The 72,089-nt window shown below is 42.6% G+C and overlaps 1 protein-coding gene across 1 annotated transcript; it reads right to left on the bottom strand.

Annotated features, from left to right (window-relative positions):
- Window positions 1-320: 320 nt before the first annotated feature.
- On the bottom strand, window positions 321-29,692 carry LOC137322152 (tudor domain-containing protein 6-like). The gene is made up of 4 exons (XM_067985266.1): window positions 22,859-29,692; window positions 17,643-17,753; window positions 12,312-12,413; window positions 321-1,182 (listed from the first exon to the last, which is right to left on the bottom strand). The coding sequence occupies exons 1-4, from the start codon at window positions 29,559-29,561 to the stop codon at window positions 713-715; spliced, it is 7,386 nt and encodes a 2,461-aa protein (XP_067841367.1). The 5' UTR covers window positions 29,562-29,692; the 3' UTR covers window positions 321-712.
- Window positions 29,693-72,089: the final 42,397 nt, after the last annotated feature.

Below are 72,089 nucleotides of genomic sequence, written 5' to 3' on the forward strand. Positions count from 1 at the left end.
CATGGGTGATTGCATTTTTTAAGCTGTAATATACATACAGAAACAATTCAAAGGCATTGACATTCTTGCATACTGATCAGGTTTCAGCAAGATTCACTACATACAATGTTTGCTTAATAGGTTTATCAATTCTTTTTTACAACAAGTATCTATGTTCATCATTATGGATGAAACATGGTCATTTTCTAACTGACTGGTACCAGCAGTAACCTTTAGATTCAATTCTATGCAACAGGCTCCATACCTGCTAATAAGACACTCTTCCGTTCCCCTCTTTTCTCCTCCCCCTTCCCCCCACCACCCCCCCCCCCCCCCCCAACAACCAGATTTAGGCATCTTCATGAGTAAAAAAAACTGGTTTGTCAAGTCAACTGGATGCACTTTTGAATCCTAAACTTAAACCTCCCTGAAGGTGAATTACTACAGCTACCCAAAATAAAAATCTGATGATTCATCTCTTTTCTAGGCATCTGATCAACCATATCAAATACAATACTAGAGCAGTGTCTGTATTTTAGGGCTCAGGGATTCATTCTAGAGACTACAGCATTCTTTTCCAATTTACTTTTAAAATCAGTTGGGCAATGTAAGGGTCTAAATGAAATGCTCATTTTCAAGTATTTGTAGCCTTAGTACTTTTACAAAAATCTTCAGGAGCAGGAATTATCAGTACATTGGTTTGCATATCTTCCTTAAAGACCTCTGACAACCACTACTGGAGGGAATCCACAGATTCTGCTGCAGATGTGCTCTCTACTATGCAGGTATTAGTTTCCACATTTTTGTTTGACAGATTTTCAAATTCACTCAAGTTTTCTGATGTTGGAAGTGAAGCAAAAGGAGTCAGTTGATGTTCTTGGTTTTGATCTGTGAAGTGTTTAAGTGATGCAACTTCTGATTTAGTAGAAGGAAACACAGCATCACTAACCTGGATACTGGCACCATTGATCAATTGTTCTTTATCTAATTCAACACTACCAACAGCAGCTGTCATTGCCACATGTGAATGCAACATCTGACAATCTTCTTCCTCACAATGAACTTCAGAACTAACAATTTCCTTCTGGGAGACATCAGTACTGGGGTTTGGATAGCTTGACCTACTGCCCTGGTGTTCACTCTCATTTTGAAGTTCCACAAAAGTTACATCAATATCAGCCTGAAGTATCAATAAGGGTGATCCTAATAAAAAAAAAAGCAACACAAGGTATTGGAAAAGTTAGAATTTCACTTATCTACTCATTCTCAAATGAGGTGTGTATGCTGATTGCATCAATGCTCTAGAAGCAAATGCACAGCCACAGTAGTAATCCCCAACCTATTGGCACCATAAAGATGACAAACTCCAAAGTGGATAACAACAGAGTAGCACAGGAGGACATTGGGATTGGACCAAGGACCAATGTCCTTGGTTCAACCCTGTGGCCCCAAATTACTTGGCTGCAGCTGGGTAAGCTATCTTGGAAAAGCATGCTGGACAAGATCAAACATATTGGGTTACAAATTTACTAGATGAGCCACCAACTACATTCAGAATACCCTGCAAGCAATAATGATACAGAATGCACTAACAGCCTAGTTATAGTTCCAAGTTTTTGTTCACATGTATAAAGCATGTAGATTACCAGCAGGCCCATTTCCCATATTCAAGTCAACTCAAACTCAATGCAGATTTGCTCTCTGTAGTTATCTAAGGCCAGGGAGAAATCCACTATATTATGGCTATTTTGTTCACTCTTTGCCATCTCAGCTGTTTGAGGTGGTTTAGGATGATACCGCATCACATCAAGGCCTGGGAGATGACTTACACGCTGCAGTTACCTGAACAGTTGTTTTATCTGCATCCTCCCTAGTTGGCACAACAGCCAGAGGCTGTGCGTAGAAATTTTTTTTTTAAAAGGGCAGATTAAGTTAACAGCATTGAGCACTAGTGACCCAAACATTTAATACATAATGTAACAGTTGCCCAGGCTTGTAACAGTAGCTTCGACTAACAAATCACAAAGACTTCTCTTATCTTCAGCTAACTGACCAGAATATAGAAAAGCAGGCCAATTACAATAAAATTTAGTTTAACATTAGTTCATCTCTTGTAGCATAGTTCATGAACATTAAAAAAATTCTTCCAGTAACAATCTCTGCTTATCTTCTACACTTGTAAGGAATCTTACAACACCAGGTTATAGTCCAACAATTTTATTTTAAAATCACAAGCTTTCAGAGATTATCCCCTTCGTCAGGTGAATGAGTGAAAGGTTCTCAAATCGCATATCTTATATTAGGCTGGGACACCATCACACCAATCAAAAGGTGTCGTTGGTGTTCAAACAGGCCAGTCACGGAGAACAGTACGTCCCAGTACACTGAATATACATTGTGTCAATTACACAGAGAGAGAAAGAGACCCAAATGGCGCAGAGAGAGAGAGAGAGAGAGAATTAAAAACATAACGTTAGTGAAAATCAGCTTGTGATTTTAAAATAAAATTGTTGGACTATAACCTGGTGTAAGATTCCTTACATTTGTCCACCCCCAGTCCATCACCGGCATCTCCACATCATATCTTCTACACTATTCTTTCTCATTCAGTCTGGTCTTTCTCCCTGCATACCTTGCTCAGGTCTCAAGGACTTTCTCACACTACTCTTTGTGCAAGTCTCAGTCTCTTATCTACACTGTTCTCTCAATGCCTGTTTGTCTTTGTCTGTATATCATTCTGCATGTCTGGGACTCTAGTCTCTCCTTTATGGTCTGTCAGTCTGTTTCCCCTGCGTGTTTGTCTTTCTCCTCTTATCTGCTACAAAGTCCTGGAGACAGACTTAGTCCAAACCTCGGATACTTTGTACAAAGACCACTTTTGTAGGTATGAGACACCAATAGGCCAGTGTAGCAACAGAGATAGGCAGTCTGGGAGCATGGGCAATTTGTTGCTGGTAATCATATGACTGGTAAGTCACATGGCCAGCACAGACTGCTCAGATCTGCAGAACAAATCACAAAATCTTGGAAAATATAAAAATCAAAGTTCTATACTCATAGAAAGATCTACAGCCAAGCTGTCCAGGAATACATTGAGCACAAGTGGTTTAGATACCATGAAGGGGATCACAAGCTGGGTATAATTGTTCAGCAAAGCACAGGTGGAGAGTCCAGAAGAGCAGGACTACTAAGGCACTCAAAAAGATGGATGCAAACCTGCAAGTGGACAGGGAAAATGAGGCAGTGGCTTGAGATGGAGGCAACCAATCTCAATTTGGTGATGCAGAGGCCAAAGCAAGGCACAGGAACACTCAAAATAGGTGTATGGTATGGGAGCAATTTGTTTGGCACATGTTACTTCATACAGGTACAAAAAAAAGTCAGCCACCCAATGGGGAAAAATTAGATTTCTATGCATATGCACTTTTTTTTGCATCTTTACTCAGGCAGACTTGAGCCATGAGATATCGAGTGTATACCCAAAGTCAAATATGTTTGTGAGGCCCAATGAATATATTGAGCTATGCAGGGGAAAGTTGGATCAACTAAAGATGGGATGATTACATTTGTGTTAGCCTCTCCTAAAATTGATTCTTTTTGTGAGTGTTTATTATGTTATATAAATATTATAGTGGGCTGAGTAAGGAACATCCATGTCAACTCATCTTGTAGAATTCTTTTAGGATTGGTAAATAATGAAAGTAGAAACTGGCTCCTGATAGTCACAATACAGGTGTTAAGATCTTTTGACGATTTTGCCCAGCAACAGGATTTAAAGTTACTTTGACTATTTTATTGTAAATCTTAATATATTCCTGCAAGTAAAACAAAAGAGGGGCCCCAAGACAGTAGGCAGTTAAAATAAGGAACTAGCTTTGGTGTTTCCTCAAACTGCAAATAAGTAATTCATTAGTTTGTCTCAGTTCTCAATAAATGTCTCACACACTGTGTTGGAAAGATTTTGATCACTAGGTGCAAACAGCCAGAAAATAAAAAAATCACTGACACCAGCAGAGGCAGTCTGCCTCAAAAACAGAACACTGCATGCAGTCAACTAAAGGCTGCAAGGACATGGTACTGGAGAGCAGAGATAGGAAATCAGTTTTAAGTCAAGCAAGATAACCCACTGAAGTGGGATAGCATGCAGGTTCATTATTACACAAGACAAGTTTTATTGATAGGAAATAAGTGAATCTGATCACAACTGTTCTGTATATCCACCCAGTATGAATCGTTAAAACTGCTTTTCTTCCTTTCAAATCTCGACTCACCAAGTATTCATTCAAGTCTGCCTTAAGAAATTGAAGAATTACATGTGACAAAGACACACATCTGGTCCAGATCACAAGGAAATGTTACTGTTATATTCCTGGGTTTCACTATCATATGAATAAAGGACATTATAAGACAACCCCCATAAAACTGTATGAACAGCAGTATTGGTTTTATTTATTTTAAACAAGGTCCCACTTTGATGCCATCTACCCAAGTGCTTTGACTGGCTTCAGATTCATATTCCAGTATGGGGCTGTCCTAAGAAACTAAAGCATCCTTCAACTTAAAACTCATCTGCTGAAACTCTCATCCATGCCTTTGTTACCTCTAGACTTGACTACTGCAATGCTCTCCTGGTTGGCCTCCCATTTTCCACCCTCCATAAACTTGAGCTCATCTAAAACTCTGCTGCCCGTATCCTAACGCGCACCAAGTCCCATTCACCCATCACCTGTACTCGCTGACCTACATTGGCTCCCGGTCCAGGAACGCCTTGATTCTAAAATTCTCATTCTGGTTTTCTAATCCCACCATGGCCTCACCCCTCCCTATCTCTAACCTCCTCCAGCACTACAAGATCTCTGCACTCCTCCAATTCTTGCCACTTGCACGTGCCCGATTTAAAAAAAAAATAAAAATCGCTCCACCATTGGCGGTGGTGCCTTCAACTGCCTAGGCCCTAAGCTCTGGAATTCCCTCCCTAAACCGCTCTGTCTCTCAGGTTCCTAGTATCTCATGTGGCTCCATGTCAAATTTTGTTTGAAAATTGTTCCTGTGAAGTGCCTTGGGACGTTTTACTACATTAAAAAAGGTGCTAAATAAATGCAAGTTGTTGTAAGCACAATTATAACACACATCTGGATCTTTTCTGTAGAAAAGTCGAAATATCTAGAAACTGAGTTTACGTTCCAGGATCCTCAACCAGGATTTTGGTGTAATTTATTAAAATGTTAAGTTTAGCTCACATGGGATTTAAATCCCCATAAGCAGCCATGTGCTGCAGGGCAGGGATTATACCTAAATTATTTCATGAAATGGTGCTTCCCTCAAACCATTTCAAACTGAGACAATGAAAATTCATTTACAGTCCTGTGAACTTCTACACCCATTATATTTGTATGGATTATTCATTGGAGAACAGAAAGGGAGAGTAGTTTCTTCAGACTTTGCCTAGGAGTGCTAGGAGAGGGTCAGAGGTCAAGCTCTTGGCTTCTGCCCAGATAACAAAAGCAGTTTTGCTCAGTGCAGAAAATCTGGAAGGGACAGTCATAAGGAATGAGTGGCACTTCCACAGGAGAGTAATCAAGTTCAGAGGAATTACTGGTCATAAAAGTTATATTTAGCCCAAGAGGGATGGTGTGGCATACATTGTTATTTTGTTATGAGGAACAATAAGCTGTAATTCACTGTAATCATTGTTTGTTCATGGACAGTTGGTAAAATAAAATTTGCCTGTTGGTTTATATTTGGTCTTACTTCACCAGACTGTTAATCAGTGCACCTCTTAGAAGACTGAACAAGCACATGGTGGCACGTACAAGATTACAGTATCCACTACAGATAACAAGCAGTTTTCATTGTTATGACCCCAAGTCATGTTGTCATAAGACTAGGTATCAGGCAACAAGGTAAAATCATAAGGGATGTGGGATCTGCTTAAAACAATGGGCATTTATGTAGCATCTTTAACATAGAAAAAAACTTTCCAATGCACTTCACAGATGTGACAAGAAAAAAAAAGATGCTGAACCAAAGATTAGGAGGGAAAGAGGTGGGTTTTAGAGTGTTTTAAAAGAGGACGGTGGGAGAAATTGATTATGCTAAACCAGAGAGAATATCTAGTGCAGACCTGAAACTTATAACAGTCAACCATTCAAGCCTTTGTCCACAATGGACCACAAATTCCTTCAAGATACAAATGAGGTCCATTGTGGTCAAAAGCTGAAATGGATGGTTCACAGGTCCCATGACAATCCTGTACGGGCCAAGTGACCTGATTTTAATGAAGCAACACTAGGCAAAATGCTGCAATCACAGGTACACGCTTTATGATCGAGAAGTATTTTATTTTAAGCACAAGTTTAGAATCAGGAATAGCAGGAAAATAAAAGCATTTCTCTGTTCAAAGTCCCATCTCCAAGAATTGGTGTTCTTGCTCAAAGCAAACATATAGGTTCTGCACACCACCACCTACACAGAGATAAATGAGTCTTGTGGATAATGCTACCTATTTTTATACAAATTGAACCACTATGGTATTGCCCATTAACACTGTGGCTGAAAGTGAAACCATGTAATTCTAAGTTCCAACCTAATGCGATACTAATGGGAACTGAGTGCTTTGGATGTTATCCATGTAGTAGATGAGCTTTAACCCAGAAAAGAGGAATCATTAAGACAGTAATGGACTAGAAATTATAGTAAATTGTTTCAGGCAGACTTCAAGGAGCTGGATCAATTCTCATTAACTTGCACCACAGCAAAAAATGAGGGAGAAGAATCTCAGATGCTGCAAGTTTCAAAAGCCTCACAATTCAATAAAATCTAAGGTCACACTCAAGTATAGCAATCCAGACACAAAAACTGAAATCTCCTCCAAAACCTTTAACCCAGAAAAACCACTAGGATAGCTGCTCAGGACCACATTACATTATCCAAGGAACCAGTTGCTACCTTGACTCATTATTTCAACTGCCTCCAGTCAATGTCATTGCATAAATCAAAATTAAACTTTATTGAATGGCAGAGCAGGCTCAAGGGCTGTATGGCCTATTCCTGCTCCTATTTCTCATGTTCTTAAGCAATGCAGCTATCCACAAAAGAAAGTCAAAGAACCTCTATTGTCAACCAAAAGCAAAATACTGCAGATGCTGGAAATCTGAACTAAACAGAAAATGCTGGAAAAGCTCAGCAAGTCAGGCAGCATCTGTGGAGAAAGAAACAGCTCTGATGAAGGGTCATCAACCTGAAATATTAGCTCTAGTTTCTCAGACCTGAAAAGTTTCAGGTCGGAGAAACAAAAGCTAACGTTTCAGGTCGATGACCCTTCATCAGAGCTCTGTTTTTCTCCTCAGATTCTGCCTGACTGGCTGAGCTTTTACAGCATTTTGTTTTTGTCAACCAAAAGCTCATTATGGAAACTAATGAATCCTGTAACATGTCAATGACACCCCCCTATCTGGTTGTCATTTGGCCATGCACCAGTCAGTCAATTTGTAACACTCAAGCTCATTCTCAATGAATGAGTGATTTCGTTAATGCTCAGCACAAAGACCAGGTGACCATTGTTAACCATTCTGGAGCCCTCAATAGGGTACAACATCCTCCCTCACGACAACAACTTGCATTTATATAACGTAGCAAAACATCCCAAGGCACTTCACAGGAGAGAGTTATCAAACAAAGTGGACACCAAGCCACATCAGGAGATAATAGGACAGGTGACCAAAAGCTTGATCAAAGAAGTAGGGTTTAAAGGAGCTTCTCAAATGAGAGAGAGGTAGAGTGATTTAGGGAGGGAATTCCAGAGCTTAAGGTCTAGACAGCTGAAGGCACGGCCACCAATGGTGGAGCGATTAAAATCAGGGATGCACAAGAGGCAAGAATTGGAGAACCACAGATTTCAGAGGTTTGTAGGGCTGTAGGAGGTTACAAAGAGATAGACAGGGGCGAGGCCATGGAGGTATTTGAAAACAAGGATGAGAATTTTAAAAATCAAAGCATTGCCAGACCGGGAGCCAATGTAGGTCAACAAGCACTGGGATGATAGGTGAACAGGACTTGGTACAAGTTAGATACAGGCAGAGTTTTGGATGAGCCCAAGTTTATGGAGGGTGGAAGATGAGAGGCCAGCCAGGAGAGCATTGGAATAGTCGAGTCTAGTGGTATCAAAGGCATGGATAAGGGTTTCAGCAGATGAGCTGAGGCAGGGCTGGAGATGGGAATACCTCAACAAAATCAGATCCTGTTAAAAAGGATGTGCAACACCTACCCAGGGATTCCCACAGGAAACATTGAGGAAAATCAATCTGTCTTAACTTCATGGATGACATCAAAAGTGATGTTCTTTTCAGAAGAAAACAATGTCTTCTACAAAGATACCTCTTCACCTGAGAAATTGAGCAATGACCAAAATCACTGCAAACAGATATAGGTAGAATTTTACAAATGGTAGTTTTCTTAATGTTGAAGGTTATCTATCAAGATAGACCATAATCTTATAGTAGAGGTCTTTAAGATAATGGAAGAGTTTGATAGGGTAGACGTAGAGAAGATGTTCCCACTTATGGGGGCAGTTCAAAACTAGGGGCCATAAATAAGATAGGCACCAATAAATTGAATAAAGAATTCAGGAGAAACTTCTTTACCCAAAGAGTGGTAAGAATGTGGAACGAACTACAATGAGTAGTTGAGGCAAATAACATGCATTTAAAGGGAAATCTAGATAAACATGGAGGGAGAAAATAGAAGGGTATGCTGATGGGATTAGGTGAAGATGGGTGGGAAGAGGGTCATGTGCAGCATAAACACTGGCATAAACCAGTTGAGCCAAATGGCCTGTTTTTGTGCTGTAAATTATGTGTAAGTGAATGGGTATGGGTTGGAAACTCTCCAACTACACTAATCAGTACTCGGAAAACAAAAGATATCTGGAAAAGTTGAGAGCGAGCGAGATCTCAGTTCAAATCCTATTTATCACCAGCTTCAATGCTCTATAAGGCCTGTATAATTGCTGAGGGATAGAACCTCAATTATTTAGAAGGCTGGGGTAGGTGGGGCAGAAAGAGAACAAGTTAAGTTAATTGAAGGCTTTCTCCATGCCAGTGCCGAGCCTCTCAACATTAAATATGTCTGAAACAGAGGAGTTTTCTTAAGAGTTACTTCAGCTTCACTCAATATTCTGCATCAAAGACGTCCCCACAGAATTCAAAATTTTACCCAACGCTTCTCTTACTTGTGACACTCTCCTAGTGTCCTCTCTTCCTTTATGCATGAAAATTTAACACAGGTAAGGTTGCTGTAGCATTAATTTGGCTGCAAGAAATTTCTTGCCTGTTGGTAATTTCCCCAAATTAAGTGCGCTCAGCAACTACAAGACATTAACTTGAAGACATCTGATTTTATTACAGCTAACTTTAGCTGTACTGATGCCCAATCTAGAGAACATGATCCCTAACTGCTTGTTGCAATGGCAAATGATGTGCACCTGGACAAAGTTCAGGTTTATTGACACACCAAATGAATTCTGTTACAGTCCACTGGCCTTGGATCAGCCACCATTGCACAGGCAAGCAACTATCAGCAAGAGTGAAGAGATGAAAGATGCAGGGATACTTATTGTTCTGCTTCTGAGACCACATTTCAGATTCTCATCTGAGGCTTGATTTTCAGCAACTGGGACAACAGGGACCTGCTGTATGATATTGAACATTCAAATGTAAAGGACTGCAAAGACAGACAGTCACCAGTCACACAGTATGAAGATCCTCTGCTGTCATCCAGTCTTCCTAAGATGCTGGGGTCCCAGAATAGTCAGTGGACAAGACTATTTTCTCCCCGAGTTGCATGCAAGTGCCTTGTAATTGGTAAACTAATCAAACCTAGAGGATAAAATCCCTAGTCCGAATGGATTGCCTATGTGCATATTAGAAGTTAGGGAAGAGATAGCAGAGGCACTATTACATACATACAAATATTCATTAGAAAAGGAAATAGTGTCAAAAGGACTGGCAGACAGCTAATGTTATTCCTATACTTAAAAAAGGGAGATAGAACAAGTCCAGGGAACTGTAGATCAGTTAGCTTAACGTCGGTGGTAGGAAATAGGTAATGGCATCTTTACTCAAAAAGATGTAATAGAAAATTATATTTTTCTGTTTCTAGAATAGTCAACACAGATTTCGAAAAGGGAAAGTCATGCTTGAATTATTTGAAGGAACAGAAAGAGTAGACGAATATATTTGGATTTTCAAAAAGGCCTTCGATAAAGGTACCACATAGTAGACTCACGACTAAGGTCAGAGCATATGGCGTCAGGAGACAGGTAGCAGAAGGGATAGCAAGCTGGCTACAAAACAGAAAGCAAAGTAGAGATTAAGGGTAGCTGCTCAAGACGGACAAAAGGTGGGAAGTGGTGTTTCATAGGGATCGATGCTGGGACACTTCACAATTTACATTATTGATTTGGACTCTGGAATCAGAAGTACAATTTCAAAATTTGCAGACAACACCAAATTGGGATGGGCAGTTAATACAAAAAAAGTGACAAAATGCAGGAAGACATTAATAAACTTGCAGAATGGGTATGTAAATGGCAAATGAATTTCAACATAGATAAGGTGAGGTGGTGCATTTTGGTAGAAAGAATAAGGAGGCCACATACTGCTTGGATAAGTCTAAATGAGGTCGAGGGGCAAAAAGGGATCTAGGGGTAGATACACAAATCAGTCACAATGCAGGTTAATAAGGCCATTAAAAAAAAGCAAACCAAGCACTGGGGTTCATTTCTAGAGCAGTAGTGTTAGAAAAAAAAAAACTGAAACTTGTACAGAACCTTGGTTAGACCACACTTTAGTACTGTGCACACTTCTGGTCTCCACATTATAAAAAGGATAGAGGCATTGAAGAATGTGCAAAAAAGATTCACACGGATACTACCAGAATTGAGAGGATATACTCATCAGGGAAGTCTGAACAGGCTAGGGCTCTTTTCTCTAGAAAAAAAGGCTAAGGGGTGACCTGATAATGAAAGGATTGGATAGGGTAGAGAGAAAATGTTTCCACTTGAGGGTGTCCAAAACTAGAGACCATAAATATAAAAGATAGTCACTGCTAAATCCAATGGAGAATTCAGGAGAAACTTCTTTACCCAGAGTGGTAGGAATGTGGAACATGCTACCATGAGAAGTAGTTGAGGCAAACAGCATTGATGCATTTAGGGAGAAGTTAGATAAACACTTGAAAGAAATGAATTGAAGGGTATGCTGATTGGGTTAGATGAAGAGGGGTGGGAGGAGGCTTGAGTGAAGCATAAATGCCAGCATAGACCAATTGGGCTGAATGGCCTGTTTCTGTGCTGTGCAACATTTATTATGGAGATTCCAGAGACTTAAATTGACAAGAATTCCAAACTCCTAGAATGTGGCAAAAACTTTCTGAACAGCTGTTTTGTACAACTAGTCATTTAAGGATAAACATTCAAGTTTTTTAGCCATGTGATTTTCTGCCCCTGCAAAGATCTTATACCATTTCGGACTCAATCCTAGATCCTAGTGCCCACTGCATCTTATTTGTCGCCAAGCCATTCCAGAAGACAAGTCTTAACACAATACACTCGAGCTGGGCTCAATTTCTGAATTAACTAACTAGATTTATTTCCTGAAATTAAAATTAGCTAACTAGCACAGCAGTAAAATCTCTCAACTGTCTAACCTGATCCAATATTAGCTTTGGGCTCAAATTTCACCAGGACTATTTTGGTTTTCATGCTTGTAGTTGACTGTGTCTCAGGCCACAAATTAAATGATCCGTTAGCCTTTGGACAGCCTGGCATGCACATCAATGGCTTAATGTTTCTTCCGACAGTCCCATTTCCAAGTTACATCATCTAAAACAAGCCTGAGACATAAGTCATCTTTTAGAAACCAGACATGCCAGAGCAAGGTGGCCATCTTCGACCTTCCCCAGCCTAATTTCACACCTACACAGTACATTGTAACACAAAAGCCAGTTCTACCTTTATCTACCTACAAGGGCAATACTATGGATTTTGTCATGAGCTGTGACCTAGAAGGCTGAACCTCAGGAGCATTCTATGACAATATGGAAGTATATACCTTGGAGGGTTCTTAAGCACATTAGGAGCTGAAATCAATACCAAAGCTGAGGCCAGCATAATGGGATCAGAACACGAGAAAAATTAGGTTATCAATCTAAAACTTAAATCATCTCGATCTGCATGTATTTGAGAAGTGTATTTAAGTGTAAAACAAAATAAAAGCAATGCTCAAATACACTAATACAAAACACTAGGAAAATTGTCAAAACTTCTTCCCTACCTTTTTCCACACTAGTATTAATTGTGACAGTTGCTGGAACTTTCAATGGAATGCTTTCCTCTTTCTCAGCATCATCTTTTTCAGTTACAGCTATCTGTAATCCTGCAGGAAGAAAAACATACGAGTGGATGGTACTCTTTAAACTAGTACCCAAAGATCCCATTTACAATATTCTGCGAGTGTCTGGGGTAATTTTTAAAAATTTCACCACCTGGGCAGTAAACTGGTGGAGCGGATCACCTGCCCTTTATGGAACCCGCCTGATTTTTATTCCATTAATTCCATGTAAAAACCTATAAATAGATAAAGTCTCAATGCAACACATTCAGGAATACATCAACACCAAAAAGGAAGATTATTTTCCTCCAATAAATTCTTCCACCTGTCATGTGGAATATACTCAGGATCTGACTCAAGTTCACTGTTCAGCTCTGTTCCATGAATACATTTAGGCTAATATTTGCATTCAAGGCATAACAAATTTTTCCTGCCTTACAACAGACAAGTAATCTTAAGAAAAAGGTAGCCCTTCTGGTCTGATCAAGATACTATTTAATATATATCTGTAAAAGTTCAATTATGAACAAATCCAGACAACAATATTCAGGTTGTTGCAAATAATAACTTTGAAGATGTTTTCCAGGGATTGATTTTCTTTTTTAAAAAACATTAGCTAATTTGGCCATTAATCAGGCAGTATGACCTTCAATTTACCCTGAAAATTTTCCTCTTACCAAAAATGTTGATGCATGCCATTTACAATCCCACCAACCACTTCAGCAAAAAAGTTTGAAAATTTGAAAATAGGAGCTCCAGTATGCAAGTTCTAGGATTTAAACTTCTGCTTGATTTTGCCATTTGGTTTTGACTTATTGATAAAAAAGTGTGTTTCATAGTGACACTACTGAATGTGTGTTCTATTTCTAAAATCATATGTAACAAGATAAAGTGAAGTAATGGAACATCCAGTCTTTCCCCTTGTTCAAATACCATACTATGTCCACATTAAACAGGATATAGTTCTACAAACAAAAGCAAAATACTGCAGATGCTGGAAATCTGAAATAAACACAAAATGCTGTTAACACTTAGCAGGTAACGCAGCATCTATGGAGAGAAACAGGTTATCGACCTGCAATGTTAAAGATTTAACTTCCATTTCTGATAGTTAACAGTTTTATAAGCAAGAAGAGCTAGTGAAAAAGGGGGAGGAAAGAACAATGGGCAAGGTCTGATTTGGGGAGGGCAGGAGTGATTAAATGTCAAATGGGATGATGGTGCAAGGCAAAGTGGGGGGGGGGGGGTGGATGTAAGGCAAAAGGATATAGTTCTATCTGTACTTGGGAGGCAGTCTCCTTAAATCATCTCCTCTATTCAGTTTCTTCCAATTAGAGCAGACAAGCAGCTTTCAAATGCATTTTTAAGTACTAATAGTTCCATTTTTAACAAGCCAGAGAACAGAATACTGCACTATATTCTTTAAGGGCACAGTATTCAAGATTCGAGTCAGTGGGAAACTGCTGACATCAGAAATATCCAACAGGACGGTCTTCCAAACAGTTCAAAGTCTCTACTGAACTTGGAACGAACGTCAGACCTTAGGAAGACACGCAACAGAAAACAGCACAAGTATGCGTCCAGTGACCATCACAAGGGAAAAGTTTTCCACATCAAATTTTAGAGTTTGGGGGGAAAAAAAGGGGAACACATGACAATTTAAATTTTGACATGCTAATGATAGAACTGGTAAGCATGAAAGAAAGTTGCTGCATTTTGCTGAGTCCATGGCAAGTGTAGAAGATGCTAGGGTGCAGGATTTGAGAAAGCAATGGGGATGCTTGAGCTGAGCAGTTGACAAACCTCTTCAAATTTGTGCATCTTGTTGGAAATAAATCTTGTATTTGAACAACCAAAACTAAACTTCCAACTCAAATCTGTCCTGCTCACAGCCAAATCAGTTGCATATAGAAGTACGTGCGGCTTTGTTACAGATGTACTTACTAAAAACTGAGAACAAGCATAAGGATTTGTTCAGCTGCAAAGCAACCTGTCCAAGAGTTTAAGTTCTACATTCCCCAACTCTCAAGTAAGACATTTCTGAAGTGCCTATAAGTGCTCTCAACCATTTTTTTGAGGTGGCAGCAGCAGAGATGACTACAGTAAAACCCAAGTCACATACTACATTATTCATTCCCAACTAGGGTGTGGAATGCAGTATGGTTGACAACATGGTGTGAATTCTTCAAATGTTAATTGAAGAAGTTTTGGCAAAGAAACTTTTGATTAACTTATTGTAGCAATTTCTATGCTGGGACCAAGGGCTCTCTAACTGGGACTATAAGTGCACAGCACAAAGATAACCGCACGAGATGCAGTACATAGAATGCTGAAGGGAGGAGTTTCACACTTTGTCTGCTAGTATTGTGGCATTCAGTACCAATGTGTATTTATCTTGAATGTTTTCCCAGTGGCATCAGACAAGACAGATGGCAAGAGGTGTGTTGACTATGGATGTCAAACAGGAAAAACCGACTTAGTATTGAGATAACATTCCTTCACTTTTTCTACTGGTTTGAGTTATAGCATAAGGTGCACAGAAAGTCAATTTGTTTCTGGACATAATCAGCTTGTTGCAGTTGAAAACAAGACACCACTGGGGGAAGCACTGAGGGTAGCAAGGGCCCAGAACGTACTCTGGGTGGGGGACTTCAACGTCCATCACCAAGAGTGGCTCGGTAAAACCACTACTGACCGAGCTGGCCAAGTCCTCAAGGACATAGCTGCCAGATTGGGCCTGAGCGAACCAACACGAGGGGACCTCGTCCTCACCAATCTACCTGTTCACGATAGTATTGTTAGGAGTGATCACCGCACTGTCCTCATGGAGACGAAGTCCCATCTGCGCACTGAGGACACCATCCAATGTGTTGTGTGGCGCTATCACCATGCTAAATTGGATAGATTCAGAACAAATCTAGCAGCTCAAAACTGGACATCCATGAGGCGCTGTGAGCCATCAGCAGCAGAATTGTATTCCAGCACAATCTAACCTCATGGCCTGGCATATTCCTCACTACCATTACCAACAAGCTAGGGGATCAACCATGGTTCAATGAGGAGCGTAGAAGAGCATGCCAGGAGCAGCACCAGGCATACCTAAAAATGAGGTGCCAACCCAGTGAAGCTACAACTTAAGACTACATGCATGCTAAACAGCAGAAGCAACATGCTATAGACATAGACAGAGCTAAGCGATTCCACAACCAACGGATCAGATCAAAGCTCTGCAGTCCTGCCACGTCCAGTCGTGAATGGCGGTAGACAATTAAACAACTAACGGGAGGAGGAGGCTCTGTTAACATCCCCATCCTCAATGATGGCGGAGTCCAGCACGTGAGTGCAAAAGACAAGGCTGAAGAGTTTGCAACCATCTTCAGCCAGAAGTGCCGAGTGGATGATCCATCTCGGCCTCCTCCCGATATCCCCACCATCACAGAAGCCAGTCTTCAGCCAATCTTCAGCCAATTCGATTCACTCCACATGATAAAGAAACGGCTGAGTGCACTGGATACAGCTAAGGCTGTGGGCCCCGACAACATTCCAGCTGTAGCGCTGAAGACTTGTGCTCCAGAACTAGCTGCGCCTCTAGTCAAGCTGTTCCAGTACAGCTACAACACTGGCATCTACCCGACAATGTGGAAAATTGCCCAGGTATGTCCTGTCCACAAAAAGCAGGACAAATCCAATCCGGCCAATTACCGCCCTATCAGTCTACTCGCATTCAACAACAAAGTGATGGACGGTGTCATCGACAGTGCTATCAAACGGCACTTACTCACCAATGCTCAGTTTGGGTTCTGCCAGGACCACACTGCTCCAGACCTCATTACAGCCTTGGTCCAAACATGGACAAAAGAGCTGAATTCCAGGAGGTGAGGAGAGAGTGCCTGCCCTTGACATCAAGGCAGCATTTGACCGTGTGTGGCACCAAGGAGCTCTAGTAAAATTGAAGTCAATGGGAATTAGGGGGAAAACTCTCCAGTGGCTGGAGTCATACAGAGCACAAAGGAAGATGGTAGTGGTTGTTGGAGGCCAATCATCTCAGCCCCAGGATAGTGCTGCAGGAGTTCCTCAGGGCAGTGTTCTAGGCCCAACCATCTTCAGCTGCTTCATCAATGACCTTCCCTCCATCATAAGGTCAGAAATGGGGATGTTCGCTGATTATTGCAGTGCTCAGTTCCATTCGTAACCCCTCAGATAATGAAGCAGTCCATGCCCGCATGCAGCAAGACCTGGACAACATCCAGGGTTGGGCTGATAAGTGGCAAGTAACATTCACACCAGACAAGTGCCAGGCAATGACCATCTCCAAGAGACCATCTCCCCTTGACATTCAAAGGCATTACCATTGCCAAATCCCCCATCAACATCCTGGGGGTCACCATTGACCAGAAACTTAACTGGACCAGCCATATGGATGCTGTGGCTACAAGAGCAGGTCAGAGGCTGGGTATTCTGCAGCGAGTGACCCACCTCCTGACTCCCCAAAGCCTTTCCACCATCTACAAGGCACAAGTCAGGAGTGTGATGGAATACTCTCCACTTGCCTCGATGAGTGCAGCTCCAACAACGCTCAAGGAGCTCCAGGATAAAGCAGCCTGCTTGATTAGCGCCCCATCCATCAACCTAAACATTCACTCCCTTCACCGATGCACCGTGGCTGCAGTGTGTACCATCCACAGGATGCACTGCAGCAATTCGCCAAGGGTTCTTCGACTACACCTCCCAAACCCGCGACCTCTACCACCTAGAAGGACAAGAGCAGCAGGCACATGGGAACAGCACCACCTCCACGTTCCCCTCCAAGTCACACACCATCCCGACTTGGAAATATATCGCCGTTCCTTCATCGTCACTGGGTCAAAATCCTGGAACTCCCTTCCTAACAGCATTGTGGGAGAACCTTCACCACACAGACTGCAGCGGCTCACCACCACCTTCTCAAGGGCAATTAGGGATGGGCAATAAATGCTGGCCTTGCCAGCGACACCCACATCCCATGAATGAATAAAAAAAGTCACTTAAAGCTAGATATTAAATGTTCCTTACTATAGTAAGTTGCATGATAACAAATGTCAACATAATATTGAACAAAGCAGCACAAAAAAAAAAGGCATGGACTGCAGATAGCAATTCAGTTAAGCCAAATAGGAGATAAGTAATCCCACTCGAGATTCTTAAATAAACTTTATCTTTGGAATTCTTTGGTCAATAACTTAAGTTTACTTCCATAGTTTTGTGGCAGATGCCAAGAATAATATTAACATCTACCTTTAGTCATAACATCACTAAAAGTTGCAGCACAAGGAAGAATTTTGTTTTCATCCTCTAACGGGCAGATATTCAATGTAGCAGTCCCTTCAGGATTCTCATTAGTTGTAGCTATGGAGCAAGTAAAAAAAGTTAACAAGAAGCATCTAAAAGTATTATACAGCATAAAATGAGTACAGAATAACAAATTTACAGACCAAACTGGTAATAAGCACGACAACTCAAAAATTGTGCAATAGAATGCCACTAATCTATATTGGTCAGGATCAAACAGTTCAAACTAGAGATTCTCTCAGGTTAATAATTCATTGTTTAGAATTTGAAATTTTAAAAACACTTAGTTCCAAAGGAAAATAAACTGGAGGAACATAAACAACCATTGAAGTTTTAGGTTAGATGGAAGAACCACTTTTTAAATACAGCAGGGCTTCTTGAATGGCAGAAGCAGGCTGTGAAGGCATTTAACAGCAGTGGACTGAGGCACAAAACCTGTGGTTGTGGGGGAAGCCAGTAGACTCTAGATCAGATACAATTTTTTTGGGGTGAGGGTCTGATAGAAATTAAACATTTTTCACACAATGGCCTGATAATCTCATGCAATAATTGTATATATTTAACTTGCTCAAGAAGGAAAATACTATTACAAAAAGGAGAGCAGAAAGTACAGCAAGAGAAGTGCAACTACTTATTTTGATTATTGCTACATTATATCCAGATAGGCAGAGCAGAAACAAAATAAAAAGGTTCTAGGTTGGCACACCTTGATGTCCCACAGTTACTATATCTTTGTTTTATACCTATCTTACACAAATATCTCCTGCTGCTGGTAAACAAAAGCATGGCTCAAGATTTGTACCGTGTAACTGTTAGTGATGGCTACAAGCAAGGAAAAAGGGAGGACAGAAATATAGGAAAAGGAGGAATTGGAAAATAAAGGACAAGAGGGAAAAAAAAAGAAAATCAAAGGGCAAACAAATTAAAAAAGGACTTAAAAATCAACAAACTGAGGGCAATTTTAAAGATCAGTTGTGAACTTAATTTACCAAAATGTAATTCAGATTTATAAGTACAGATCTTTTATCCGATTGAATGGGGTGGAGAAAAGGGGAGGAAAATGTTGAGTTATGAAAATTGTATTGACGTTATAAACAAAGGGCTGAGGTAGTATATCATCTAGATACCTGCAAGATTGCTAAATGAATCTTATCTGAATATGATTGGGGACCCATGAGATACTGAATTACAGCTTAAAATTAGCAATGGGAGTTTCCATTTCCATATCACTTATAAAAAGAGCAGAGCAGCAGCTCAGAATGCATTCTGCTCCTCCAGTGCTGTGATATTTAAACAGCAACTTTCCCACTCCAGTCCTAGCTCCCCATTACTGACTTTTTTTGCTGTCCCAGCAAAAATGCAAATGTCGCTTTTCTAGAGCTAAAATAACAGTCCTAGGCTGTGGTCTAGTGTTACTTTATGAATTCTAAAATTAGGAAAAGGAGCTAGGGCTTTATATTACCCCCACCCACTGCGAAGGGGCTCAAAAAAAAATGGAAGTTTTACTAGAGGACAGGAAGATGGAAGTGTGTTAACATTATTCAAAAAGAGTGATAGACAATTAGTCTAACATCTGTAGTGGAGAAAATTATGGTCCAAGTCCAAATTAGCTAAAGACTTTCGCAGACAGTTTCTACTTTGCTTGAAATAAGACACCTGCAAATTCACACCCCTCATAAGGCAGCAACAGAATTCACAAGACAAGATGGGGAAGAAAGCTGTATCAGAGGCAGCATGACCAAAGTCTCCTGCAGCTTGTTTAGAATTTAGCATCCCCTTTTAGAATTTAACATTGCAAAGATAAAGGTAAAAGTTAATTGCACCATACCAGCTAAGAAAGTTTTTCAACTAACACCAGATGGTAGTAGCATCAATAACAGAGCAATTGATGGGTGCCTAAAACTAAAAAAGGAACTGTCACGTAGCTTGCAATCGTAAACAGGCATCCCACGTTGGGCATACTGCCTTAGCCGGTACTCAAATTAAATACTTTTTAGAACTTTTGGAATATAATTATGCAACAGTTGATTTAATTTCTGGATATCACCCACACAAATTAACCAAGAAATAGTGAAAGCATCATGTAAATGCTGCTACTTTCACTTAACTTTTGTAGAACTTGTATGCTCCAGATTTGGAAATGATAATTGTTAACTTTTGAAAATTTCAGTTGGAACTGACCAGATCGCAATAAAACTTATCTTTAAAGGCAGGTGCCACTGCAATTAGGGAGTTGAGCACCTCAATTGCAGCTTTTACTATGTGGCTAGAATTAACACAGGCCCATGACAATTCTCACTAGACCCTTTAAATTTCAGATGATTTTCCCCACCCCCCACTCTGATATACCAAAACTTGCAGCCAGCATTCTAATATACCACAGCTTCATATGATCTAAACTATTCCTTCCATAACCAATTTGCAGCACAGAAAGAAGCTATTTGTCCCATCATGCCTGCATTGGCTCTGTGCATGAACTACCCACTTAGTCCCATTCCTCTGCTGCCTTTTCCTCTTATGTTTCTCTTCTCTTCCCCCCCCCCCCCCAAGATATTTATCCATTTCCCCATCAAAAGTAATTATGGATTCTGATTTTACCACTTTCCAGTAGAGTATTCCATGTTTAATAACCTTCCACATAAAAGAAATCCTAACCTAGCCCCATGTTCTTTTGGCGATGGTCTTAAATTTATGGCCTCTAGTTATCAACTCACCTACCAATGGAAAAAAAGTTTTTCACAATTTACCTCATCAAAACCCTGAATTCTGAACAATCCATTAGATCTCTGCCTCTTAACAGCCTGTTTCTCTAGGCTTTACACGTAACCAATGCCTCTCATCCTTGGCATCACCTTAATAAATCTCATCTGCACCCTCTTCATAGCCTTCGTAAAGTAGGGACCCAAAACTAGACAATGTTCTAACTTCGACCTCCAACCAATGATTTGTTTAGCACTATTTCTGCTTTTGTACTTAATGCCTCTTATACAATCCAAGATCCCATATAAACAGCTTTAAAGTTTTACTAGTGTATAGGTGCTCTCATTCTTACTCCCAAAATATCATTGATAATGCCCATGTAAACTACAGATTAAAAAAAGCAGAAAAAAGCTTCCCTATTCCAAGATAAGCCAGAAAGACCACCAGAAAAGTCAATCCAGCTTCATTCTTCACCCTGACTTGTTACGTTCCAGAAATATGTTCTTGATAATAATTGCAACCACAAAATATTTGATTTACAACTTCTTTGCCACTTAAATTAGGGGTGGCTTAATGGGCCACTTAGTTTATTAAAGCCCCATGAGCTACATGTAAAACAATTGCAATATAAAAACATTGGACTGAAGGAATATCAGTGATGGAACTAGAATTAGGAATAATCACATAGGGTGGATTCTGGCTGATTAAATTATAATTTAAGTCGGCTAAACAAAGCCTAATTTTCAATTCCATTTATAATTTATCCGCGAGCCTAGACAAATCCATTCTATTTGTTGCTGGTTCGCTCTGTTTGAATTTCATGGGCTGAGAGATAGTTTTGCCTCATTGGTGGATAAATCCTAAATCAGATTCAAATCTATTAGCATATAAAGCCACAGATGCTAATCAATGAGAATATTGATTTAAACTTTATAACGAGGCCTGAAAACTTCCAAGACAAAAAAAAAATCCATGTTGCTTACCAGCAAACATTTATTTTAGAACTCCCTTTAGGGAATGATGCATGAAGCTTCAATTAGCATTCATGAGCTCACTAGAACTGAATTGAAAGTTGGGGGGGGGCGGGGGGAAAGACAGAAAAAAAACAAAATTGCTCTGAGTACTATATAGCACGCTAGAGTACAAGTTTAATTATCCAAGAATCCACTGAGTCAGAGATCCATTGGATGTCAGGTGAGTGTTTGAGTGCTATAGTTAAAAACAAAAAGCATTACATTTTTTAATTAAGAAACATATGGCTACATAGAACCAGAAAAGACAGTTGAGGTCCACTTTGCCAATTCCATAATGTGTTTTTTTTTAAAATTTAAATTATAATCACCTTTAATTGCTTCATTCTCCAAAAACATCCAGCTACTTCTTGAATTTAGCAACGCTATCTGTATCTACAGGTTATCAGCTACGCACATTTATTACCCTCTGAAGTAGGTTAAATCCAAAGTGTCTGTTCATCTTCCTTCTAAACTAAGTCTGAAGAGCCTAAGCTTAAATCAAGCTGTTGAAACACTTACATCTTTGCTTACTGATATTGAACTATGTAACATGGAGGGAGGTATTAAATACATTAAACTCAATTAGTAAAAAAGTTTAATGTACAGTGGAACCTTTATTATCTACCAGATTTTTCTTTAGGCGGGGGTTAAAAATCAGTTCCACTGCCGAAAGACAATTCATTATTCAGTTTGTTATTTTTGTAGAAACCTCACTTTTATTGCTGTCTTACACCATGAACCACAAATATCCTGGCTGCAAGTTACTACCAGTCTGAGTTTTCCTAGATTCAGAAGCTCCATTAAATCACCAGGAATGTGGATCCCCTTCAGACCAACTCAGGGAGCTAATCTTGAGCCAGTAGTTTTGAAGGTCAGGCATCTTCAGATATGCCCTTATTTCCACCAATCTAAAGCACTAGCTAGTATGGAGAATTACTCCTTGATGCACACAAGTTGCCCCTACAACATAAATCAAGGCAATCGGTAAGATCCAAAATAGCAAGTCTCCAAGTACCCAAAAACATTACAAGAAATATTTCTCCTATACTATATACTTCCTGAGGCATAGGAGTACCGTATACTTTTCTTCTCTGAAGATTTAATGAATTATAACTATGCAAATACATTTGAGCATCTGTTATGGTACATATAACATTTTGTCTAACTGATCTAGGTTCAGGAGGTACCCAACTGTTTTGTCTGTGCACTGGTACAGGGTAAATATTTACAGCAGCATGAACTGGCTGTGCAAACATTTTTTCCCCCTCACATTAAAACTCAATTTCATGAGACACCACCCATGGATCAGACTTCAAGAGCAATATAGTCTGTATTACAGATCAAGTCATGGATTATACCACAGAATTACACAAAGAAAAGCTAGCCATATAACTTGTGTGGCAGATCTTTGGAAATTGGTTAAAATCTTAACATTAAGTTCTTACCCACCTGTCTCAAATTGTTCCTCGGTTTCACTGCTATTCACCTGGGCTTCTGACGAGTTTTGATCTTCATAGTAGTCATCATCGTCATGGGAGATGAGAATGCGGGTCATAGAATCATCACCAATTTCCTCTGTAAAAGGCTGATCATGTTGGCATTTAAAAATCTCTTCATACAGATCAATAGTCTGCACAGAACCCTGCAAATGTTCGCTTGCTTTATGTGTCCCTTGTTCCAAGAACAGTGCTTCATTTTTAAGATCTGCATCTTCAGCCTGGCTGTTTGAAGAGTATTGATCCATACAAGTCTGTATTGTAGGTATTCCTTCATCTGGGCCTGAAGGCACAGCCTCTTCAAAGTTGCCAACCACAGTCTCAATAGTGTCTTCAGTGGGAATTGAAGACAAAACAAGTTCATGGATCTTTGAAGTATTTAGCATTTGAACTTCATTATCTGTACTATCCTCTACTGGAGACAGCTCAATACTCTGAAGATTAATTATGCATTCACTATTCTCTTCTGAAATATATGCGGCTGGACTTTTAAGATGCACTTCTTCCTCATCGTCACTTTGTGTAAATGACACAAAGTTTTCTGCATTTGGCACGTCAGAACACATTATGTTCGAAGTTGTAGCCTGCACCAATAGTTTATCTTCTGGATTTAAGCCACCAGGGCTAGACTGCACAGGAGTTAACTGACCAGTGCATAATGAATCTTCAACACATATCTGACTGCTTTCTTCATATTCATCAGTATGTGGATTCCACAAGTGTCTCACTATATCATTGATTATACCACCAATATACTTAATTTGAACATACAATAAAGATGGTGTACTGCTGTTTCCACATTCATTTTCTACCACAGTGACTTTTAACAACTGATCTGAAAGATGAAGGAGAGCATCCACAGCACCATCTTTCCAAGAACCTTTCGACAAATCATATCCTGAAAGGCAACATGGAAAAGACTGGGTAGGAATCTTTAGTAGCTCTTTGGGTAGCTTTTTAACTTGCTCTATTTTAACATCATCTTCATTCCCATAGTCAACATACTGCAGAGAAAGTATGCTTCCATTTATTTTTTTTACTTCAGCTCTGTACCACTGTTCATCTTCACAATATTTACAAAAACAGCTGTCACCAACTGAAATGTTGGATAGTAATTCTCTATTGGTATTACCAAGTGCTCCTACTTCTTGCATTCTTTTAGATAGCATTTGAATTTCAGGGGTGGAATACTGACACCAAAAATAGCTAGGACTTTCTGCTGCAGTGATATAGCCTTCAATGGCTTGTCCCACTAAAGGAATTTTCCTTATGTATCGTCCATAACTGGCTGTGTCAGATACATTCAGTTTCTCAACACCAAATCCTGAAGCAGTTAGTCTGTTTCTGACTACATTATCCAAGTTCTCATATATAGCCACTTCTAGTATATTTGCCTCAGAAACACTAATAACTTTTACAGTTACAGTTTTGTGCAAAACCAAAGTTTCAAAGAGTTCAATGGCATTTTCAGACCAGTTATTTCCATCAATTGGAAACAAGCCATGCAGCTTACATTCATAAGTTAGTGTAAATGCAGGTGTGACTTCTTTCATATCTTCACTGTTTACTTCTTCCTTAATGCCCTCCTTCAGAAAAAGCACCTCAACAACTCCATTACAAACTTGCACAACTTCACATGTAGCCCAGTTATTATAGGCTTTACTTTTCACCATAAATAGGTCACCAGCCTTAGGTGTCAAATCATCTTTGGACTGTAAATCATGGCAGTCATCTTTAGTTTTCTCAAGTGATTCAATAAAAAATCCATCACCTGTAGTCTTAAACTGACACCAAAACTGCTGGGGAGACTTTACTTCGAAGACATATGCATTGAACTTTGAAGCAGGCCTTACATCAATTACAGGATATTCAGTTGGTTGCTGAGAATATTGTGTACCTCTTCTAAACACAAAGCCATTCAACAAGTCAGCTATTGATCCCTGGCCATCATATAGATGAACCTCCCACAGTTGCCCACACTGTTGTATAAATTCACATGTTATTCCAGTTTTATTTGTTCTTTTTATGAATTCAGATATAGCTTCCTCACTACTTTCTCGGACACGTGTCTCCTGAAATCCTGTAAGAAAACATGGTATGCTGAGTCGCTGGACTTCCAAGAACTCTTTAGAAAGAGGAAAGATTTTTGATGCATCTACTGTTGCAGTATTACCATAATCTATATATTCCACAGAAACAAAATCATTGCAAATTTGAGTTACAACAGCTCTGTATTGAGAGCCATCTTCAGGAAATTCTGCACAGACTACATCACCTATCTGAAAGCTTCCAACTTTTTTATCATTTGCATTACATGCATTCAATTTTTCTTCCATTGCAATTACTTTATCTTCATTTTGGGGAAGCTGAACAAAAAACTGTGATGGACTGATGACGTGTGAAACAGATACCTCACTTTTAAATCCAGGCTTCAATGCTATCAGAGGGATGACAGTCACCTTAGGCCAAGGCTTAGTTAAGTAACTAGTGTTTTTTTTACTAATGTTTTCAACGCAACTGCCATCAAATTTGTGGTCTGCGATTTCCACACTAGACTTTACATCTGAAGATTCTTTTGTATTCTTTGTACATATTTTGTTGGGAACACATTTCTTCAGCCCAGCCTCTTCTGTCTGCAAAATGAACTCTGTTCTATTCTTCCATCTGTCCTGCTTGCAAGTAGATCCAGTTACCTTCTCAGTTTCACGACTATCACCTTGGTCCTCAACTATTCGCCTTTTGAGAGGCAATGGCTCATGGTCACTCTTTGCCATGTAAGGAGAGCACGACTTTTCATTTTTGTTTTTTTGCCTTGCTGCATTTCCATTTGTTTTTATTTCACTGGTACTCTGCAAGCATAGCTGCTCTTTAATCTTTGCATTAATTTGCATGTTTCCATCATATATTTCAACAATTAATTTTCCATCAGTCTCTTTTGCTACTACTACAGCTTTTAAAGGCTTATCCATCACAGCTTTTTTAAACCAGATAATAATGTCAAGGGATAAATCAACTGGTATATCCGACAACCCACACTTAATTGCTTGCATGGGTAAGAATTTAACATCTTTTGCACTGTTGGGTATAGGAAGTAAGTCATCTTTATCAATGTCTAGTTTGTTGCCATAGTCCACGAAAGAGACCCGAATTCGATCTTGTATGGGCCACGCCAAAGCACGATACCACCGGTTATCAGTATATTTTGCAAGACAGATGGGGTCTACACCCTGTGAAAAATTATAGCCTTGCATTTTAGATGACAATTTATTAACTTTGTCTGCAAGTTTATCTAGAATACCCAAGTTTCTACCAAGTAGACAGTAGAATTTAGTTGGGCTTGCAACATGACTCACATACATTTCTTCTTCACTACCAATTTTCACATCATGAGTTGAATAGTAATAAGTATAAAGGCTTACAGATGGGGCAAGAATACTTGGTGATCCTACAAATTTGGCTAAGCCTCGCTCAATAAGTAACTGGCAAGCACTCTGAAAAGGTGTGTTCAAATCCACAACATTACACAGCCCTTTGCCATCCACAACAGTCAACGCATACACTGTGCATTTGAGCTCCATGTACAAGCTTAAGGCATTATCAATAAATTCCTGGAATGCAGCAATTGAATCTTCATTCCACATGAATGGATCAGGACCCATGGGTTGAATTATGTTATAAAGACTGCACCTAAATGCCTGACCTTTGAAAAGAAGAAACTCTGGTCTTATTGCACGTAGGTCACTTAAAGGCACACGCTCTCTATTTCCATAATCAATGTACAGCACATCCACTTCCATTACAATCACTTTTCCAAGGGTCAATGCCCTGTACCACTTTCCATCTTCAGAGTACTTTACAACGCAAGCAGGTTGACCAGGCTGAAAATGATCTTCATGCGTGTTATAATATTCCTGCATTTTACTCATTAATATCTTCAATTCATGTGTGTTTTTAGTCATTTGGCACCAAAAGTCACCAGGTTCATCAATGTAAGAAACTTGTACATCCACTGTGCTTCCCACTTTAAGATATTCTTGTTTATAGGGAGACTCTGTAATTATTGGTTCCATCATTTCTGTTCTAGCATTACCTTCAAATTCTCCGTGACCCAAAAGTAACGCGGTTAGAGAATCACTCGAGCCCACTGCTGGTGTACTACAGTATTCTGTAAATGGTTTAACTTTTTCAGGAGTCATTGGTCTTTGCTCTAATTTGTTTTTTTTGCTTCTGCCATATGTGAGTGCAATTTCTTCAGATGAATGTGAAACATGTGAATGGCCCAATAAATCCAAACTCTTCGAATTGAAATTTGAGACTTTAACTTCTTTGCGATCAGCATAACCTGCCTGCAAGATTAACTTGTTCACACTGGGCTCGCCCTCATCTTCCACATCTAGCAGTTCAATCAAGTATTTGTCCATTTCCTTCTCTAAAACGTGAACTACAAGATGTTTTTCAAACACTGCCTTTTCAAAATACGCAATAGCTTCTCTATTCCAAGTCCCCTCTTTGGGAGCGAGGTCGGCAAGGCAGCACTTCACTGCTAAAGCGGGAAGTTTTCTGTACTCTGGAAGTAAGGCCTTAACATCATGCCAGTCCACTACTTCCATGTTTCCGTAATCAATGAAAAACACCCTGAATTGGCCATCAAGAATCTCAGTAATAACAGCCCTATAAAATAAGTTATCAGCCTTGAACTTAGCACAACATAACAAACCGGGTTCGGGCTTCTTCACTAATCCTTCATTTCGGCCCAAATTTCCATACTTTTTGGCAATGCTGTTCATGAGTTTTTCAAACTCGCTGGCCGTCTCCATGGTGCGGATCCAAAACTCTGAAGGATCTTTCACAAATTCAACCAGGACATCGTAAAACGCGTTCATTTTCAGATTCGCGTTCTTAAGCAGAGAGATGCGTTCCTTGGCTTTTGAGACCCCTTCGATCCTCTTGTCCCCAATTAGATAGTCGCCACCGCACTGAAGTGCGTTCAGTTTCTGGCAGTCCCCCTTCACTCGGCTCTCCTCGCAATACCCAGAGACCAGACCCTCCGCTTGGGCGCTGAAAGCCGCGTTGATGGTGGAGCCGTCTTCCTGGTACAAGGTGACGTAGTAGACGTTCTCCACCGAGTTGTAGAACTCCACCTTGGCCTGCAGCACCTTGCGCAGGATCAGCGACTTGAGCAGCTCGACGTGCCGCGCCGACCAGCCCCGGCCGTAGTCGGAGGCGTCGCGCAGCGCGAACGGGTAGGTGACGACGGGCATCTTGAAGTAGCCGGGGCTGAGCTTGCGGACGACGCGCGCCGGCACCACCTCCTTGTCGCCGTAGTCCACGTAGAAGACCTCGAGCACGCCGTCCGACAGCGTCTGCTGGATGAGCGCGCGGTACCAGCGGCCGTCGGCGCTCTTGGCGGCGCAGGGGGAGCCGAGCTTGCGGGGCCCGTCGGCCGCGCGGTGGCTGCTGCTGCTGTCGTAGTAGCGGTGCATGCTGTCGTGCAGCCGCTCCAGCTCGGGGCAGTGGCACCTCAGCTGGCAGAAGAAGCGGTCCGGGTAGCGCACGTGGGTCACCCTCACCGTCACCGTCTCGTCCACTTGCAGCAGCGGGTAGAAGTAGTTGAGGCTGTAGCCCGCCTCGCCGGGCGGGAGGGGCGGGAGCGGCAGCGGCGGGGGAGGCGGAGGCGGGAGGAGGAGGAGCGGGGGAAGCGGCATCGCCAACGTGGCCGCCTCGGACCCGGACCCGGCGCCGCCCCCGCCCCCGCCCCCGACCCCGCCCGGCACCACCACCACCACCGACGACGACGACGACGAAGACGACGACAACAGGCGCTCCTTCCTGAAAGAGGCGCAGGGCCGGGAGGTGGACATCTCCACCAGCAGCCGGAAGGCGCTCCTGTCGATGGCCCTGGCCAGGCCCAGCTCGCACAGCTGCCGCGACACCCTCGCCACGTCCACCAGCACCAGGCGGTTGGGCAGCACGGCCTCGATCTGGGCGTCCAGCGTGCGCCCCTGCAGGGCGCGGAAGAAGGACAGCGCCCCCGGCGGCCAGGAGGCCGGCCCGCCCGCCCGCGGCGGCGGCTTACCCCCGTCCTCCCCGTCCTCTTGATCCTTCTCTTCCTCCCCATCCTCCTCGTCCTCCTCCGGGATGGTGGTGGTGGTGGTGGTGGTGACGGCGGCGGTGGTCCCGGCCCCGGCCGACGGCACCAGGTTGGCCAGGATGCAACACACCACCTCGGGCGGCAGCTGGAAGAACTCCTTCTTACCTCGGTCCAGGCTGCGGGCTCGGACCGGCAGCGCCCGCCCTTCGTCCAGGGTGAAGACGGTGTAATCGTCGCCGACGCGGCTCAACACCCGGGCCCGGTGCCACTCGTCGCTCATCTCCACCAGACATCGCTCGTTGGTCTCCAGGGGAGGTGCCGGCACGCTGCGTCCGACCCCGGCCCCGGCGGCGGCGGCGGCTCCTCCTCCTCCCCCCCCGAGCCGGGCGCTCTTCGCCCAGCTCTGTATCTCGCTGTGCAGCCTCTGGTACTCGGGTTGCCTTTCCCGCTGCTGGAAGCGGCCCCACAGCCTCACCAGCACGGAGCCCGGCCGAGGAGGGTCCACCCGGGTCACCCGGAAAGCAAGGCAGACGCCCGTGGGCGGCAACCCGGCGGTCGAGCACATGGCGATGCGACCGCGATGCACGGCTCCTTCTGCCGTCTCGTTAATGTTTTGATTCACAAACAGCCAGCCCCATTCACGAGCCGGAGGCCGTTGGCGTTTGAATTCGATTGGAACGTTTCCATGCAGGGAGCGGACAAACGGGGAGCGTTTTTAAAAGTGGCGGCAGAACACGTGGCCGTTAAACATCCCTTTTTTATGGAGGGGCGTCACTGCGCATGCGCTGGGTGGTGGAGTCCATTTTCAATCGGGAGGGAGGGGTGAGAGTTGGCTGTCGGGGAACGAATTTTTGTTTGGTTGCCGGATTTAATTTTCTTCCACTGTTATATATTTTTGCTGATACGAAGTGAGTAGCGAAGAGTTAGTAGGTCTATGGTTTCCGTGCGCGGGTCTGTGAAGGCCTGAGAATTCGCAGATTGGAACAGCCGACTCCAGCGATCGGCCGTGGTACGATCCCGAGGATACCACGTGCTCTGACTCCACGCATGCGCATCACGAGACCTGTGTGTGAGATGATTCCTGTGAAGTCCCTGGGGGTGGTCTCACTCTGGATGGACAATAAATGCTGGTCTTGCGAGCGACGCCCGCATCCCATGAACGAATTTAAAAATGTCTGTTATTCGGAAAATACATTTTGTTAAACCTCACTTAAATGACAAAATATACCCCCGCTGTGATTTTATTTTTGCAATGGTGATAGCTCTCCGTGTGTCTATTCATTACTGTGAAGCCTGTCTTTTATTTCTAAATTTGAAAACAGTTTTCACTGCTCTAATTTTGCGCAAATCGATGCTTACGTTAAGGTACAGAGGATACAGAGTGCAAACAGTCGGAGGCCATAATTATCCTGTTGGGGGACGGAAAAAACACAAGGAGCAGAATCAAGATTTGTTTTAACACTGGGCCAGTGTGTTCGACAAATATCATATCCAGTGGCCTTAAGCTTCTATGCACCAGAATCCTTCCTGGTCACCAAAGGAATATCTGTCAGGTGAGGTGAGAGTGACTGCCCTTGACATCGAGGCAGCATTTGACCGAGTGTGGCACCAAGGAGCCCGAGTAAAATTGAAGTCAGTGGGAATCAGGAGGAAAACTCTCCAGTGGTTGGAGTCATACCTAGCACAAAGGAAGATGGTAGTGGTTGTTGGAGGCCAATCATCTCAGCCCCAGGTCATTGCTGCAGGAGTTCCTCAGGGCAGTGTCCTGGGCCCAACCATCTTCAGCTGCTTCATCAATGACCTTCCCTCCATCATAAGGTCAGAAATGGGGATGCTCGCTGATGATTGCACAGTGTTCAGTTCCATTCACAACCCCTCAATTAATGAAGCAGTCCGAGCCCGCATGCAGCAAGACCTGGACAACATCCAGGCTTGGGTTGATAAGTGGCAAGTAACATTCGCGCCAGACAAGTGCCAGGCAATGACCATCTCCAACAAGAGAGAGTCTAACCACCTCCCCTTGACATTCAACAGCAATACCATCACCGAATCCCCCACGATCAACATCCTGGGGGTCACTATTGACCAGAAACTTAACTGGACCAGCCATATAAATACTGTGGCTACGAGAGCAGGTCAGAGGCTGGGTATTCTGCAGCGAGTGACTCACCTCCTGACTCCCCAAAGCCTTTCCACCATCTACAAGGCACAAGTCAGGAGTGTGATGGAATACTCTCCACTTGCCTGGATGAGTGCAGCTCCAACAACACTCAAGAAGCTCAACACCATCCAGGACAAAGCAGCCCGCTTGATTGGCACCCCATTCACCACCCTAAACATTCACTCCCTTCACCGACGCACTGTGGCTGCAGTGTGTACCATCCACAGGATGCACTGCAGCAACTCGCCAAGGCTTCTTCGACAGCACCTCCCAAACCCGCAACCTCTACCATCTAGAAGGACAAGAGCAGCAGGCACATGGGAACAACACCACCTCCACATTCTCCTCCAAGTCACACACCATCCCGACTTGGAAATATATCGCCGTTCCTTCATCGTCGCTGGGTCAAAATCCTGGAACTCCCTAGCAGCACTGTGGGAGAACCTTCACCACACGGACTGCAGCGGTTCAAGAAGGCGGCTCACCACCACCTTCTCAAGGGCAATTAGGGATGGGCAATAAATTCTGGACTCACCAGCGACCTCCACATCCCATGAACGAATAAAAAAAAAGACAGTCGGTAGTTCATACCCATGTAAAGCAGATGACTGATGGCAAAACACTTTTATCACTTTCCTTACTGAAAGGGGCATAGAACGTTTATTGGCTGTCAGCCTTCCCAAGAGTATGCAGTGAGCGCACGTCGCTATCAGGACTCTACGTATGAATTCAGATGCATACATGAACAGGGAAGGATACCATTCCATAATTGTGTTGGTGTTTTCTGACTAGAATTGTGATCCTCCATGTTAGTATTCATTATATAGGGAGCAACCCTGATACTTTAATTATGTTTGTGGTGCTTGAATTATTTGAGAGGTCTGAAAGAATTAACTTTGCAGTCACAACTGATGATTCCAATTCGAAATTCCCACACATCATTAGTCAGATTAAAATGTTGTCACAGTCTACCTCCATGCTTCCCTTAGGTGACCCTATAGGATGTGTTTGTTCTACTGTGTAACTTCGGACTATGTCTGCTTCCTGAAAAGGAGGGTGTGGTGGGGGGGACAACTTTGGAGGCAGGCTGCAGTTGGCTTTTGTGGCCTTTTCAAAATGGTGGTAGCCTTGATCCTCAGGGTGCAGGTTCATGGGTTATCCCTGCAAGGAGTTTCCATTTTCCAGGAATTTTCAGACAAGAATGTTACAGTTTAAGTGGTTATTAGAGTCATTTAAATCAGCCTCAACTGTTGAATTCATGCAAATGTTCCTTATTTGTATTGTAGCTTAGTGGTTAGGTTTACTAGACTAGCAACCCAGAGTTCAAATCCCACCATGGCAAGTTGAATTTTAAAAAATCTTGTAATTTTTGGACTAGCACCAGAAAAGTAAAAGCCCAACTGATTCACTAATTCAGGGAAGGGAGCCTCCCAAACCCTACCCAGTCTGGCCTGCATGTGTCTCCAGTGGTTGACTCTTAATGCTCTCTAAAGTGGCCTAGCACCACATTCTCAGGGCAATAAATGCAGCCTTGTCAGTGTCGCCCACATCCCGAAAACAGTGAAAATAATGAAAGTCTAGTTACAGAAACAACTTGCAACAACTGTTCAAGTCTAGTCACAAATGTGACTCATGACAAACTGCTTACCCCGATTTGTGTGGGATCAGGAATTTCCTATTTGGTGGGAGAGGAGTAAGCAGACTAGGAGTAAGACTAATAGAAATATTTTTTAAAATGACATTAAATGGCAAATTCTGCAAGACTGCATTTCTGTAATGACGCCTTACTATATGGGAGGCTATACTATTACAGGTCATTCGTCAACTGGCACTACATTCTGGCTAGGCTCTGCTCCAGGAGTGCAGTCTCATTGAATTTACTGTTAAAAGTGATTGGTGGCATGGAAATAAGATCGGGTACTCTATCTATGGACCTTAGATATTAAACCACCTGGGATTCCGTAAAGTTTTTTTTTTCATTTTATTCTTCCCTCTCTCGTTCTCATCCCTGTCCTGATGCCACTGTCTCTTACTTGACTATATTTCTATGGGTGCCAGCAACCCTCCCAATACTTCACCCAAGTACTATTCTTCATGTGTGTGCCTAGTCAGTGAAGCTGGGATATTCTAATGTGCGAGGTATGTGCGAAGGATATATACACAGCTCATCTGGAGGAAGTGGCAGCCAGGGTAAATGCTGCTGCAACTATTTAAAAAGTACAGAGGCAAAGACTTGGCTGGTGAAGCAGGATGGCAAAAAAAAAAGCAGCAAAAATCAGTGGATGGCAACAAAAATATGGAAGGAAGAAACAGAGTCTCTAGGCATGTGATGGAGCGACGTAGGCACCCAAACCTTTTGTCTACTGGTGGCAATGTAGAGGCACTACTGCTGCTGGAGGTGGGTGCAAGGAGGCTTGCCTTGTCTGGCACTCTTGTGCGCCCTCCCGAGAGGACAGCAATACAGCACGTCTGGGAGGAAGTGGCAACCAGGGTAAATGCTATGCAGGATATGGGAACAGGTGCAGAAGAAGATGGCAAACCTTAAGAAAACTAGCAAAGAATGCTACCCTCAATCGTGCACCCTGGATATCGTTGCCTATTAAAACATTGAGGGAATAAGGGAAGGTGAAGTTTCAGACCTCTCCTAACCTCAGGGCTAGTACTATCTATATTGTTGCCTTTCTCACTTGCTAATGCAAGTACATAACCACAAACAGGCATACCAAATACCACAAAAACTTCACACAGTATCTTGCAATGCAGGTTCTAGTGTGCAGAATGAACATGGTTCTTAGTAAGGAGTGAGTTTGAAGGGGGATGAAGAAGATGAAGGAAAAGCGGACACTTGCCATGTTGGGTTGCTACAAAGCCACTAAGCTCTCTCTCACCCACACCTTCAATTGTAAGGAATCTTACAACACCGGGTTATAGTCCAACAGTTTTATTTGAAAATCACAAGCTTTTGGAGATTATCTCCTTCGTCAAGTGAGTGAGTGAATGAGAGGTTCTCAAATCGCATATCTTATATTAGGCTGGGAATCAAAGGTGTCGTTGGTGTTCAGACAGGTTAGCCACGGAAAACAGTATGTCCCAGTATACTGAATACACAAGGGTCAAATTACACAGACAAGGAGAGAAAGAGACCCGAAGGGCAGAGAGAGAGAATGTCCCGTTGTATTAAAAACATAACTTTTTTTTTCCGCTGGTGGGGTTACGTGTAGCGTGACATGAACCTAAGATCCTGGTTGAGGCCGTCCTCATGGGTGCGGAACTTGGCTATCAATTTCTGCTTTCAATTTCTGAAATTGATAGCCAAGTTCCGCACCCATGAGGACGGCCTCAACCGGGATCTTGGGTTCATGTCAGGCTACACGTAACCCCACCAGCGGAAAAAAAAGTTATCTGTTTTTAATACAACGGGACATTCTCTCTCTCTCTCTCTCTATGCCCTTCGGGTCTCTTTCTCTCCTTGTCTGTGTAATTTGACCCTTGTGTATTCAGTATACTGGGACATACTGTTTTCCGTGGCTAACCTGTCTGAACACCAACGACACCTTTAATTCCCAGCCTAATATAACATATGCGATTTGAGAACCTCTCATTCACTCACTCACCTGACGAAGGAGATAATCTCCGAAAGCTTGTGATTTTCAAATAAAACTGTTGGACTATAACCTGGTGTTGTAAGATTCCTTACATTTGTGCACCCCAGTCCATCACCGGCATCCCCACATCACACCTTCAATTGACTTTACTCCAACATATTTGCAGGGCTGCTGCCTCGTGAAGAGAGTGTCTTTAGGTTCAAATGGCCACCTCCAATCCTTGTATTCTTCCGATGGTTGTGGGCTGCCTTCTCCTTTAAAATGAAGCTAAACATATAGCTGTTGATATCTTGCAGAGCTCAGAGTGCCATCACAGCACTCAGCCTACATCTACCTTGTGTGAATACATGATTAAAGCAACATGTAAGTACCTTCAGGTGCCAGTTTGACTTGGTGCCACAACATACAACAACTACGTGTGACATTACAAGCTGGATTTTCTGCTCATTACCATTCAAAATTGGGAACTAGTGGGGTAGCTGGAAGCAGGAAATGTGGCAGAGGAGCCATTTCACCAGTTCCTCAAGGTGAACCACCATTGCCGGGATTTTTCACAAAAGTGACAATGAATTTTGAATTCTCCCTTCCATATGTCGAGTGTCAGGAATGCCATTGTTAAGGCAGCAGAAGAGTAGTTTAAAAATTAAAGGACTGCATTGCCTAGTATAATTGATCAGAGAGTGTTTGATTGAACTAGGTAAGGCGTATTTATTTTTTTTGGAACCCCAAAGACTGCCAGCCACGCCGGGCTGTGGCTAGTGCTGCGGCCATTTCTCTCTCTTCCCCCACCCAAGATAGGCGATTCAGCAGCAGTGGATACTGCCATAGTCTGCCAAAAATGTTAAATGAGCCTGCGCTGGATGATTCACTGAGGCCAGTGCTCACACAGATGAACGCAAGGCCCCGCTGTCATTGATCTGGTCCGATTCCTGTCGGGTGGCAAAATTTAGGTCTACAGCCCTAATTAAGTGTCCGTCACATAGCTCAATCTGTAGTATCATGCACATCCAAGTGCAAGTGTCGACGATCTAAAAGGTTATGACAGTACTTTCCATTCTCCTTTACTGATGCAGAACCATATTTGCGGCACAGTGATGTGACATGCATGGTCCAGCCTTAAGCTTAGTTAGAATTAGCAAACTGTGGTCAGACATATCATGGCACTCTTCTTTAAGCCAGAGAATGTTTTCTTTACCTATGCATATGGGACACAGCACTGATTCAGTCTGCCGCCTGCTGCCACGTTTACTGCACATGTTGGGACGGAAGAGGTTCCCTCAGCCTCATATCTGGCTACTCTCCTCTGCTGCACCTCTTTCAATAGAACAAAGGAGGTAATTCTGTCCACACTCCCATTCATTGGCTAGCAAAATTCCAACAGGCTACTAAAGGGGCTAGCTTCAGGTAAGAACAGCAGACCTTTAAGAGCCACTGATGTCTCGATCCACAGCCCTGCTAATCGTAACGCTCTTTGCATTTGTGAAAAATGTGCAAGGAGTTTGCTGTAGTTATACTCCATGAGCTAGATTCATTGATTTGGGGCAAGGTCAACTGGCCACTTTAGTTGTGTGAAGTCCAGCAAGAGTGCAACAACCTCGGTGCCATTTCATTGGGAAGCCGAATTGGCCTCATGTTTCAGAAATATTTTCTTGTTATATTTCTTTAGAATGAACTGCTAAATAAATTGTCAAACAGAATAATAAAAAAATTAGAAAACTAGCTGTCTTAATTTCGAGTTTATAGAAATTCTAATTGAAGGGGAATCCTGACCCAATATTCCTTCGCAAAATATCAGCTTGGTTAACATTACACATTGCTTTTAGTTTTTGTCACTTCCTCCATAAGAACAGGTGTATTTCCCAAGAACATATCTCTCTCTATTGATCAGTAGACATGAAATGTGCTCACCATAAGACGGCAGTGTCCATCAACCCAGAAAATACAATACTCAATACTGCTCTGTCTAAATTGTTTTTATTTATCTCTTACGATCAACAACACAGATTTTGGGTTACTTAGGTAAAACGTTTAGTGGAGAAGAGATTTGAGTAGTTTGGTTCAAATCCTCCTCTTGCACACAGACCCATGCATGTCCCCATTTAATCTACATTGTATCTTACAGAGCAGGCATTTTTATTTAAGTAAGTGTCATTGTAGACTTTAGGAAATTAATAACTGTAAGTAGTTATAAGATTATACATAAATATCAGTTGCCATTGTGGAGTTTTTCTCAACCAGCTGTGGGAGTCAGGAAAAAGAATAATAGAACTTTCCCTCAGGCGATTATGTAAATGGAATAGAATCCGTATTAGCGGAGATTGTAAGACAATGTCGAATTATCCATGTTACAAGACAATCCTGCACTGGTTCAGGACCACAGAGTGTGGGGAGCCACCTCCTCTGGATAGCAAAAAGTTAGACGCAGGCAGGCACAGAGTTACATCTGCTGTATGAGTGGACTGTCTTTGTGTTAATTAAAGCTCTTTTGTTTGTTACTCCATTGTCCCGAATTTCATTCCTCGTCCGTCCCATTTTTCAATGTGAATGGGGTAATAGCAAGACAAATATAGCAATCTATGCAAATAGAACCCCAACGTCATTTTGGTTATTATCAGCATGGTGCCTGCTTATGGGTGAACCCGCCCACTCAACATGAGCGGTACAGAACTAAAAACAACCAGGAGCAGCATCACTTAAAGTGATCACTGTATGCAAGTCTGGCAACATAAAAAAATTATGGATGTGTCTTCATGATGACCTTAATTGCGCTCCCTGACACATTTGCAAAATCTTCTGCCTCTTTACTAGTACCATCTATCTCTTCCCCCCCCCCCCCACCCCGACCTTCCACTTGCCCAGCCCTCCCTTTTAATATCCTGCTACAGACTCATGATCTATGGCTGCCTTGCCAAATTCCCACTCTTCCAAAGCGGTGAGCTACCTATCAGTGCTGGAAATGCACAGGCAGCTCATTTATTGAATTTAAATGAGGCCCTACCATCAAAATGGTTAAGGCCTCTCACGGACAACATCAGGTGGTTGTGGCAATCGCTCCACCCATCACTCACCGATGTATACCGAGGACTAAAATCAGGATCCATGCATCTGAGGCTGAATAAAAGAAACAATTAAAATTATTGCTTGTGATAAGAACAGGCTTCATGGGCTAAATGGCCATTTCTCTTTCAATGTTTTATCATATGCAAGATAGTGAATTTTTCTATAATTCTGTATAAAAGTAACTAACAAAGCACCAGGTCATAGGTCTTCCTTGAGGTGCTGCATTAAAAAAATCTAATATTACTAATTTTTTTAATGTAATTTTTTCTAGTTCAATAAGTCCCTTTTACTGTGTAAGAGGATGATCCAATACCCGCACCAGACCTTGGCTAATGCAACCCTTGACTGGCTGCTTTGTACCACCTTGACTAAGATATCCTTATCCAATTTTCCCTCCAGCCTGAGGAAGATCCTATAATCTAAGCCTGGCACCTCCCTGTTTATCGTAGCTCTGATCTAGCACTGAGAGATGTGGGGGACTGAACCTGAATTCTTCCAATTCAAATGTTGGTGTTGACACCCAAATCTATCTCTTCACCAACTCTCTTGACCCCTCCACTTCCTCAGTGCTATCAGACTGCTTGTCCAACAACTAATCTCAGCTAAGCTGAAATTTCTTCCAGCTAAACATTGGGAATACCAATGGCCCTTGATCTCCATCCCAACTGCATATCCTCACAACCAACTTCACCCCCCTCCATAGCTACTGTCTCATATTGAAGCACACTGTTTGCAGCCTTGGCATCCTATTCAACCCTGAGCTGAAAATTCTGACTCTGTATCCTCTCCATCACACAGACTGCCTATTCCTACCTTTGTAACTTCGCCCGCCTCGGCCCCATCTCAACCCATCTTCCCACCAAAACCCTCATCCATACCATTTATCATCTCCAGACTCAATTGCTCAATAGTCTCTAGGCCGGCCTCCTGTCCCCACCCTCCATAAACTTCAGCTTATCCAAAATTCTGCTGCTCATATCCTATCCCACACCTATCCCATCACTCTATCCTTGCTGACTTACATTGGCTCCTGGTCCTCCAAAACCTCAAATTTAAAATTCTCTTTCTTGCTTTTAAATCGCTCCATAGCCTCGCTCCTGTCTGTCTTTGTAACCTCCCCCTGTACTACAACCCCCACCCCGCACCCAGACTCACTGTTCCTCTGACACTGGCCTCTTGTGCATCCCAGCCCTCTCCCTTTGCCCCACCACTGGCTGCCGTGCCTTCAACTGCCTAGGTGTCATTCTCTATATTTCCCTCCTTAAACCTCTCCACCTTCTTCTCCTCTTGTGAGACCCTCCTTAAAATCCATCTTTTTGACCAGTCACCTCTTTCTTTAGCTCGGCGTCCATTTTTCCCCTTATGCCTCTGTGAAACAATTTTTTTCTATGTTACAGGTGCTATATTAATGCAAGTTGTTGTTGTTGTTGTTGTTGTTGTTGTTAGTCTTCTAATGCTCAATGCTGAGCACCATCCCACTTCATAAGTCGTATGCCATATGGTCCATTAGCAATGAACATCCTTCAGTGCCATGCAAAAAACACACATCACACCAGTGGGAGACATCATTTATGAAATCATTTACTATTATCACTTTCAGAATTATGTTAAAAATATTGTTGGATAGCTTTCCATGAACTAAGATGTTAATCCAATCTCAGGATTCAGATGGTGAATGTCAATTGAGCAAAATTCACTATAATGGTTCCTAACGTCATCTGAAGGCAGGTGCTTAGGAAAGAAATATGGCTGTGAAAAGTACATAGTCCCAAGGTAAAAGGAAAAGGTAGAATGGAACAAGCAGAAAGAGTCAAACCAAAATCATGATGAAACCAAAATCATGATGAAAGAGTCAAACCAAAATCATGCCTAACTTTTGCTTTCTCTTTCTGATCCTAATGGATCTGCTGTATATTTCCAGCATTTTCTGTTTTTATTAAAGGTACATGCTCCAGGGGTAGAACTCAAATGGGAAGGCTCTTTAAGACAAAAAAGATGTGCAGAGGAAACTTCAATTTTGCCATTGAGAATTGTTACTGCTGGTAGCGCATATCGGAAATTCAGGTAGGCACAACACATGATTTTCTGACCATTTAAATTAATGGTTTGACAATCTTGGGCCATGAGCATCTGCATATGCACTATCTGTGGACAAGACTTCTTGTCAGGAATACAGAATTGGAAAATTACCCCTTGCATTATGGGAGTCTTCCCATTTGAGTTCTTGCATTATATTATTTTTAAATATTCCAAAACATATCTTAAGTATGTTCCAGTCTGTAACTCACTGTTGTCATTTCTATGATCTCATCTAAATCCTAGAGTGTGTTGCAGCCTTGTAACTCATCACTGCTTGCTGTTATTTCCTGCATTAAATCTGTTATAAGATATAATTAGACAGCTGCAAAAAAACAAATGTACCTTAAAATACTGCAAGCCATTTTAGATTTGATGGGACATTTCTTTTAGGCATGTCAAGTGTTGTCTTGGTCTTTTTTTTTATCATACTTTGCAGTTTAAAAATATTACACATGGTTTAATGTTAATTTATTTTTGTTTGTGAAGGTCTCTCTGGAAATATCTTGCCTGACAGCCTGAGGAATGTACTGCAGAATGTTTTCTTGGCTAAGTGAGCATCAGCAGGACGTACAACTCTTCAGGGTGTTTGTGGCGAATTGAGTAACTGTCAGAGAGGGGAAATCAGCCAGCAGTTCAAGTGAAGCAAAATAGAGAGACAGAATGGGTGTCAGGAAAATTAATGAATTAATAGTGAGTGGTTAATTAGTTATATAATATGTGAGTAGTTTATCACAATGGCACATTTTGATAAAAGGATAAAAGGTAATTAATGCTAAATTTTCAAAGGTAAAATAGCTTTCAGTTAGGATTATATAATTCAGGCTGGAAAAATCCATTAATCCTGCTTCACCTTCAGTGTTTTAGTCAAGTTGTAATTACAGAGAGCGTAGGCACAGTGCCCTCCAGATGTGCTATTTTTCACTGTCAATTTCATATTGGCATTCACTTCAATAAGGCAAACTACAGTTAATTTTACAAAACCGTAAGTAGGCATTAACAGTTAACATTTCTGAAAATACTATAACATTCCGGGTACAAATTGCACTTCTAAATAGAAAGATTTGAAAATAGATTTGAAATCTGCTTTCATCCCTGCTGGGTTCGAACAGACAGTTTGTTAATTCAAGTTCTTGTTTCCAGGATCCTTTTAGAGCATTGATTTGATGGTATGCGTTGTGGATAAGGAGGGTGGGTGGGGGGGGGTGTTTACATAGAATGTATAGCAGGCCTGTTCGGCCCAACAGGTCCATACTGGTGTTTATGCTCCACACAATAGAAACTGAACATATCAACACAAAAGACAGAGTTCCAACAGTTTACAAGACAACAGAAACAGCCTGGAGTACAACAGGGAGGGTCAGGGATGGAGGAGAGATGAGAAGTACAAAAAATATCAAATCGGGTATAGAGTATTCTACAGCTGGGGATTGCTAATTGCAGGTCTTATATACAAGTCGATGTTTATGCTCCACATGAGCCTCCTCCCTCTTTACTTCATCTAACCCTACCAGCATATCCTTCTATTCTTTTCTCCCTCATGTGTTTATCTAGTTTCTCCTTAAATGCATCGATGCTAGTCGCCTCAACTACTCCTTTTGGTACCAAGTTCCACATTCTAACCACTCTCTGGATAAAAAAGCTTCTCCTAAATTCCCTGTTGGATTTATTAGTGACTATCTTATACTTATGGCCCCTAGTTCTAGTCTCCTCCGCAAGTGAAACTATCCTCTCTACGTCTACCTATCAAACCCTTCCATAATCTTAAAGATCTCTATCAGGTCACCCCTCAGTCTTTTCGAGAGAAAAGAGCCCCAGCATGCTCAATCTTCCCTGAAAGGTATAACCTCTTAGTTGTGGTATCATCCTAGTAAATCTTTTTTGCACCGTCTCTGGTGCCTCTATATCCTTTTTATAATATGGAGACTAGCACTGTTAACAGTATTCCAAATGTGGTCTAACCAAGGTTCTGTACAAATTTAACATAACCTCTCTGCTTTTCAATTCTAACCCTCTAGAAATGAACCCCAGTGCTTGGTTTGCTTTTCTCATGGCCTTATTAATGTGCGTTGCTACTTTTATTGATATGTGTATCTGTAACCCCAGATCCCTCTGCTCCCCTACCCCATTTACACTCTTAGGGCTCGATATTAGCAGGGCGGTGGGTTCGCGGCAGGGGGTCTATTGGGCGCGTGGGTAACGCGCCCGGTGAAATCAGTCTGCCCCGAGCGCGATCGCAGGATAATTGGATCCACTTACCTGGTCTTCCGGGTTCCCCGCTGCTGAGCAGCGCGTCGGGCGGGCTGCGCATGCGCAGTAAGGTCTGTCAGCTGGAGGAGCTCTATTTAAAGGGGCAGTCCTCCACTGACTGATGCTGCAAGAAATAGGAAAAATTACAGCATGGAGCAGCCCAGGGGGAAGGCTGCTCCCAAGTTTAATGATGCCTCACTCCAGGTATCATTGGATGGGGTGAGGAAGAGGGGGAGGACAGAGATCTTCCCCCCGGCGGGCGGGAGGAAGCGGCCTGCCTCTGCCACCAGGAAGGCCTGGCTCGAGGTGGCAGAGGAGGTCACCTGCACCACCAATATATCGCGCACCTGCATACAGTGCAGGAGGTGCTGCAATGACCTAAGTAGGTCAGCCAAAGTGAGTACACTTACTCTATCCCCTACATTCTGTCTGCCACATCACTGCCTCCACCCCACACCTCCTTCTGCACTGCCAACACTACTCTGTCACATCACCCCTCACACCCACTCAAACCTCATCTTCATCTTACCTGCACTTACTCACCTCGCCAGTACTCATCCCGCCACTACCACTCAACCCAATCCTCATACAATCTCATGGCTCTATCTCATACTCACCCTCTCATGCATCTCTTTCACGGTCAGCCTCACTCAACATGCCACTACCTGTGCTGCAGCCACAGGGCATGCATCACATATGTTGTGAGCATGAAGGGGATGCACAAGGGTGTTTGAGGGTTTGTCATGGTTTTTACTTATATTTAATTTCTGACCAACTCACATCACATATTATATTGGCACCACCACTGCCACGTCTTTGCGAATCTTGTCTGGTTTGTGCAATAATGCCCTTTCCTGAGGATCATGATGAAGACCCACACCTGATGCCACCCATTGTGTCACTGCAAAGTGGGCGTAGGTGTATTTGCAGGGCTCTTTTTTGCAGACGACTGAGAGATGTCGGCGATGTCCCCGGTGGCACCCTGGAAGGATGCGGAGGAGAAGTTGTTGAGGGCAGTGGTGACTTTGACAGCGACAGGTAAGAAGATGGTGCTCAGGCCAGCCGGGAGCAGCTCGGCATGAAGGAGGCTGCAGATGTCCATGACTACATGTCGAGTGACTCTGAGCCTCCGTGTGCACTGCTGCTCAGAGAGGTCCAGGAAGCTGAGCCTTGGCCTGTGGACCCTGTGGCAAGGGTAGTGCCCTCTGCGACGCATCTCTCTCTGCAGTTGCCCTCCCTCCTGCTGTGCAGGTGGATGTGTCACAGCACTGATTTGTGGAGCTCCACGTGTCAGAGGTGGACGGCGTGGTCGGCGAGGCTGGTGATGCTGTTCGTCCTCCGAGGAGGTCATGGCTGCGGCTACGGCGGCCCCCATCCGCAAGATGTACATCTGAGGGGGTCCGCAAGGTAGGTACATGTCTCTGGACCCCGGGGTAAGTGTGCAAGTTGGTGAATTTGATTGTTAGGAGGAGGGTGGTGGAGGCCAAACTTTGTCCAAGGTGACAGAGTGGCCTCCTGCAATGAGTGAGGGTCTCCCCCCTCCCCCACCTGTCAAATGGACCTTTGCAGCTGCTACAGGCTGATAGCTGCAACACGTCCATTTCAACTGGGAGTGTTTCCCCCAGTACGGGAAACAGTCCCAGTTGTCTCTAAAATCCCACCCCTCCTGAAATATTCCCTCAACCAGGTCTGTTAACGACCTGAAATACCAGAATAAATACTGTTAAGTGGCACCCCGCCGGCTTTAATTGCCTGCGGGAGTCCCACATGCGGGGGCTGCGCGCGCACGTCAGCGCATCTGTGGGGAACCCGGAAGTGGGCTGGTTGGAGCCGGGCTCCAGACCTGCTCCGGGATTCCTCGATTTTCGGAGCCCCCCCCTGCCAGGAACGCACCCGATAGCGGGTGCTAATATCGAGCCCTTAGTATCTAAGCAGTATATGGGGCCCCTCCTTCTTCCTACCAAAATGTAATACCTCACATTTATCTATATTGAAATTCATTTGCCAATTACACACTCATTCTGCAAGTTTATTAATGTCTTCCTGTATTTTGTCGCAGACCTCCTTGATATTAACTATACCCCCCAATTAGGTGTCATCCGCAATTTTGAAATTGTACTTATGATTCCCGAGTCCAAATCGTTTATGTAAATGGTGAACAACAGTGGGTTGGGGAATAACAACGTAAAGAAAAGTAAAGGTAACACAGAGACTGATAGACAAGGAAGCAGAAGAGATAAGAAGGAGATAAAAGAGACAGAGATAAATCTATCACAAACACTAGCTCAGATACATCGACCAATGAGAATTTAGATAGTTACTTTGAGAAGGAAGCACTACGTGAATCACAGAAGATGAATGGGCAGAAGTCTGTATAGTGGCCATGAAGGAGCAGGAACCAGCTGGCTGGAGGGACAGCTTGTGTCCTTCCTCAGCTATATAATCATTGGATTTGGACCTCACAAAGGCTGCATATAAATGAAGATTGCAAATGAAGTACTACACTGGGCTGACACTCCAATACAGTACTGAGGGAGTGCTGTATTTTCGGAGGTGCTGTCCTTCGGGTGAGATAGTAAACTGATTGTCTAGTTCTCCTGGTGACCTCAACCAACACCACTAAAATAGTTTAATTGATCAGTTATCTCATTGCCGTTTGTGGGACCTTGCTGTGCCCAAATTAGTTGCCCTATTTCCTACATTATAAGAATGCCAGCACTTCAAAAGTACTTCATTGGCTGTGAAGCATTTTGGGACGTCCTGAGGTCATGAAAAATGTTATATAAATGCAAGATCTTTCGTTATCCACGGCCAGAGATCTTTCAAATATCTTTCACGAATGCTCGCTCTGCTGGTGTAGAGATCTTGGACTCTAATGTACAAGAGTTCTCTTGTGAGGTTTCAACATGCTGCAGGACCAGATTGAGAGAGCCATTTTGTAGAGTTTCACAAATCTCCCTGCTGCCCAGAGGTCTGCTTCTATGCAGATTAATGAATATGGTAAGGACTTGCTGAAATGCTAGAATGTGCTTGCCTTTTATCTCCAATTTTATATGGCTGCAGTAGATATGGATGAAGTTCCTATCTTTAAGGATAATGCCACATCCAGACTATCCAGCCCACCAACTCAAATGACAGAAGATGTGCCAGACAGTGTTCAGGCCCAGGCTGCTAGAGAAAAATTGGGCATGATGAAAACTGTGTCAGGACCATCTGATGATCCCCCACAAGGAGGTTCAAGAGATCCTCAATCCCTATAGAGACCCAACAGCTAGCGACCCTACTTACTCCTCCTACTGGGGAAGCAACAAGAAGGATAACTAGGCTAGATTTGAGAAGAAACATACCACACATTACCATCAAGGAGAACCATCAGGGGATCCAGTACTCAAAGGTTGCCAGAGGAAGGCCTGATAGTTTATTTGGTAGCCAAGGCCTGTGCAAACGCTCACAGAGTGTGGCCTTGCAGAAGCCAAAGAGGAGGCATCCAATTTTTTAAACCACTATTTTTTGCAGACAGCACATGACCTGCCAGATAAATGCCCCAATCAAAGGTGGGGTGGCAGATATTCTGTGCCATTATTTCTAGGCATTACATTTGCTTGTACTTCTTTTCAACTTTGTTGAGAGAGTTTAGTTCTGATGGAGCTGAATAGGAAGCAACAGATTAAATGATGGGCATCCGTGGTAGTTGAGTTAATGCCGAGGACAATGTTGATGAAGGTGTCTGGATCACTGCTGAATGCACATGTGCACGAGTTAACTGGGTGCCTTGGGTACTTAGTTGAAGGTCTCTCGATGAAAGCCTGGTGTGCTACTCTTGCTGCCTGCAAAGCTATTCCAGTGGGGATATATCCCAGGGTTATTGTCCGTTATCAGTCTGCCCTTGACTGTGAATGAACCTCCTCCTCCACCTGCTCTATTCTTAGGTCTCTCTGGATGGCAAAGTTGTGCAGCAGAGATCAATGATCTAGGAGATCTGGGCAGGCATCAGAAAAACTGCTCTGTGATGCCAACGGTTTGCTAAATAATGATCCTGGTGGCACCAAGGACCTCGTATCTGCATTCACCTGGTTGTCACAAGGTGTCATGAGCACAGGTAGCCTTTGTTTCCTAAAAGCCATCCTTTGTTTCTTAAAAGCCATCTTTCCAATCTGTCTTCCCTTTCAAATAACCCCAGGCATAGAGGGTTGTCTTAAAATAAAGGAATCATGACCACTACCTAGGAAGTGGACAATCACCACCCCGATTCTGTTTGCAGGTCATAGACTACCTGGACATTGATGAAATAGAAGTTCTTGGGGTTCATGGCATCATGTGTAGGAGTCTGAATGGGCACATGGTGCCATCAATAACTTTGGGGAATTCTTGATACAGATAAACTGAAGCACCCTTTCATTCTACTGTGGCTTTTCCATGGAGGAAAGTGTCGAAGGTATTTGCCCTGGTGAACAACAAACACATCAGTGAAGTGCTTGATGCACCTGTGTACTGCGAATAGACTAGTGTTGGATGTGCCCCTGAATGTAGTTTAGAAGAAACTGGAGACATAAACGTTAAGTGTTGTGGTCACCTTCACAGGCATTGACAAGGCCATAATTGTTGTCAAAGTCTGCACGTTAGATTCTGATAAATGGTACAACTCAGTCACTGGCTCTCTGTGGAAGGAGAACCTGCAAAAGTAATTGTCCTCAGGCATTCTCAGATAGGTGTGCCTGGGCCTGCACATGTGGCTCCATCGACAAGGATTGGTGTGGAGATGCTGCCTTCTGTACAAGTGAACCTCCTTCTTCTTCAACCTCTTAAAAACTTGAATAAAGAGGAGTACTCAATCCAATCCTTATTTTAAGAATTTAGGTTGCAGCGTTGAAAAATCCACCAGTATAGTTTTAAGAACTTCCTAAAAGGCTAGAATGTGCCTGCCTTTTATCTCCAATTTTATACAGGCAAACTGAGTGCACAGCACACTCCAGGTAAGAAGACTGGGAAGTCTCACCTTCAAGTAATTGCCTTTCATTTGCTTAGCATTTTAACTAAGCTCTTGCTAATTTTATGTAAGAACGCTTTAGGTTGGTCTGAAGGGCCAGCTGAAAGATCAGATACTGCACTAATCAGGTGGGGATCTAACAAAAGGAATTTCCCATCCAAGTTTCCAGTGCCCATATGCATATTCCGTGCAAGTGGGGCTGATCCAACCAGCTGGAAAATCTACTTTCAGAGAATGTGTAAGGAATCATGAAACTCATTAGAGCATTGAAAATCATCTTATGATAACAGCTTAGGAGTGATTTTCACTACGGCCTTTGAATGTTGTAGTCCTAAATAAAACTTCAGACAATTTTAGAACTCATGAAACTAAACCCTTTATAAACTAAAAGGTACAATTCTAAAGGGGATGCAGGAACAGAGAGACCTGGGGGTATATGTACACAGGTCATTGAAGGTGGTAGGACAGGTTGAGAAAGCAGTTAAGAAAGCATACGGGATCCTGGGCTTTATAAATAGAGGCACTGAGTACAAAATACAATGTTACATTTGACCTTTATAAAGCACTGATTTCGCCACAATTGGAGTATTGTGTCCAATTCTGGGCACCGTACTTTAGGAAGGATGTGAAGATCTTAGAGAGGGTGCAGAAAAGATTTACTAGAATGGTTCCAGGGATGAGGGACCTCAGTTATGTGGATAGACTGGAAAAGCTGGGATTGTTCTCCTTCAAGCAGAGAGGTTTGAGAAGAGATTTGATAGAGGTGTTCAAAATCATGAAGGGTCTGGACAGAATAGATAGAGAGAAACTGTTCCCATTGGCAGAAGGGTCGCGAACCAGAGGACACATGTTTAAGGTGATTGGCAAAAGAACCAAAGGCAACAGGAGGAAAAACTTTTTTTACAAAGCAAGTGGTTAACATCTGGAATGCACTGCCTGAAAGGCTGGGGGAAGCAGGGTCAATTGTGGCTTTCAAAAAGGAATTAGATAGGTACCTGAAGCAGAAAAATTTGCAGGGCTACAGGGAAAGAGCGGGGGAGTGGGTCTAGCTGGATTGCTCTTGCAGAGAGCCAGCGCAGGCTTGATGGGCCGAATGGCCTCCTTCTGTGCGTAACCATTCTATGATTCTATGAAACTCAGTGTAGTGCATTGTGTTCTATCTTTGCAATTTCCTGGACAGACTAACCCTCGAATAAGTACTAGATTTTCACTGAAACAACCCTGGAGGTTTGAAAAATTTATTTAGATAATATTTTTTGTCACAATTTGAAAGATTCTGCATTTTAAAGGCTGAACATACATCACAAGCAAAACTCCATTGTATTTTCAAGATACATTGGAAATGTCCATCGTACATTGTACGATCACAAGTGCTTTTAAAATGTAGCCCTCATCATCACTATGGCAATGTTGGAGGTTCTACAGAGCTAAATAGCCTGTGAAGGTCTGAAACTCAGAATGCATTATTTTCTTCCACAAAGCAATGTGGTGGGAATCTTTTCTTCTTTGTCTTTAAATAGCCCACACAGGCATAATTGAGCACAATAGGATTTTCTTCATCCCCTGCCCAAGCTCAGATAAGCATTAGCTAAGGTACAGTATTTAGCACTTCATGCTCCTATGTTTCCTCTGACCTTGGCCCCTGATCTATCAAGATTGTGTAAGTCCTGTTTCACCATGCTTTATGATTGTTCTAATGGAAGCATGCACCTCTGTAAACTTGTGCTCAATTGATGTCCAAGGCTGTCACAGAGGGATCTTAAATACAGCTACAGAAGGTAACCCTGGCCTCACAGGATGCAACCGTGCATTTTTGTTTAGGAGTAAATAAGGAGAACATGGTAGATTGCCTTAGAATGAATGTATCATGAGTGCTGCCAAGAAACCAAGCATTCACGTGCATTATCCTGTGCAGATGGTCACATGCAAGCTGCACATTAATTGAGCAGTACCCCTTCCACTTCATGTGTGACCCACTATTATGTGCCGATGCACATAGGGCTAAATGCTGTGATTCATCTCACCCTGCACCTTGGGAAATCCTGCCATTTAGAAAAATCCTAGGGCTCGCTCCTGCTTTTGGCACTCGACGATGGGAAATGTGATGTGACTGCTTGCTCTTGGAAGCAGCACAACTGACACCTCCACCTGTGAACTGCAGGCTGACTGATTATGATGTTCCTGCTGTCAGCCAGGAAAAAGCCTGAGGCAAAAAAGTTTTGGCCTGTAGTGACCTTCACAGCCACTGGCAATGCTGTGCCCACTATGGAATGCAGCATGAAGTCATCCTGAAGAATGTGGCACAGCTCTGCCACTGCTTCCCTGGTGAATCGCAGCTGTCAGATGCATTGCTCTTCGATCAAGTCCAGATAACTGAGCTGTGGTCAATAGTGGCAATTGACAGTGTAATGGCAGACAGGAGCCCTCCTCTGGTTATATTATCTTGCTTCCTTGGCATTCATACTCTCCTCTTCTTCCTCCAAGTAATGATGTGGAGATGCCGGTGATGGACTGGGGTTGACAATTGTAAACAATTTTACAACACCAAGTTATAGTCCAACAAATTTATTTTAAATTCCACAAGCTATCGGAGGCTTCCTCCTTCCTCAGGTGAACGGTGTGGAAATGAAATTTTCGAATCCTTCACATTTGAAAATCACAGAACAATGCCTGGTGATTACTGCCTGTTGCCAAGGCAATCACAGTGAGCAGACAGAAAGGTGTCACCTAAAAGGCCACCGAATATACAAACCCCCTAAAAAAAAGAGAGAGAGAGAGAAGGAAGACAGTCAATGACCCGTTATATTAAAAACAGATAACATTTGTTCGCTGGTGGGGTTACGTGTAGTGTGACATGAACCCAAGATCCCGGTTGAGGCCGTCCTCATGGGTGCGGAACTTGGCTATCAATTTCTGCTTGACGATTTTGCGTTGTCGTGTGTCTCGATGGCCGCCTTGGAGTATGCTTACCCGAAGGTCGGTGGCTGAATGTCCATGACTGCTGAAGTGTTCCCCGACAGGGATAGAACCCTCCTGTTTGGCGATTGTTGCGCGGTGTCCGTTCATCCGTTGTCGCAGCGTCTGCATGGTCTCGCCAATGTACCATGCTCTGGGGCATCCTTTCCTGCAACGTATGAGGTAGACAACGTTGGCCGAGTCACAGGAGTATGAACCGTGCACCTGGTGGGTGGTGTCCTCTCGTGTGATGGTGGTATCTGTGTCGATGATCTGGCATGTCTTGCAGAGGTTACCGTGGCAGGGTTGTGTGGTGTCGTGGACGCTGTTCTCCTGAAAGCTGGGTAATTTGCTGCGAACGATGGTTTGTTTGAGGTTGGGTGGCTGTTTAAAGGCGAGTAGTGGAGGTGTGGGGATGGCCATAGCGAGGTGTTCGTCATCATTGATGACATGTTGAAGGCTGCGGAGAACATGGCGTAGTTTCTCCGCTCCAGGGAAGTACTGGACGATGAAGGGTACTCTGTTGGTTGCGTCCCGTGTTAGTCTTCTGAGGAGGTCTACACGATTTTTCGCTGTGGCCCGTCGGAACTGTCGATCGATGAGTCGAGCATCATATCCCATTCTTACTAGGGCGTCTTTCAGCGTCTGTAGGTGTCCATCGCGTTCCTCCTCGTCTGAGTGAGACCATGCAGACACTGCGACAACGGATGAACGGACACCGCGCAACAATCGCCAAACAGGAGGGTTCTCTCCCTGTTGGGGAACACTTCAGCAGTCATGGACATCCAGCCACCGACCTTCGGGTAAGCATACTCCAAGGCGGCCTTCGAGACACACGACAATGCAAAATCGTCGAGCAGAAATTGATAGCCAAGTTCCACACCCATGAGGACGGCCTCAACCGGGATCTTGGGTTCATGTCACACAACACGTAACCCCACCAGCGAACAAATGTTATCTGTTTTTAATATAACGGGTCATTGACTGTCTTCCTTCTCTCTCTCTCTCTTTTTTTTGGGGGGGTTTGTATATTCGGTGGCCTTTTAGGTGACACCTTTCTGTCTGCTCACTGTGATTGCCTTGGCAACGGGCAGTAATCACCAGGCATTGTTCTGTGATTTTCAAATGTGAAGGATTCGAAAATTTCATTTCCACACCGTTCACCTGAGGAAGGAGGAAGCCTCTGAAAGCTTGTGGAATTTAAAATAAATTTGTTGGACTATAACTTGGTGTTGTAAAATTCCTCCAAGTAACACAGAGAAAGAGGAATTCCTGGAGGGACACCATTGTGATGGCGGGAGTGGGGGGGGAGCGGGGGGACAGAAGCTACTAGTAATGGCAAAGCAGCCATGCAAAACCCCTGGGCCCACAAAGTTCATCACAACTGCAGAAATTACATACTCTTGTACATTTCCAGAAACGCAATCAAAATCTCTCCTGAATATTGCTAGATGCCCCTTTAACTAACTGCGTCAATAAAGTCGTAGCCTAGCATCAATGAATGCCATTGTTTTGTGGCCAGTAAAAGATGCAGGAGGCACTAGTACACCCTTTCCATATTATTATAATATAATGAAGCTCCAGCCTCCACCAGGCCCAGAGGAAATGCACATCATGCACAAAAAGGACCTTGATACAGCATTATCAGTCCTCCTGTTACGCAGTACCATCACACCTCATAAACTGGCACAAAGTAACTGGCTTTCGTTACTTGAAAGTTGGCCCTGGTGACATTGTGATAGTGCATCACAAACATCACTACAGAGAGAATAATAGCACACTCATGTAATGACATCGTGGCATCCCCAGCAATGTGCACTGCAACAATAACAACAACTTGCATTTATATAGCGCCTTTAATGTAGAAAGGTGCGCCAAGGCATTTCACATAATCAGACAAAAATGGACACCAAGCCAAAGAAGGAGCTATTAGGAGGGGTGACTAAAAGCTGCAGCAGTGGGTTTACTGGCCCCAGAATGACTGGAAGCAGTCAGGAAGACTCAATAAAAAGTGGGTCTTCCTGGCCACCTGTCTTTAAAAAAAAAGGTCTGGTGGATTTACTTTGTTGTGGCCGCTGACTGTGCAAGACCTGTGCTACAGGGCTATGCGGCCAAACATCAGTCTAACAGCAACAACAAAGGGATTCAGCAAGCAGCACCTTTTAGATAAAATAAATCGATACAACAGTTTCCCCCATTAGTGCACATAAGTCCACTTGCAACAAAGTGAATATTTCCTTCCCCCCCCCCCCCCCCCAGCATTTAGGCATTTATGTTAATTCTGTCAAACTGGGATCAAAAACATACCAACTGCAAAGAAAAAAAACAAAGGATCTAAAGAATAGAAGGTAAGCCTCCAGTTTACACCTTCAAACACAAGTTCACCCACGATTAATCATGTGATGTCTTCAGCCTGCAGCATACCTAGTATTAACATTTTTTAGATTTAATGAAACAATAATTAAAATTCTATTTTCTATTTAGTATCTCAAATGAACTAATATAAATCCTCCTTTTATATATAGCTCGTTGTGCACCCCATTCTACACAAATGCCTATCCCTAATACATATACTGTACAATCTTTAGCAGTATTAGATGTAAGATTCCCCAGAATGATACAGGGGTTAAAGGGATAAATTATGAGGACAGGTTGCATAAACTTGGGTTGTATTCCCTTGAGTTTAGAAGGTTGAGGGGTAATCTAAGCAAGGTGTTTAAAATAATAGAGATTCGATAGGGCAGATACAGAGAAACAATTTTCTCTAAAAGGGATATAGACAGGTTAAGTGTGTGGCAAGAAGGTGGCAGATGGAGTATAATGTGGGGAAATGCAAGGTTATTCACTTTGGTAGGAAAATAGAAAAACGGAATATTTTTTAAACAGTGAGAAACTATTAAATGTTGGTGTTCAGAGGGATTTGCGTGTTCTTGTACACGAAACACAAAGTTAACATGCAGGTACAGCAAACAATTAGGAAGGCAAATGGTATGTTAGCCTTTATTGCAAGGGAGTTGGAGTACAAGAGTAAGGATTCTTGCTGCAATTGTACAGGGTTTTGTTGAGATCTCACCTGGAGTACTGTGCACAGTTTGGTCTCCTTACCTAAGGAAGGATATACTTGCCTTAGAGGGGGTGCAACAAAGCTTCACTAGATTGATTCCTGGGTTGAGAGATTTGTCCTATGAGGAGCGATTGAACAGAAAGGGCCTATACTCTCTAGAGTTTAGAAGAATGAGAGGTGATCTTTATTGAAACATATAAGATTCTAAGAGGGCTTGACAGAGTAGATGCTGAGAGGATGTTCCCCCTGGCTGGAGAGTCTAGAACTAGGGGACATAGTCTCAGGATAAGGGGTCGGACATTTAGAATTGAGATGAGGAGGAATTTCTTCACTCAGAGGGTTGTGAATATTTGGAAATCTCTACCTCAGAGGGCTGTGGATGCTGAGTCGTTGAGTATATTCAAGACTGAGATGGATAGATTTTTGGACTCCAAGGGTATGGGGATCGGGCGGGAAAGTGGAGTTGAGGTCAAAGTTCTGCCATGATCTTATTGAATGGTGGAGCAGACTCGAGGGGCCGTATGGTCTACTCCTGCTCCTATTTCTTATGTTCTTATATTCTAGAGGGGAAATCTAGAACAAGGACGCATAATCTTAAAATTAGAAATAGGCCATTTAGGAGTGAAATCAGGTAGCGCTTTTTCACAGAAAGGATAGTGGAAATCTGAAACTCGCTCCCCAAAAGCTGTGCTAGGTCAATTGAAATTTTCAAGACCGGAATCTACTGATTTTTATTAGGTAAGGGTATCAAGGGATATGGAGCAAAGGCGAGTAAATGAAATTGAAGTACAGATCAGCTACGATCTAATCGAATGGCAGAACAGGTTCGAAGGGCTGAATGGACTACTGTTGTTCCTATGTAGAGAGTTTAAAGTCGTGTCAGATATTGATCTTTTGTTCCCTTCTCTGCTGATAGTATTGTACTGAATGATGGACAGATCTCTAGACTGTTGATGCTGGGTTACTGCCTAGAGTCCCAATATGCTTTACTATTCAGTTATTTTGAAGGACCTCTGCTCAGTAAGTATGATACTTCAAGAATGCAGTTTAAGCAGTTTGCATGTTCAGATAGCTATTTGTCCTCACCTAATCCCTTTTCAACCCAATATTTTACAAAAAAAAAGCAAAGATGTAGCAAATCAGACTGACCACTCATGTTTGCTGATTATCAGTCCAATCCAGGAAGGTGATTACAAAATCCTTGCATTTAAAATTTCTCAGAGATAGAATGTGTGTGTGCTGAAATACACTGAATTCTTTTGAGATATAGCATGCATCCATTATACCCAATGCACATTCTGCTCCTTAAAAGAAAGTCACCATTCAGTTTAGCAGTCAGGTCACGAAGGTCCATGAAGACCAGACTGCCAGGCATTACCAGAGCATGAAAAAATCGGAACAGCACTGGAATGGGAAAACAATCTACCTGCCTCAGACACAACTACAATTATGTCAGAAGTATAGACAGGTGGATTCCTTCTCAAGTGACAATTAAGATTTCAGTACTTCAGCAGTCTTCTTTATATTATCGATAAAGTAATTTTACACTGAATGTTGGACCTGAGGAGCCCAAAATTCCTGGGGCTGGAGAGGGCAGAATCTTTCATTTTGGGGTGGAATCGGGTTATGCCAGGTTTCCACCTTATTTGTCCTGGATTTTTAAATTCTTGTAGGGAGACCATGGGCAACAACAAGTTGCATTTATATAGCACCTTTAACGTAATAAAAAGTCCTAAGGCGCTTCACAGGAACGTTATCAGACAAAATTTGACACCGCGCCGCTTAAGGAGATATTAGGACAAGTGACCAAAAGCTTGGTCAAAGAGATAGGTCTTAAAGGGCATCTTAAAGGAGGAGAGAGAGAGGGAGGGAGGCAAAGAGGTTTAGGGGGGGAACTTCAGAGCTTAGGGTCTAGACAGCTGAAGGCACAGCCGCCAATGATGAAGCGATGAAAATCGGGAATGCACAAGAGCTGATTTTGAGCTGATTAGAGAGAGCCAACATGGAATTGTAAAGGGTAGGTCATGTCTAACACACCTAATTGAATTATTTGAGGAAGTAACTAAAGTAGTAGACAGGGGAATGTGTATGGATGTAGTTTATATGGACTTCCAGAAGGCATTCGATAAGGTTCCACATAAGAGACTGTTAGCTAAAATTAAAGCTCATGGAATTGAAGGCAAATTATTAACCCATTTAGGAGATTGGTTAGGGGTAGAAAACAGAGAGTAGGGATAATGGGTATGTAATTCAATGAATTGGAAGGAAGTGAGTGATATCCCGCAAGGATCTGTGCTGGGGCCTCAATTATTCACTATTGTGTTATCTGAGTCATTAATAAATATAGAAATCCATATATCCAAGTTTGCCAATGACACAAAGATTGGTGATGTAGTAAGTAGTTTAGATGGGAGCATTAAATTACAAAGAGACATTGATAGATTAAGTGAGTGGGCAAAACTGTGGCAGACGGATTTCAACGCAGGTAGGTGTGAGGTCATCCATTTTGGATCAAAAAAGGATAGATCTGAGTATTTTTTAAATGTTGATAAGCTAGGATCAGTGGAGGTCAAAGAGATTTAGGGATCCATGTACACAGATCAATAAAATGTAGTAGTCAGGTACAAAAAACAAATAAAAAAGGAGAATGGAGTGTTAGCCTTTATATCTAGAGGGCTAGAATATAAAAGGGAGGAAGTTTTGCTGGTTGAACCACATCTGGAGTATTGTGTACAGTTCTGGGCACCGCACTTTAGAAACGTAATATTGGCCTTGGAAGGAGTGCAGCGCAGATTCACCAGAATGTTACCAGGACTCCAAATGTTAAATTATGAGGAGAGATTACATAAATTAGGCTTGTATTCCCTGGAATATAGAAGGTTAAGGGTTGATTTGATTGAGGTTTTTAAGATTTTGAAAGGAATTGATAATGTAGAGAGAAACATTTTTCATTGGTGGGGGAGTCTAGAACAAGGGGACGTAACCTTAAAACCAGAGCCAGGCCATTCAGGAGAGAAGTTAGGAAACACTTCTTCATGCAAAGAAGTGTGGAACTCTCTCCCACAAAAAGCAGTAGATGCTAGCTCAATTAAAAATTTTAAATCGGAGATCGATAGATTTTTGTTAGGCAAGGGTATTAAGGGATATGGAGCCAAGGCGGGTGGATGGAGTTAGAATACAGATCAGCCATGATTTCATTGAATGGTGGAACAGGCTTGAGGGGTTGAATGGCCTACTCCTGTTCTTATGTTCCTACAAGAGGCCATAATAGGAGCAACGCAGAGCCCTCGAAGGGTTGTAGTGCTGGAGGAAGTCACAGAGATAGGAAGGGGCAAGGCCATGGGGGGATTTGAACACAAGAATGAAAATTTAAAATTTTAGGAATTGCTGGACTGGGAGCCAATGTAGCAGATCTTTCACCTGCCCTCCCTCCCCATATCAAGGGGCTGTTCCCGGGCCACCACAGGAATTCCACCCTTTACGCCCTTGAGAAGTCTCAGGAGAGCCCACGCCAACTAAGCATCCGTTTGAGGTCTTCTGGAGGCCCCAATCCATCCCTAGACTAAGGTGTGGAGATGCCGGTGATGGACTGGGGTGGACAAATGTAAAGAATCTTACAACACCAGGTTATAGTCCAACAATTTTATTTTAAAATCACAAGCTTTCGGAGATTATCTTCTTCGTCAGGTGAGTAGTGAATAAGAGGTTCTCAAATTGCATATCTTATATTAGGCTGGGACACACCAATCAAAGGTGTCGTTGGTGTTCAGACAGCATACTGGGACCTACTGTTTTCCGTGGCTAACCTGTCTGAACACCAACGACACCTTTGATTGGTGTGATGGTGTCCCAGCCTAAAATAAGATATGCAATTTGAGAACCTCTTATTCACTACTCACCTGATGAAGGAGATAATCTCCGAAAGCTTGTGATTTTAAAATAAAATTGTTGGACTATAATCTAGACTAAGGTAATCGATCCAATCCAGTTGGGCCTTGGCGGGGGAGGGGAATTTCAGGCAGAGCGACATAGCACCGTTCCAACTTGCAAAGGTCGGGGCCAGGGTGGATACTGCTAATGCACCCTTACAGGCACCGGCACCCTGTCCCAGCATGCAAAGGATTGGGATGGGTTTCTGGCCTAGTATTAAGGTAGGTAGAGCGGATTGCGCCGGTGGAGCGGATTGCCTGGAATTTTGGGGCCGAGATATTTATCTTGGCGAACAATAAGAGAATAGCCTAAATTTTCAGGGTCTGCACTGGTGGCGCGTGAGATAATTTGCTGCCAAGATGAACTTGGAAAAATGACCACAATATGTATCCACAAGCAGTTAGCAAGGTGTGGAATTGTGTAAAGGCTGAATTGCAGTGTGGCTCCCTCAGTGGCTTAGTGTTTATAAACTGTTACAGGTAATAAGTTGGACCCTGGCAGCACTAAAGAATTTAGAATCCTTACAGTCATCTTTTTTCTGTTATTAAAAGTACAAAGGCACATTACTTTCTTTTTGTCTATATTTAATAAAGGCGTGCCTGTGCTGGAAAATTGTAAACAATTTTACAACACCAAGTTATAGTCCAGCAATTTTATTTTAAATTCACCAGCTTTCGGAGGCTTCCTCCTTCCTCAGGTGAACGTTGTTGGAAATGAAATCCTCGAAATGAAATCGCATTTATAATTCACAGAACAATGCTTGGTGATTACAGACTGTAATCATCAAGCATTGTTCTGTGAATTATAAATGCGATTTCATTTCGAGGATTTCATTTCCAACAACGTTCACCTGAGGAAGGAGGAAGCCTCCGAAAGCTGGTGAATTTAAAATAAAATTGCTGGACTATAACTTGGTGTTGTAAAATTGTTTACAATTGTCAACCCCAGTCCATCACCGGCATCTCCACATCATGTGCTGGAAAAGGTTAAACAATGAATACCTCACTTTGGTAAACTCTTTTTATTATACACCGTGGGGGTAGTAATAGTTGTAAATTATAAAATTGACACAAAGGAAATACAATAAATCATTTTCTCAGTATAATACATGCCAAAAGGTTACTATTGACTTGAAAAATTTAGAACAAATTCCAAAGTAAGAAAGTGAATAGTTTCAATTAAAATGCACATAGAGATCATTACTAGTACATTTTCTGACCTCAAACCTTCTCACGTAATTGCTAATATACGGTTAATTAATGACTGCTATCTTCATTTCATTATTAGCATCAGCGTCTCTCTTTCCAACTTTGATCTAAAGGCTATTACCACTGTGGTCTCACGATAGCCCTGCGTCATTCTTCTCTCTTCTGTAATTGCTACCATTTGAAGAGGCAGACAGGACAGTCCAAACAGCCTCTATTTCAGAGCGTGCTTTATTATGTTCTGATTAAACGAAAGTACAAATGTTTTGAAATACTCTATTAAATATATGTACTGCTTCAGACCTCAGCAGATATTTTGTCTTACATCAAGCACTGGTTTTCTTCCACCATGGGACCAGAAGAGCTTTTTAAAACAAGTGACCTAATTTTAAAAGGAAACATCATTTATTATGTCCTTGGCCAAGGTTATTCAAATGTATTTCATATATAGTCTCTCTTGTGTCTGCCAAGTCACCAAGGACAATTCACTTGACATGAAATATAAACCAGGAATAGAAAAAAACTGAAATGAATAATCATATGCAAAGAGTGCAGGAGACAAAGGCTGTCATGTGCATTATTGTAACCCTGATTTTTTGTGTCAGGCAAACATAGGGTTGGGCTAGTCCATAGTTCTGTCTTATCTGCATCAGCAGTGTAGAGGATAGGCCATGTCAAATTTTACATGGAATTACATAGATTCTACAGCACAGAAACATGCCATTTGGCCCAACTGGTCTATGCCAGTATTTCATAGAATCATGGAATCATAGAAGTTTACAACATGGAAACAGGCCCTTCGGCCCAACATGTCCATGTCGCCCAGTTTATACCACTAAGCTAGTTCCAATTGCCTGCACTTGGCCCATATCCCTCTATACCCATCTTATCCATGTAACCCATTTATACTCCACATGAGCCTCCTCCCACTCTAATTACCTCTTCCCACCCTACCCCTATATCCCTCTATTCCCTTCTCCCTTGTGTATGTATCAAGCCTTCCCTTAAATGTGTTAATGCTATCTGCTTCAACAACTCCATGTGGCAGCGAGTTCCACATTGTCACCACTCTCTAAAGAAATTTCTTCTAAATTCTTTATTTGATCTGTTAGTGGCTATCTTGTATTTATGCTCTCTTGTTCTGGACTCACCCACATGTAGAAACATTTTCTCCATGTCCACCTGTTGAACCCCTTCATAATTTGAAAGAACTCCATTTCCTCTTATTCTTCTCCTTTCCAGAGAAATGTGCCCCAGTTCATTCAATCTTTCCTGATAGAAATTTTTTGATGGGAGTCTCTCTCCCTAAGTTGAATAGGCTACTGGCACAGGAAAAGCTTGCGCAAACAGCTTGATCTGTAGTGCAATTGGCTGAGAAGTACAAAATCTGTTAAGGCAGCTGCTCTTAAAGGAACATGTCAGTATCAGGGTCTCACTAATTCTCAATATTAGTACAGCATAAACTCTGCCACCTCCTGCGTGCAGACAATGAGGTAAATATAGACAGATACATAGGAACAGGAGATGAGTTTCCTCATCAGCCTGTAACGTTAACTCTGTTTCTCTTTCTGCAGATGCTGCCTAACCCGCTGAGTGTTTCCAGCATTTTCTGTTTTTATTTGGATTTCTTAGTATCTGCAGTATTTTGCTTTTTTTAAATATCTTTCCTGAGGTTTGGAGCCTAAAACTGAACACAGTACTCCAGATGGGGTCTGTCCAAGGCTGTGTACAACTGAACCATCTTAAAGGGAAAGTTCTGGTGGAGGCAGAAAAGTCGACTATACTGCTTACAATAGGACAGCGCAGACATGTGTCGACACTGTTCCCTTTGATGCTGTAGAGTTGGAGGTGCTGCTGCAGAAGTTGCACCAAAGGAGAGTGGTCTTATCTGGTGCCAAAGGTCACCCTTTCTGTTCATTAAAACCACAGGGTTGAACTGAAACACCATGTGGAACAGTTTGCACTCAAGGGGACCCTATCAGCTGCTGAAAACTGAGTGCCATGTCCAGCCGACGCAACATTTTCACAGAGAAAGTGATGGCGGTGTTGCTCCTCGCAAACATGGTGGTTGTCACTTGCTTGATAATGTGTGCACTGCAGACTGCCTGATGTGGCAAATGTCCCCTGGGGTGGCTTGGAAGGATATGTTTGAATGAAAGCTACATGCTGTGGTAATCTTCCCTTCTACGGGAAATGCATTCTCTGATCCAAATGTATTCTGCAGGTCATCAAGCAGCAGATAGCACAACTGTGTGGCAGACTGTCTTGTGAAGCGAGGCGGTGAAGGCACATCTCTTCTGATATGTGAAACTATATGCAGAAGGGTCTTTAAATGCAGGTCTCAGGATAGTGATGGATGTGGCCAGAACACCTTAGGGATCATAGTAGCTGCATTTGTTAGCCCCTCATAAACTTCTCTTCCTTGTCTTAGTTATGTTCAGAACCCCCAAACTAATACCTATCTTTACCTTTTTGTGATGTGCGCCATAAAAGACAGCAGCAACCAAGAATAATGAAGCAAAGCATTTACAGGATAGCATCCAACAACCAACGAATGCATGGAGCAAAATGCAGCAAAGGGCACATAAAAAGGTTTTAAAAAAAGAAACTTTATCAAAAACTTACTTCCTCCCTTTAAGAAGCCTGCTACAGTAGGCCAAGTCCTGGCACTCCCCTGTGCTGAGTTTTTATGGGCAAGGCTCACATTGTAGGTGGTGCCTTGGCTGAAGATGCCAAATTTAGGACACATTATAATGGAATTTAAATATCAAAACGAGTCCACAAATGCCAATAGCGCAGCCTCATTATTTGCCTCCAAGTTGCCCTATGGAAAATCAGCACCCCGAGAATCACTTGCAAGAGGTTGGGCACCTGATTTTCCAACCCGCACCTACTACCGCCTGTGAGACACTGTAATGCCAGTGAGGCCGCACAAAATCAGAGCTTGTATGTACAGATTAAAAATGGTGTGAGGTACTATTTCCTGAAACGTGCAATTGAAATAGTAAAGTTGATCATCACTTGGGTGAACTGTTAACCACTGTTTCGCATGCTGATCAACATTCCGTGCATGTCGATCATCTTCTGTTTTTATATTATTTGTGGTCACCTGAATTCATTCTGATCTGGATCTGATTGGAACTTGCCTGGAAACGACTTACACTCTAGTAAACTGCGAGTCGGATGAGCGTTGTTGAAGAGCTTTATAACATAGAAATATACTCTTATGGGGGAGTATATTTCTTTGTGAGTTATGGCATTTGTTTATCGGCAATTTGTGATAGTTCCTGTCCCAGCACTTTTTTTTCTGGGAGAAACCAATCTAGCGAAATAAATACAATTGAACCCAGGGCTGTTCACTAAATTGACAGCGTGCACATTAATGGTGACACTTTTTTTTTGTTTCATTAATAACACTGTAATTAAACATTAATAATTTAGTGCTGTAATTATTAATACAATACTTACAAATACCTTTGTAATTACATAGCATTTAATTATCAGCAAACATGTTATTATTGCAGCAATTAGTGTTTAATGAATATCTAGAAAGATTTCGATTATTACAAATAGATTACCAGATGGCTTGGAGTTTGTTACAAAACTCTAGCACACTTAAAAACCCCAATTTAACCCGGGCAGATGGTTAAAATGGCGGTCGGGGGAGCCGCACCGTGTTCTGACCCAACACCATTAAGAAAATTGTTCGGGAGAGCAGCCCGCCTCAGGTAGGTGGGTCCAACTTAACATTTAATAGTCACGGCCCAACGATGTTATCGGCGTCGCAACGCAAATTTAAGTAGAAAAATCGGGAGACCCACATGGTGTCAAGGCCACCAGTGAAACCTGGCAGGAGGCAGCAGAGTAACCAGAAGAGGCCAAGGTAAAAAATTTTTTATCATTTCTTTGAAAATACCTGGTGGGCAAGAAGGAGCAGGAGTCCTCCTCTGGGCCCCGCAGGTAATCCTTGGGCAACCCAGCCCCAGCCTTCCCTCTTCTGACCAGCACTGGCATCTGTTTGGAAACTCCCCCACACCCCACACCCCCTCCCAGCACTAGCCTTATGCCAGGCGGGTGTTCCCTTGGGTCCCCGGCAGTATCCAGCTCACGTGCAAATTCCCGCTCCTATCTTCTGGCCTTGACGTCATTCCCACCGGCTTCGGGCAGGAGACAGTTCAACAACAACAACAACAACAACTTGCATTTATATAGAGTCATAGAGTTATACAGCACGGATAGAGGCCCTTCGGCCCATCGTGTCCGCGCCGGCCATCAGCCCTGTCTACTCTAATCCCATATTCCAGCATTTGGTCCGTAGCCTTGTATGCTATGGCATTTCAAGTGCTCATCCAAATGCTTCTTGAATGTTGTGAGGGTTCCTGCCTCCACAACCCTTTCAGGCAGTGAGTTCCAGACTCCAACCACCCTCTGGGTGAAAAAGTTCTTTCTCAAATCCCCTCTAAACCTCCCGCCTTTTACCTTGAATCTATGTCCCCTTGTTATAGAACCCTCAACGAAGGGAAAAAGCTCCTTAGTATCCATAAAAGCTCCTTAGTATCCATAACCAAGTAAAACATCCCAAGGTGCTTCATAGGAGTGTTATCAAATAAAATTTGACACCGAGCCACATAAGAAGATATGAGGACAGGTGACCAAAAGCTTGGTCAAAGAGGTAGGCTTTAAGCAGTGTCTTAAAGGAGGAGAGAGAGGTACAGTGGTGGAGAGGTTTAGAGAGGGAATTCCAGTGCTCAGGGCCTAGGCAGCTGAAGGCACAGTCGCCAATGATGGAGTGATTAAAATCGGGGATGCGCAAGAGGCAAGAATTAGAGGAGCGCAGAGATCTTGAAGAATTGTAGAGCTGGAGGAGGTTTCAGAGATAGGGAGGGGCGAAGCCATGGAGGGATTTGAAAACAAGGATGAGGATTTTGAGATGTTTCCGGACCGGGAGCCAATTTAGGTCAGTGAGCACAGGGGTAATGGGTGAACAGGACTTGGCGCGAGTTAGGATATGTGCAGAAGAGTTTTGGATGAGCTCAAATTTATGGAGGGTACAAGATGAGACCCCGGCCATGACAGCATTGGAATAGTCAAGTCTAGAGGTAACAAAGGCATGGATGAGGGTTTCAGCAGCAGATGAGCTGAGGCAGGGGCAGAGAAGGGTGATGGCATGGAGGTGGAAGTCGTTCAGAACAATTCAAATGAGGCCCAGGAGCTAAAATGGCCTGGGGCTCACGCTCAACTCTCCTTGGGGTTTCCCATCCACCCCGAATGTGCCCCGAGTTAAAATCGGAGCTAAAGGATTTGGATGACATTGCAAACAATGAAGGCAAAGCTCAAGGATTAGTACCATCACCATCCAAACTCCACAAGAGCACGTTAGATCACATATAGTACCAGATACTTTTTATTCTTTATAATGTGTATATAATACCCTTCTTAAAAATCTGAACTTTTCCAGTTGAGGTTAATCATTAGCATTTGTAGCTTCCATTAGTGTCACTAACAGCTGCCATTATGGTTGCTATGTCTTTAAAATCATCAGAAATGCACACTCAAAGGGAGACTGTAATGTCCTATGTAACCTTTGTAAAATTCTTAATTTAACAACTTCTACGCTATTGACATCAATCCTCACTCACAGTAAAACAAATGGGGGCAGATTTTCCTCCACCCTTCTGCCCGGTTTGGAGCATAATCTTGGCAGCTATATGAAGAAAATCAGGGATCTGTTCCACTGACTCCCTGCCAACTGACACCATCTCCAGGAGTGACGTTAGATGTTTAATAAATACATCAGCCCAAATATGGGTGGGTGTATTATAATCAGGTGCAAATGATGGGATGGTGTCATACGACTTACTTCCCACCATTTGTGTGTTAACAATACTGGGACCAAGGAACACCAATGCATTCCTGGTATCCAATGTTGCTATGGGCTGGTGTCATGGCGGACACCTAAACTTTAAAGGTCACTTTCCCCAGTGTAAGCAATCAGTGAGAATTTATAAAATTTAAATTTTAAAAAATTCAATTTTTAGCCGGCACTGTCAGCCATGCTATGCTGCAGAAAGTGCTGTAGCAATTTCCCTCCTCCCATCCTACACCTATGGTGAGTGACATATCTAATCCTGGTGACCAGCAAATTATTATAATTGTCTTGACCCTGAGGAATCAGTCAGGGTCAGGGACACAGCACGTGTCAGGCAGAAGGCCTGCGCCATTAAAGATCTGTCAGCACTGGGACAAAGAGGAAGATTTGCCATGGTATTTATGATATTTGTTAAAATTTGCAGTGCTCAATTAATTCTTTGGTATGTCAAGAATGTTCTGAGTGGTCTTAATTCAGATCTCAAGGGATAACTTTTTGACTCTGCGCCTTGCCCACCGAGAGTGCATAACGGAAATTTAAGCATGCATGGCCCACGGTTTTCTGACCATTATTTTCAATATTTCAAAAACAATGTGCAGCACACACCTGAATTTCTAATATGCACTTTCAGCGAGCAAAGCTCTTTGCAGGAGCATGATATCAGAAAATTATCTCATAAATGCCAAAGATGTTGTGCTTTTGGCAACACATCAAGCTGAATTGTCACCACACTGTTCAACCTCTACATATTTAAACCTCTTTCTTTTGAAGGTTTTGACAAACACAGTGTTATGTGCTGAATATCATAATATTGTTCCCTTCCTTGCAATAGTGGTGTCAGCTAGGTGCTATTTTTTTGTTGGTTTGGTCTTATCTGCAAAATAAGAAACATTCTCCTTCATCCCCAACAGCTACAAAAGAAAAGATTTCTTTTCAAAGCTAACTATTGTTCTCATCAGATCTACAGTTCAGCCTGTGAGTAAAAAATGCACAAACCAGGAGGAAGAGCAATTGAACAGTTTAAGCACTGCCTATGGCCAGTCATCCTATCAAACATCAAGCAGTCATATCAGGTATAAGCAGGACAGGTAAAGGATAAAGCTCCCTTTATTGTGCCCCAAAGTGTTCCTTCACCACAACCTGTGATAAATAATTCTAACTGAATTAGTGTGACATTTCCATTTTCCACACTAGCCTTTCTTGGGGCCTCCCTGAGACAGCAATTAAATGCCAATCAGAGCTTTATTATGGATAATTTAATATCATGGAATTACACCAATTTGGAACTGGATTGAGAGTGCAGTAATCAGTTTCACATACTTGCCAACCCAGAAAACTAGCAAAAGCTGACCAATGGGTATGGTATGCAGTGGTTATGTTACTGGATAAGTAATCTAGAGAATGTGACTTCAAATCTCACTGTTGCAGTTTGTGAATTTGAATCCAGTTTTAAAAACCTGGAAATAAAAAGCTGGTATCAGTAAAAAGTGACCAGGAGCTTACTGGATTGTTGTAAAAAGCCAACTGGTTCACACTAATATCCTTTAGAGAAGGAAACCTGCTGTCCATGCCCGGTCTGGCCTGGCCTGGCCTGGCCTATATGTGACTCCAGCCCCACATCAACATGGTGAACTCTTAACCACCCTCTGAAGTGGTCTAGCAAGCCACTCAGTTGTATCAAACCACTACAAAGAATAACAAACATTGTGGAAGCACCTTCAGCACACGGACTGCAGCGATTCAAGAAAAGGACCCACCACCACCTTCTCAGGGCAACTAAGGATAGGCAATAAATGCTGGCCTTGCCAATGATGCCCACATCCTGAAAATTAATTTTAAAAACTGCTTCAAAAAAGCTGATGACTCAACAGCCCAGAATACAGGCCTATGACATGAAGGGCTGGAATTTCAACCACAATCACACCCGAAATCAGGTGGAATAGTCCAGGGGTAAATGGGACAACATCAAGTGGTGTTCCCGTCTAGACCTCGAGTCTCCCCCCACTGCTCCCATCAGCTGCCCATTTCCCATCTCCCACGTGTAAATGTTGGCAGGAAGGCAGAGCCCAGGTTCTCAGCCAATTCCCTTACTGCTGCAGTCTCCACCAATCTGTCTTCTTCAGGGCACTTCTCCCCCCCCCACCCTTCCCACCCCCCATTAAATTTCTGGCCCCCTCTTTGGGGGTTGTAGTAGTGCTCTCGCTGCAGCACCAGCAGAATTCTCTTCAGCAATAGCGGGCTCTCTTTAGATAGTGGGAATTCTGCTGGGAGCCTGCAAGATGAATCCCGGACCAGGAGAATGGGTCAGTTCTGCTGTGCTGATGGCCCACAGCGCCTCATGGATGCCCAATTTTGAGCTGCTAGATCTGTTCTAAATCTATCCCATTTAGCACGGTGGTAGTGCCACACAACACATTGGATGGTGTCCTCAGTGCGAAGACGGGACTTCGTCTCCACAAGGATTGTGCGGTGGTCACTCCTACCAATACTGTCATGGACATTTGCATTTGCGACAGGTAGATTGGTGAGGACGAGGTCAAGTAAGTTTTTCCCTCATGTTGGTTCGCTCACCACCTGCCACAGGCCCAGTCTAGCAGCTATGTCCTTCAGGACTCGGCCAGCTCAGCCAGTAGTGGTGCTACCGAGCCACTCTTGGTGATGGACATTGAAGTCCCCCACCCAGAGTACATTCTGTGCCCTTGCTACCCTCAGTGCTTCCTCCAAGTGGTGCTCAACATGGAGGAGGACTGATTCATCAGTTAATGAGCCAGCCATTGAAACTGTTACCTATAACAATCTGGAATAATCAGGGGTTCATTATCTCATTTCAGATACTGTAGTAGGTATTAACACATGAGATGATGGAGAAACTGTCTCCTTATGTCCGCAGTATGGAGCTGTCTGGAAGAAATCCACTCCTAGGACGGCAGTAGCCAGTTTAAAATGGCAGGTCTACTAATCAACTCTTGGACAGGGAGAGGGTCAGTGGTCAAACAGTCAACTTATTGTTCAGAGAGGGTACAAAAGAAATAAATACATGTTTAAGGTCAGTGGGCAAATCTGCTGCAAGAGGCAGATCAGGGCAAATGCTGAATTAAGACAAGGCTGGTCAGATTTCAGCAAGGGCTGACCTGAATTGGCAAAAAAGTGAGTATTTAGCCCATTAACCAGGATTGAATAATGTACTTTGTTGTTTTTGTATGTTACAGGAAGCATTATAGAACTTTTAAAAGTCTGCAATTGTTGCTTTGTGAAATAAACCAGTTTTATTAATTTTACATTGACCTCATCTCACTAGGGTGTTCATCAGTTCCACCTTCTGGAAGATTAAGGAAGCGCACATGAGGACACATGAGTAACATGAATCCCCGTTCATATAATAAGGATGTCTCGTTGCTACACCACATGTGTTACATTATTGTACAAACTCCTGAATGTAAGGGTGTAGGGTCTGCTTACAGGAGGAACTGATGTCGCTAAACCTGAGAGAATATGTAAGACAGACCTGAAATTTGTGACATTCATTTAATGTTGAGATAAGTATGGTATATGGTGTGTGTTTACCTTGACATTAGTCTTTTAAGTTTAGGATAAAATTATTGAATGGTATGTGCTTATCTTTATCTTAGTGCACACTTGTGAACTTGCACTGGGCTCCTTCAATGTGCACAATTGTACTAGAAAAAAAACCCAGCAAGAACTAACATAGTGCACATTGTACTTACTCCAAAACTAAATTTCCCTTTTAATAAGGCAAATGATTCAAACGATACATAGTACAAAACTCTTCTTTGGTTGATAGCCATTATGGCATTATTGTAACATAAGATATTGTTGTAAGCAAGGTACGGCATCTAATCATCTGAGTTATCTGGTGTGATTGCTGTCACAGTTCTATCTATAACAGTCTGCTACCAGTGTAATTATTACTATTTCATATAATTATTCATAGGTTCAGCTGAAGGTCAGTAAAAACATACTTAAGATTGTTCAGTTATTGATAGATGAAATGACAAAGAGTAGATATTTATAGTTATTTGTCAGCAGAATGTTTTTAACTCATAAGAGGAGTGTGATCAATTGTGCTAATTAGGAGACCCTTATACTACAATCAATTGCATACATCTTGTATTTGAAAAACACGGTTTACTTACACCTACTTGATAATTATAATACTATAGAAAATCACCAAAAGAAACATCAGTATATTTTTGGTAGAAAAAAATTCCATGATAAATGTAGACTGTTGAATATATGTGCTCTTTTACAGACTAGGTTCTGCGGCTGTTTTATTTATGCTAAAAGGGTTTCTTCTACCTTATCTGGAAAAAGACAAATATAAATCAGGGAAAGAGAGTAGGCAGGAAGCAGAGAAAGAAGACAGGGAAGATGGCATGAGTAGGGTTGGTGTTGAAGGAGCAACAAACTACAGGTTCTTCTGTGGCTTGAGATACAGGGGCCAATTTTCCTCATCTGGTGCAAATCATGTTTAAATGGTTAAGAACTGGTGCTGAATCTGTTTGAGTTGTAATTGTTAATGGCACCTGCTTAGCTCTCTGCCATCCAGTCATAGTAAGTACCAAACCTTGGAATATGTTCTCATACGCAGTCTTTAGCAGCAGTTGTCCCAGTCTCAGAGTTTCCTCATCAGTTATACAATGGAAATCTGCCATTGGTTTGGGGAAAAGATCTATACATGACAGCTCGTAACCTGTCAGCCACCTTGTTGTTCTAGATGTCCAAGTCAAATGCTAAATACCAGATTTACTTGTCACCACTTCCAGGTCCTGATATGAGGTGATTTGGTAAAAGAGACATGTCCACTCAGGATACACAGAGAGGTTGGTGTCAGCCAGAATGTTCCATTTCTGTAGCCATTTCACCTTTTTTCCACAAATCCACCATTGTTCCTGGATTGTGCACATGGGCTGCAAGAAACCACACTATTGCATGCCAAAGAGTTCTGAACCATGAAGGAGAATGATTGGGTTCCTGAATTATACACCACTGATGTAACCTGCATTGAGACTTTGCTGTCATTAAAGAAGGATGAGGGGAGCCAAAGTGCCCTTCCCTCCTTCTCAACATAGTCCCAAAAGGGCTCTGTCCAGGTTAAAGCTAATACTGACCAAGACTCCCAAGTACCAATATAAATCAACAATTAGGACAGATGCCCCTTGAATCTTCCAATCAACATCTTCAAGATCCCCTCTTGTGCCATGCACAACCATAATACCATACCCACCACCATATCCCACTAGTGAGCCCATTGTTCAGAGTGATGGGCAGAGTGCACTAGATCCCCAGGTAAGCCTGCCAACACAATCTCATTTGTGAAAAAGAGTGCTGCAAATCTTCCAAAAATGTCCAATACAGAGACTTTGAGACCGTCCCCTACAATGTCATCTAACACATTATCGATGAATGTAGGGAATCTTACAACACCAGGTTATAGTCCAACAGTTTTATTTGAAAATCACAAGCTTTCGGAGGCTTTCTCCTTCGTCACTGTTGGACTATAACCTGGTGTTGTAAGATTCCTTACATTTGTACACCCCAGTCCATCACCGGCATCTCCACATCATTATCGATGAAGACATTGAATAGGATGGGTGTTTGGGATAGCCTTGCTTCACTCATATTTGAGAGAGATAGGTTCATCAACCCTTATATGGATCTTCTGGAACTTGGAGGGTATTTGTTCATTAAACAATCCTACTTACATGCCTCAAAAGAGCAGTTCTAAAGCTAGTCAGTAGTTCCTGGTACTGTTCTCCGATCATGCCGTTCCAATCTCCTTTTCTCCCTCCACCTTAGTGCAGCTTTTAGGAAATTGGCATGAATATCATCCACATTTGCCACAATATCATGAGCTAAGCAAAGCAATGTGGAGTGTACCATCGAACTGGTTCTGTGCAGTACACTCCTTCAGCTTTCCCAACCTCCATGCACATGGATTCTTACTACAGTTTTCTGGTCAGACAATCAGTGCTTTCTCCAAACCTTGAGGAATGCCTCACGGGTTTGTTCGAGGACACTGGATTTATCAATCATTGGCACTAGCCCAGAACAAGCCTTTTAGCAATGGCTGATAACAGGCTTCAGCCAACAGAATAGCTTGCCATGTCCTTTTCTTTCCAATATATAAATGCAACTTCCTTCTTTTCTTTTCAAATACATTGTTCAGTGACATTGGTTTCCTTACATATGAGAGTAACATTAAAAGCCTGGGGAGAAACAATTCCCTGCATCGCTACCACTTGTTAACATTTGCATTCAGCATTAACTTCAAGAACAACAGTCCTCTTTGACACTCCTCCCAAGGAGAAAAAAAGTATCTCTGACCAGGGAGGAACTTTCCCTAAAATCCCTATTTCCACTCCTTTTTTCTCTTTTGTCTTTTCTTGGCTGTCCATCTGCATGAATGGGAACTGTAACTGCTCAGATTTATTTTTGAAAGTAAACAATCACTTGGTGCATTTTTTTGTGCCTAAACAGCATTATTTAGTCCAGATTCCAGATCCACATTACTATAAATCTTTTATAACTCATTGGTGACCAGATACATTCTTTCATTATTTGTGAGTTGAAGCAACTTGGAATAGGCAAATCGCTCATTTTTGAAGGTTTGTTAGTGACTGTGTTGTATGTAATGATCAAAAAAATTATATTAAAGACTGATAGCTCTGAAGAATGTGAGAGCATTCTAGCTTCTAATGCCAACTTCTCAGTATATCTGCTGTCATTTTATGGCATACTTAGATTACTGAGAGAATTAGTCATAATGGAAGTAATTAAATCTATCTGAGATTTGTACATGATAGATGAAAATTACATCCTATGTGTTTAGATTTAACATGATCTGACTGACAGCCTTTATTACTCAGTTGCTCAAATCAATTAAGGTTATTAAGTGATGTGGTGATTTGTTTGAAAATAGAATTGACTGAAAAATCAACTTGAAGTGAACAAGCTTTTCACAGCCCACATATCTATTTTCTGAAGTATGCACGTCTGATTTGTGGTACTCTGTCAATTTTTCCAGCTTTCATTTGCAATCCCAATTCATAAATTGGATTATTCTTGACAAAATACGTTCAACACATAAAGTTTATTGCTTTAAGTGGCATCACCAGTCACATTTAATTCTAATCCTAACTTGTATCTAAATGGTGTGTGAAAAGTTTGCATTCTTCTTGAGGTTTTCGTTCAGGTCTTTGTCGTGAAAACAACAGTCTGTTCACCAGATTGTTTAAACCCTTATTTTGGAAATGAGAAATGCCAGTTGATGAGAAAAAAATGGCTGACCAAAAATATTCAGATACAGTTTGACAAATCTGCTCCACAACACTGCCTAGTGGCCAAAGCATGGAATTACAGAATCACAGGCTGTCACAATAATGGAAAAATCATATGAAAAATGTGACAGGGCAAGCATCACCAGACGTGGACACAATTAATATTAAAACACTCATTGGCAATGTTGATGTAGGACTTTTGAAAGGAAAAATGACAGGTCAGCCTTGGTTCAGTGGTAGTACTCTTGCTTCTGAGTCAGATGGTCATGGGTTCATGCCCCACTCCAGAGACTTGAGCACATAATCTTAGCTTACTGAGGGAGTGCTACACCATCAGCAATGCTATCTTTCCGGTGAGATGTTAAACCGAGGTCCCATCTGCCCGTTCAGATTGGTGCAAAAGACCCCATAGCATTTTCCAAAGATGAGCAGGGGAGTACTCCCAGTGTCCTGGCCAGCATTGTTCCCTCAACCAACATCACTAAGAAAAAACAGATTATCTGTTCATTTATCTCATTGCTGTTTGTTGGACCTTGCCTTGAACAAATTGGCTGCCGTGTTTGCCTAAATTGCAACAGTGACTATACTTCAAAAGCACTTTGGATGTCCTGAGGGCATGAAAGGCATTTTATA

Source organism: Heptranchias perlo, chromosome 5 (genome assembly GCF_035084215.1).
Source record: "Heptranchias perlo isolate sHepPer1 chromosome 5, sHepPer1.hap1, whole genome shotgun sequence".
NCBI lineage: Eukaryota > Metazoa > Chordata > Chondrichthyes > Hexanchiformes > Hexanchidae > Heptranchias > Heptranchias perlo.

Bases quoted from the DNA above. Each gene is read 5' to 3' on its own strand.
- LOC137322152 (XM_067985266.1), bottom strand. From the start codon at position 29,561: ATGTGCTCGACCGCCGGGTTGCCGCCCACGGGCGTCTGCCTTGCTTTC. The intron at 17,754-22,858 runs GTGGGTAAGAAC...CTTGCTCCATAG, and splicing joins CGAGGAACAATTTGAGACAG to CTACAACTAATGAGAATCCT. The intron at 12,414-17,642 runs GTAGATGTTAAT...TTCTTCCTGCAG, and splicing joins TAGTGATGTTATGACTAAAG to GATTACAGATAGCTGTAACT.